Here is a 72,089-nt window from a genome sequence, read left to right as displayed (position 1 = left end):
TCTATGTTCTCAGGAATTTAGAATAATTCTTAAGGGACTTAACCGAATAAGTGCTGGGAGAATGTTGCTCCTGGTTCGGAATCAAGGGCAGTCACAGAATATGGTGTCACCCATCTAGGAGTTAAATAAAGAGAAATCGCAAAGCTTTTTGAGCCTTTAGAATTGTCTAGTCTGGAGACTATGCTGCTTTACAGATCTTTCTACTATAATGTGCATTTTGTCAGCGCAAATTGGCTATATTGGCCAGTTGACGAATTCTGGACATCGTTTGGCTAACCTGAACTTTCTACTGAGTGGGTATAGTGATTTTCTATTGTGCAATCTTCAATCGTACAATTTTTGATAGCGTTTTTCTATAGCTCGATTTTCTACAGGAACAGAAATGTTGCGTTATAGCAGAATGACCTGTAGTCATTGAGTATATTTCACATTTTGGGGACTAATAAAATGAAGTAAGTAGGGATGGTGTCAGAGATAGAAGATCAAATTGAATGGCAAAAACAGGCTCAAGAGCCCTAACGCTATATTGCAATTGCCATATTGTATGCTGTTCAGTTCTGTGACAGCAAGATTGTTATCACCTTAAATACTGCAGTCTGTCTATTGTTAAACAGCAACTATTGGACTACAAGTACAAAAGATGATAAAGGTGTGCATAGAGGTGAAAGAGTCTCTAGCATGTCCAGTTTCTTCAGAATGAGGGTCATATCAACATTATATTTTCAACTCTTTATTCCCTTCAGAAATTGTGTCTGTCAATTGGATTTCTCCTCTGCACACACTGAATGTTTTGCTCCTTGCTGGCCATTAAACTTCAATTGCCCATTAATCATGTGTGAACCTGGGTGACAGCTGTCAACAGACTATTGATGGTGGCAACTTGACTGTTCTCATTCAATCTGCAGACATGTTCACTTTCCATTGACGACACTGGATAGTGATCAGCAGCTGGTTGTTTTTGCATTTCTTGCCTAAACCCAGAGGATACTGAGGTTGACAATGTTCATTCTGGCTATCCCAGTTTAGGTCAGGAAACATGGTCGATCAAAAACTAAATTAGATATAGCATGATCCATGGAGCTTAGCTATTTGTGAATGAACTCAGTAAACCATTAGTCATATTGTACCTCTCTCTTCACTTACGATCCCAACTGCTGTTACTACTGGACAAGTCAGATCACAGAATGAAATTAGATTAGATTACTTAGTGTGGAAACAGGCCCTTCGGCCCAACAAGTCCACACCGACCCACCGAAGCGCAACCCACCCATACCCCTACATTTACCCCTTTACATCACACTATGGGCAATTTAGCATGGCCAATTCACCTGACCTGCACATCTTTGGACTGTGTGAGGAAACCCACGCAGTCACGGGGAGAATGTGCAAACTTCACACAGAGAGTCGCCTGAGGCCGGAATTGAACCTGGATTTCTGGCACTGTGAAGCAGCAGTGCTAACCACTGTGCCATCGTGCCGCCCACGAAATCTGACTTGATTGTCATCTTTTGTTGTTTTATAATTTAACATTGTGCTGCTTCGCAGAAACATATGTATTCTGGACTGTGGATTCAGTTTAACAATAAAGTAGAAGCTTAAAATGCAAAATGAATTAAAATAAAATAGAACAAACCAAGTTAGCTACATATAATACAGGTTTTAAAGGAGTTCAAACACCCAGTGAAATAAAATTCAATTTACTAGCCAATGCCATCACTTTACAGACCATCAAAATTCAGAGAAATTTACTTTCTTGATCAAAACTGTAGGTTGTCTAAAAATTTTTTTCCAGTTTCAGACCTTTAACCTGTGAAGCCTGTTCCTTTAACTCTCACAACTGAGTTCCTTACACAAAGGCAACATTCCCTTAACTGCTCTGAACAAATGCCTTCTTAGGAGAAACTATTGTTATATCTGACTTCAATCAGATCTCCTTCAAATTGAACCATAAGATATTCTCATGTCTAGGCTTTTTTTATAAGCTAAATCAATCCTTGCTTATTCTAAATTCAAAAGCAAACTAGCGCATTTCAACATTTTACAAAAAGAAACAAAAAAAGCAGATACTGGAAATCAGAAACATAAGCAGACATTTTTTTGGAAAAACTCAGCAAATCTGGTAGCATCTGTGGAGAGAAAGCAGAGTTAACATTTTGGGTACAGTGACCCATCTTCTAAACTGCCAGTGGAGTTATTAAACATAATTATCACTAGAGAGAAAAGACACAAAAAAAACTAATGGGGTCAAAGGCCAATAGGTTCCCTGGATCTGACTGGTGCATTCTAGGATTTTTTAGGAATTGGATGTGGATGCACTGGTAGTCATCCTACAAGAATCCTTAGATTTTAATGAAGTCCCAGATGATTGGAAAGCTGCCAATGTATCACCCTTATTCAAAAAGGAAGACAAAAACAGCTAACAATAGCTCAATTAGAGCTGTCATTAAGAAAATGTTAGTCCAAAACAAAAGATGTAATTGAGCATTAGAAATAAAATTGAACAAGAAAACATTCATAAAAGTTGAAATTGTGCCTGACAAATATGTAAAAATTCTTTGAAGATGTACCGTGCAAAATAGATGAAGGGAACCACATGAGGTAATATATTTTGGATTTCCAAAAGGATTTCAATAAGGTTCAGCAAAATCACTGATATAATCAGACCCATGTGTTGGGGGTAGTATATTACTATGGATTGAGAATTGACTAACCAATAGAAGACAGAGTTGGAATAGAGAAGACATATTAAGATGACAGCCTCTAATTAGTGGAGTGCGGAGGATTAGTGCTTGGGCTATAATTATGACAATATATTTTAATGACATGAATAATAGAAGTGAAATGTATTATCACTAGGTTTATGGATGACATAAAAATTGATGGGAAGGCAAATAGTGAAAATGACAAGTATTCTGCAGAGGGATGCAGACAGATTAAATGAGTGGCAAAAACTTCGTAGAACATAACATTGTAAAATGTTAGCTTGGCAGGAAGATTTGGAAAGCTGAGTTTATCTAAATGGGAAAATCTGCAGCACAGCGAGGCTAAGGGATTGTTGTCCATGAAGCACAAAGACTGAGCAGGTAATAGGAAGGCAAATAGACATTTGGCTGTTATTTAAAAAAATATATTATAATAAGTAAGTCTTGCCAAAATTATACAAGGCATTATACTGGAAGACTCTGCACAGCTTTGTTCCCCTTATCCAATGGAAAATATACTGTCGTTGGAGGCAGTCCAGAGAAGGATCAAGGTTGATTCTGGGTGTGGAGGGATTTTCTTATGGAGATAACCTTATTGAAACATGCAAAATACTTAGGAGGTGTGACAGGTTGGATGCAGAGAGGTTATTTCTCCTTTTGGGAGAGTCTAGGACTAGAGGGCATAATCTCAGAGTAATGGGCTATCCATATAAGAAAGTCATGAGAAGTAATTCCTTCTGTGGGTAGTGAATCTGTGGAATTCTTTACTGTAGAGGATAGTCAAGCCTTGGTCTTTAAATATATACAAGGGATTGAGGGTTTCAGGGTTGACCATTATCAGATTAACTTTGACCTCATTGAGTGATGGAGCAGACTCAATGATTGGCTTTTTAGACCTGCCTTGGGATGTAAAAATCAGGTGATTTAAGAGGTCATTTTAGCATTTGGATAAATGGTGAGGTGTTGGTGGATGTTGTGCTCTTTTCACAGTTCCACAGGTGGAAAGAGGTGTGGGGAGAAAACAAGGACGAGAGAGGCCCAGACCTTTCTTGTGACTCAAAACGAGAATTGTTCCTAACCCCAGGAGACTATTTCATTATGTCACTTTTGGGGCTTCTGCAGGACATGCAGCAGATTTCATTGGTTTAAGTGGTAATGTGTTTACCCAGCCTAATAGACATTAAATTGCTTTCTTTGCGATAGGATCTTGATTGGCATATAGGAACGTGGTGTTCTCTGACCTGGGAAAATTGCCGAACATTAAAATGAGTGTTAGGTAATCTTGAAGTGGGAAGAAATTAATATCTATCCACTCCCTCTCTTTCTGCTCTGTAATACATATAGCTAGTTAGTAATCAAACCCTCTCCCTCCTTCAAAAAAAAAGGTCCTAACTCTTCATTTGCATGGTGATTTTACATCTAATTATGTCCAACCAAACAAATTGTGGGGGACAAGGTTACTTAAGCTAACACAGAGGCCTTGATGCACCATTGAATCTGAATGGACATTGGCTTAACATGTTGCAGAAAGTGAACACTGCTGAAGATATAGAAAAGAATATCTCCATGTATAACAAGGACAAGTATCTCCAATAAAGTAGGTCCAACTTGAACTTACTACAAGTATTTACATGCTTGTGGATTTGCAAGTGATCCTAAGGTCTCTGTTTCAAAGACTCATGATGGTATATCACAAAAGGTCTTTTAGCATTTAACAAATATAATTGTGAATAGAATAGTGTAGAAACTTTAGAGCAACTTATTCACTAACAATTTGACATATCTAGTAACTGATGATGTTATACAACAATTAACAATATTGGAACAGCAAATAGAAGTTTGTTATAGCACAAGATGAGAAATTACTATTTTCAGATTTAGGTCTTTGACTCCAATGTAAGTAGAGTGAATTGTTGACTTATCATTGGTTTGTTTTCTTTGTCATGGACATTAGCAATCATTATACCTGTGCTCATTCCATTTTGTATAAACTAATATTTTCTCCTGCAGTATTAATATTTTCTACTGTCACTGCCAGTTGTACAAAGTAAGTATGAATATTGGCCAGCTAGTTCACCATAGGGAGGTCCACAACTGATTTCAGTCTGGTCTTACTCAACATTCACACATGTACTTTTCATCACGGCAGTAGATAGAGTTGATTAAATAATTCTGCAATTAGTTAAAACTAGAATCAGTAATAAGGGACTTGACACGATTGGATTGTTGCACAAAACCCATCAACTTCACTAATTTTTTTTAGGAAAAGAAATATGACCAATTTAGTTTGCACAATGCGTGATTCGAGAATCTTCTGAATCTTTTCAAAGCCAAGAAACGGATAAACACTTTCGGATAAAGTAATATTTGGTGCTGGACAGTGATATTTCAGAACCAGTTACATCTCTGTCCAAGCTGTTCTATTAGACCTACTTACCAAAGTGGAGTGAGACATTGCCTGAGGCAGTCTTTCCACAATCCAACCTGGCAAATTACTGCTCAATTATTCCACTATTAATCATCCATAATGTGATAGATTCTTCGACAGTGCTAACAAGTGAAACTCATTCACCAGTAGCCTGTTCATCACTTTGGGTTCCACTAGAACCATTCAGTACTGGGTTGCCTGGTAACTTTAGTCCACATTTGGACTAATGTACAGAATTTCTAAAATGAGGTTAAGGGAATTGTCATTGGCATCAAGGCAGCATTCTTACATTAGTCAGCCCCAGCACAAAGAAAGATGGTTGATTGTTTGGGAATCAGCTAACTTAGGTCCAGGAAATGACTGCAGAAGTTACTCAGAACAATGCCCTGAGTTCAGCCATCTTCATCAGTTCCATTAGTGACCTTCCCTCCATCATGCACTCAGAAATAGCAATGTCCCATGCATGATAATTTAATAACACCACCTGTAGGCAAACTTTCAACACCATATATTCATTGAACAGATGTATGACTGGACTAGCCATATGAATACTGCAAGAGGAGCATAGAGGCTGAGAATTTTGCTGCAGTAATTCAATTCCTGACTTCCAAATCCTGTCGTCGTCGTCTACGAGGCAGAAGACAGGAGAATGGTGCAACACTATCTCCTTGTTCGGAACAGTGCAGGTTTAATAATATTCAAGAAACTTGATACTGTACAAAGAAAGAATAAGCTGCTTCATTGGCACCCTATCTGAAACATAAACTCTTTCCTCTCTTGATTTTTATTGTCATGGTTGCAACATGTACCACCAACGTGATGCATTACAGAAACTCACTGTAAATCTTTGAACAGAACCTCTGAGATTTATGGCCGAGACACCTACAGGGAATAAGAGGTGATTGGGAATATCAACAAGTTCAAGTTCTGCTCCATGTAACCTACTGTCCTGCCTTTACAGTCCATCACTAGATTAATTGGCTAAAATTCTCTACCAAACTACACCACATAGACAATTTCACCCAGAGTAAAGTGAGAAGGTAATACCTCGCTGATTTCTCAAGGGGATTAAGAATGAAAACAAATGCCGGTTTCTGTAGTAACACCCGCATTCCATGACTGTATATTTTAAAAGCAGTTATGGTTACTGAATTGCCATCAGGAGCAGTAATATCAGGATTATTAAGTCGATAGGTAATTCCCTACATCAGCCTGGTCTGAGTGCAGCTATTTCAGCACAGAGTTAATAACTTTACTTTTTAGTTTGAATCCTACTTTTTTTGTGTTATTAGACATAGAATCATAGGCTCACAGAGACGTACTGCATGGAAGCAGACCCTTGGGTCCAACTTGTCCATGCTGACCAGATGTCCCATTCTGGTTTCACCTGCCAGCACCCAGCCCATATCCCTCCAAACCCTTCCTTTTCATATACTCATCCAGATGCCTTTTAAAGGTTGCAATTGTATCAGTCTCCACCACTTTGTCTCGCAGCTCATTTCATACACGCACCATCCTCTACATGAAAAAGTTGCCTGTTAGGTCTCTTTTATATCTTTCTCCTCTCACCCTAATCCTATGCCCTCTAGTTCTGGACACCCCCCACCCCAGGAAAGTGACTTTGCCTATTTATCCTATTCATGCCCTTCATGATTTTATAAACCTCTATAAGGTCACCCCTCAGCCTCAGAAACTCCAGGGAAAACAGCCCTAGCCTATTCAATCTCTCCCTATAGCTCAAATCCTCCAACCCTGACAACATTCTTGTAAATCTCTTCTGAACCCTTTCAAGTTTCACAACATCCTTCTGATAGAAAGGAGACCAGAATTGCACGCAATATTCCAACAGTGGCCTAACCAATGTCCTTAACAGCTGCAACATGACCTCCCAATGCCTATAGGAGAAAGTGAGGACTGCAGATGCTGGAGATCAGAGCTGAAAATGTGTTGCTGGAACAGCGCAGCAGGTCAGGCAGCATCCAAGGAGCAGGAGAGTCAACGTTTCGGGCACTTTCCTCATTCCTGAAGAAGGGCTCATGCCCGAAACGTTGACTCTCCTGCTCCTTGGATGCTGCCTGACCTGCTGCGCTTTTCAAGCAACACATTTTCAGTTCCCAATGCCTATACTCAATACTCTGACCAATGAAGGTAAACAGATCAAATGCATTCTTCATTATCCTATTTACCTGCGATTTTACTTTCAAGGAGCTATGAACCTCACTCCATGGTCATAAATTCAGACATTTTCTGGCCCAAGAATGGTTTCTATTAAACAGCTGAAACAGCAGGAGTGATCTGTGTTTGATTCCAGACCACTGCCAAGTTAATTGTTCACAGCCAAAGCAGTATATGGAGTCATTGAGTCCTACAGTACTGTGACATGTCCTTTGGCCCAAACTAGTCCACAGTAATCAAAATGTCCGTCCACGCTCATCCCATTTCCCTGCACTTGGCCTATATTCTTCTAATCCGCTCATACCGATGTATATGTCCAAATGCCTTTTTAATGTTGTTAATATACCAGCCTCAACCATTTCCACTGGCAGCTCATTCCATATGCGTACCACCCTCTGTGAAAAAAAGTTGCCCCTCCAGCTCCCTTTTATTCTTTCCCCTCCAACCTTAAACTGATGCCCTCCAGTCTTCGATTCCCCAACCCTGGAAAAATGACAGAGTGCATTCACCCTGTCAGTGCTTCTCGTGATCTTATACACTTCTATAAAATTCCCCTCCTCAGTCTCCTATATTCCAAAGACAAAAGTCCGAGCTTGTCCATCTTTCCCTATAACTCAGACCATTGAGTCCTGGTAATGTCCTTGTAAATTTCCTTTGCACTCTTACTAGTTTAATAACATCTTTCCAATGTTTTGTTATTCACACTGTCTAGCTTCCACATACAGTGAATACAATATCATCACAGTGTGAATTGCCTTGTTGTGTTGCCTGCCAATAGATGATATCAAAATTGGTGCCAATAAACTATCAATATCATTGGCATCCTTTTTAGAGATTTATTTTCAATAGTTTAGATATAATGTTTTCACATGAAGTAACAGGCCTGTACTTTGACTTCAAGCCATTGCACCAACTGGTAATTTCAGACTCTGATTTTCTCGTAATCCATTCACCAGCTAGGCATGATCCCTTGAAGTCATGATAGCGATATGTTTAACACAGTCAATTTCCCATATGGTAGGCATGGGACAGAGGATGATTTAGCAGTTTAGATTAGAAACTGGCTTTCTGTAAGAAGGCAGCGAGTGGTGGTTGATGGAAAATATTCAATTAGGAGTCTGGTTACTACTGGTGTGCCACAAGGATCTGTTTTGGGACCACTGCTGTTTGTCATTTTTATAAATTACTTAGAGACAGGCATAGGTGGATGGATTAGCAAGTTTGCAGATGACATTAAAGTTGGTGGAGTAATGGACAGTATGGAAGAATGTTGCAGGTTGCAGGGGAACTTAGATAAACTGCAGAGTTGGGCTGAGAGGTGGCAAATGGAGTTCAATGCAGCTAAATGTGAGGTGATTCATTTTGGGAAGAATAACAGGAAGGTAAAATACTGGGTCACTGGAAAGATTCATGGTAGTGTGGAATGCACAGAGTGATTTTGGAGTCCATGTATATAGACCCTTGAAAGTTGCCACCCAGGCTGATAATGCTGTTAAGAAGGCATGTAGTATGTTAGGTTTTATTGGGAGATGAATTGAGTTCCAGAGCCGTAATGTCATGCTGCAACTGTAACAAAATGCTAGTATGGCCTCACTTGGAGTATTGTGCACAGTTCTGGTTGCCCCATTACAGTAAGGATGTGGAAGCATTGGAAAAGGTGCAGAGGAGATTTACCAGGATGTTGCCTGGTCTGGAAGGAAGGTCTTATGAGGAAAGGCTGAGAGACTTGGGTCTCATTGGAAAAAAGAAGGCTAAGAGGGGATTTGATAGAGACATACAAGATGATCAGAAGACTAGATAGGGTAGACAGTGAAAGTTTTTTTTTCCATAGGTTGATGACATCAGCTTGTACGAGAGGGCATAACTACAATTGAGGGGTGATAGATGTAAGACAGACATCAGAGGCAGGTTCTTTACTCAGAGAATGGTAAAGGCATGGAAGGCCCTGCCTGTCAATGTCGTTAACTCAGTCACATTAGTGAGATTTAAACAGCCTTGGATAAGCACATGGATGATGATGGAATAATGTAGGGGGGTGAGCTTAGATTAGTTAACAGGTTGGCACAACATCAAGGGCCGAAGGGCCTGTTCTGCGCTGTATTGTTCGATGTTCTATGTTCTCTGTTCTATATCTGCACTGTCAAAATTAGGTGAAAGGTGCCAAGGCCAATAATTCTCGATGGTATTTTTGCCTGATTTACTGTTTATAAAGATTCACTGGATTTGAACTGAAGGTGTTCACAATACTGTGTCATCAAATCACAAGCACTGAATGCTCAGGGTAGACTTTTTATATAAAAAAACACTGCTGCATAAACATGCCACCTGCTCCACCATGGATTTAATCTGAAGGCCAAGACGATATTTTCAGAGTGGTCTTCAAACCAGGTTATGTCTGGAAGAGGCTGCTTTTATAGAAAATCTCTGTTGAAAATGTTAGTCCCGACTGCTGCTTGAAGGAGTAAAAATCATTACCAATTTTAAAACCTACTTGTTGAGATCACTGTTCAAAGTTGAGAACGTATGATTCTGCCAGCATTATGAGTGGCAATGGACTTTAGGGATAATTGGCTGTGTGGGGCAATTGTATTTTCTCGTTTCTCAACCCTGTCAACTTTCATACTGGAAATGAAGAACCTTCATCTAAGTGAAAGCATAAGATCAGAATTAATGCACGTACCTCCAATTACGTATAATTTTTGCAAATCACCAGTATTGTTTATACAGTTCAGAAATAGGCTTCTGAATAAATTGTACCCAAAATGGGGTGAAGTTGATAAATATTAAAGTGTAAAGGGGAAAAGAGGCATTTGTCTTAATTGAGCTTAGTATATCATATAATTTGACTGAACTAATATAAAGAGGACAGCCCCTTCCTGACTGCAGAAGGGATATGGAGACTGACATTTTCTGTAATGTGTGGAATGTACATTAATTCTCAAAATTAAAGGCAAGTCATGCATGGTTGTATTTTATATATGGCTTATTAGCGTGAGACACATTGGCTAGAAATTGGATTTGTCTGTACAGATACATCAAGAGCATTCTGCATGTTTGTATCTTGTGATGTGCGTCTGCAATTACAGAAGGAAAATCTGTCCTTGACCTGTGCCTGACTTGCAGAAAAAGAATTGGACTTGGATTGTGTTCTCTGTATTTCACACCAACCAGCTTTTTTTTTCGGTGAATGTGAGGACTGCTGAGCTAGAAATTAGAGTCGGGAGTGTGGTGCTGAAAAAGCACAGCAGGTCAGGCAGCATCCAAGGAGCAGGAGAATCGACATCTCAGGCAAAAGCCCTTCATCAGAAATGAGCTTTTTTAATGGTAATATTGGCTAAATTAACCCTATCAATGAAAGAGTGATGATTGCTACTGAATAAAATGAATATAAATATTCTGTGACTCTGTTCAAAGTTGAGAAAAGAGCTCTTCCACAACCTTGTCAACATCTGTCCCTCAATGTGATCATCATTGAACTTTATCTGGTCATTTAGAACAGGCTTTCATAACTGTGGGATCCTTCACTAGCAATGTAGCTGATTATCCATGAATTTTAGGAGCTTGTTTCATTCAGTTCCAATTGCTAACTTAGCTGACGTCAGATAACCTCACACTAGCCTGCAATTAACATGAGACCTTCTGGTCTATTTGGTTTAGTTTTATGCGAAACAGTGCCTTCCCCCTGTAAGTGACCGAGAGAATATAGACAAAAATGCTCGAAACATTCAGCAGCAGCTCAGGCAGCATCTGTGGAGAGAAAGAGAGTTTGTTGCAGCTCTGTGTCCTTGTGTAAGAACTGAGAAAAGTTAGTAATGCTTTCAGCAAGTAAAAGGGCAGAGGGAGAACAAAGAACTAAAGGGAGATATGTGAAAAAGTAGAAGACAGGAGGGATTAAATGATAAACATTTCATGAGTAAGGGGTGTGGTTGTGGGACAAGCGGGAAAACATTTAAAAAAGAGTTACGTAAAGGATTTGTGGAAAGCAAGGTCCGTAATAGCTGCCAATGCAAAAAAATTAAGGGAAATAAGAGGAGAGGAAAACCAAAATTGCAAAAGAAAAGAAACAAAATTCTATCACCCACTATTATAAAATTCAACACTATGGCTGCAAAGTACCCAGTCAATAGATGAGATCCTGATCTTAAAGCTTGCATCAAAATTCATTAAAACACTGCAATATGCTAAGAACAGAAAAAAAGATCAGATTGGGAGGAAGATGGACAATTAATGGGAATTTCATGGTTATGTTTGGTGTCCTGATTAAAGGCTACAGACCTGAAACATTAATTCTGTTTCCTTCTTCACAGATGTGGCCAGATCTGCAAAGCATTTAGAGATTTGTCTGTTTTAATATCTCATTTCCAGCATTCACAGTATTTTGATTCTGTGTCACTATGTGTGATCTACAACCTGTGGACAGACATTTTGCATGTATTTAAAGCAAGTGCAGTGTGTTAGATGGTGGTGTGGTCAGCTGGAGGTACAACCCAATCAAGCTTTAGTAACAATCATCAAATAAATTTTAAACAATACTAATGAAGGATTATTGGCTTAATGTTTTTATTCAATATACATAAAATTGTAAAAGTAGACCTTGAGAATAGACCTTGAGATTTTTAGGTGCATCCTTTTTCAAATGGATGATGGTACATCAATAGCTATGCTATCAATTTTTTTTAACGAATGGTAATGCTTTAAAGTTTCTAGAGCATTCAGCTTTAAAGAATTCTTGGGCTATCTTGGACTTGGAAAGCTCCTAACAAACAACAAACCTGACCTCTGAGTTCATGCACCAGTTTTGTTTTTTTTCTCTTTGGAGTTAGATTCACAGTGCAGTTTGAAAGCCACGCTGGAGTGCATGAGGCACGTGGTTACTGGGGTGGGCTGATGAGAAGGCTTCCTGCCTCTATTCCTGATGAAAGGCTTTGGCTCGAAACATCGATTTTTCTGTTCCTTGCCTGACCTGCTGTGCTTTTCCAGCACCACTTTAATTCAGACTCGGGTTTCCAGCATCTGCAGTCCTTGTTTTTACCTGGGCTGATGAGAAGACCCACTTCTGTTCTCCAATAAAGTATCCCAACTCCTCGTGTTGTTGAAAGACTTCTTAAACCTGATTCCACACCTCATGTAGCTGATCATCAATATGCACAATGTACAATCCTCCGATCAAATGCTGCATCAATAGAAATATAAATGTTCCCTGGTGAGAAAAATATAATATAATGCATTATGTAATGCCATATAGTATGAGACTTTCTATCTGGGTCTAAACAACAAAGCATATTCTGCCATATGAAGGAAATCTAATGTTAGCTTCCCTATAGTATAGAACCAGGCATTTGGCTCAACAAGTCCACACTAACGCTCCAAAGAGTAACCCACCCAGAGCCATTCCCCTACCTCTGACAAATGCACCTAACATTATGGGCAATTTAGCATGGCCAATTCAGCTGACCTGCACATCTTTGGATTGTGGGAGGAAACCAGAACACCCAGAGGAAACCCACACAGACACGGGGAGAATGTGCAAACTCCACACAGACTGAGGCAGGAGTCAAACCCAAGTCCTTGGCGCTGTAAGACAGCAGTGCTAACCACTGAGCCACCATATTGTCCCACTCAACCCTATTGACTGGTGTCAACAAATGGCAAACAACATCAAAAGCCCAATTTGTTATTACAACCTTTTGAAACTGTCATTTATTCTCACATCTGCAATATCTAATATGCTAATATCGTTACCACTTGAAATTCATCTTAGCATTGATAATATTGGCAACTGATTGAATAATAGATTGGATTCAGGAAGAAAAGGACAGCAAGTTTCAAACAAATCTCCTGCTATAAGGGAACATATGGCATGATATTTTCAATGTTATATATTATCAAGCATCAAAAACAGTTTATTGTCATCTGAACAATTTAAACCATGGTGGAAAATGTGACAGCAAGGGCTGATAGGACATTTAAATGATATAGAAGAAAATATGTGGAGGGTGAACAATAAGTAAGTTTGCAAGATAGGCCATGTGGGTGACAGTGAGGAAGAAGGATATGGGAGAATGTAAATGGATTGGTCGGAGGGCAGATCAGTGGTAGATGGAGTTTAACCCTGGGAAGTGTGAAGTAATGTCTTTTGGAGCAGGGGAATCTTGGGGTGCTTATTCACAATCTCTGAAGGTAGAAGGACAGGTTAATAGGGTAGTCAAGAAGCATATGGGACACTTGCCTTTATTAGTTGAAGCACAAATTGTAGGAGCAGGGAGGTTATGTTGGAGTTATGCAGAGCTTTGGTTAGGCTACAGCTGGAGTGCTGTGTGCAGTTCTGGTAATCGCACTATAGGAAGGATGCAATTGCACTGGAGGAAGTGAGCAGGAGACTCACCAGAATGTTGCCCTAGATGGAGCAGATTAACTATGAAGAGGGGCTGGTTAATGTTTTGAGTAGAGAAGGCTGAGAGGGGACTTGAATGAAGTATCATAACATAGGAAGGGATTGGACAGTGTGGATATAAATCAGCTGAATTGAATTGAATTTATTGTCACATGTACTGAGGCACAGTGAAAAGCTTTGTCTTGTGAGCAATACAGGCATATCACAGAGTTAAGTAGCATAGATACATAAATAATAGGTAAACAGCAGCAAAAACAGGTGAATGTTAAGAGTTTGTTAGTCCATTCAGTATTCTAACAACAGTAGAGTAGAAATTATTTCGAAACCAGCTGTTGCGTGTGTTCAGGCTCTGTACCTTCTCCCCAATGGTAGAGGTTGGAGAAAAAGATTGCCAGGTTGGGATGGATCTTTGAGAATGCTGGTGGCCTATCCTTGACAGCGGGCCTGGTAGATGGATTCTACAGATGGGAAGTTGGCCTTTGTGATTGTCCAGGTGAGTTCACCACTCTCTAACTGTCTCCAATCTTGAATGGTACAGTTCCCAGCTGTTTACCTTGGCTGATCACAAGAAGACATAATTTTAGGGTGAATGGCAGAAGGCTTAGAGGGGATGTGCGGAAAAGCATTTTTACCCTAAAGATGATGAGAATCTGAAATATTTGGGAGGATAGTTAAGGCTGGAAAGCTCACAAACTTTTTAAAAAGTATTTGGAAAAGTTCTTGAAATGTAACAACATTCGGGGTATGAGCCAGGTGCTGGAAAGTGGGACTACTATAGATTTAGAGTAGTTTATGTTGTTGTAGGCTCAATGAACCGAAGGGCCTCTTCTGTTCTGTAATGATTCTATGGTCCTACGATATTGTAACATTTTTCACTGCATTATAATGCTTTCTCTATTAGGAAAGCACTGTACTGCAATTGAACAATTTTTTTTAGAAAGTTGGCAACTAAATTGTAAATAGCAGATCACCATGATGACTTGCTGGAATAAAAGCACATGAATGTTCTAATACACCACCAAATAGTGCCATTTAAATCTGGCAAAATTTTTACACTTGGCAGCCTCTGAACCAACAGTATAGTGTGTCATGCAGGGGAAGATTGGATTCCCTATTCCCTCTTCTCCCACCCACCCTATGACAGCAAGCATCGAAGAGGCCTGTAGGGAAATATTAAAAAGATCAACTGTCTCCTCAAAGAGCACTGTAGTTTATGACACAAGTTTTTTTTTATATTTCAAATCCTTAAAGTTCTAAACAGATGGTTAATCCAGTCAATCAGAATATTTACATAAAATTTGGAATGTTTTATACAAATCATTAACGCCCTTCTGTTAATTTTTGAAAACTTTCAAATATTGTTTGGAAGGTATGCAGTACCTCAGAGAGAAATGAAATGTAGCTCCGAAATTAGAAACGAAAGAGCAATTCATCCACTTCACCAATACATTTCACCCTGACCTTAAATTTACCTGCTGCAAATGTGTTGCTGGTCAAAGCACAGCAGGCCAGGCAGCATCTCAGGAATAGAGAATTCGACGTTTCGAGCATAAGCCCTTCATCAGGAAGTCACCTGATGAAGGGCTTATGCTCGAAACGTCGAATTCTCTATTCCTGAGATGCTGCCTGGCCTGCTGTGCTTTGACCAGCAACACATTTGCAGCTGTGATCTCCAGCATCTGCAGACCTCATTTTTTACTCTTAAATTTACCTGGACCATCTCTGACACCTCCTTCCCCTTCCTGGACCTCTCCATCTCCATTAATGATGACCAACTTGACACCGACATTTTTTACAAACCCACCGACTCCCACAGCTACTTGGATTACACCTCTTCCCACCCTACCTCCTGCAAAAATGCCATCCTGTACTTCCAATTCCTCCGCCACCGCCATATCTGCTTCCAGGAGGACCAGTTCCATCACAGAACACACCAGTTGGCCTCCTTCTTTAGAGACCGCAATTTCCCTTCCCACGTGGTTAAAGATGCCCTGCAATACACCTCGTCCACATCCCGCAATTCCACCATCAGACCCCACCCCTCCAACCGTAACAAGAACTGAACCCCCCGGTGCTCACCTTCCACTCTACCAACCTTCGCATAAACCAAATCATCCGCCGACATTTCCGCCACCTCCAAACAGACCCCACCACCAGGGATATATTTCCCTCCCTACCCCTTTCCACCTTCCGCAAAGACCACTCCCTCCGTGACTACTTGGTGAGGTCCACACCCCCCAACAACCCACCCTCCTGTCCTGGCACCTTCCCCTGCCACCGCAGGAATTGCAAAACCTGCACCCACACCTCCTCCCTCACCTCCATCCAAGGCCCTAAAGGAGCCTTCCATATCTATCAACGTTTTACCTGTACATCTACCAATATCATTTATTGTATCCGTTGCTCCCGATGCGGTCTCCTCTACATTGTGGAGACTGGACGCCTCCTAGCAGAGCGGTTTAGGGAACATCTCTGGGACATCCACACCAATCAACCACACTGCCCTGTGGCTCAACATTTCAACTCCCCCTCCCACTCTGCTGAGGGCATGCAGGTCCTGGGCCTCTTTCACCGCAGCTCCCTTACCACCTGCCGCCTGGAGGAAGAACGCCTCCTCTTCCGTCTCAGAATACTTCACCCCAGGGCATCAATGTGGACTTCAACAGGTTCCTCATTTCCCCTTCCCCCGCCTCACCCCAGCTCCAACTTTCAGCTCAGCACTGTCCCCATGACTTGTCCTACCTGCCTATCTTCTTTTCCACCTAGCCACTCCACCCTCCTCCCTGACCTATCACCTTCATCCTTACCCCCACTCACCTATTGTACTCTATGCTACTTTTCCCCATCCCGATCCACCTCTCATTTGTCTCTCCACCCTGCAGGCACTCTTCCTGTATTCCTGATGAAGGGCTTTTGCCCGAAACATCGATTTTACTGCTCCTCGGATGCTGCGCGAACTGCTGTGCTTTTCCAGCACCACTATTCCAGAATGGAAGAAACATTCCTGTCTAATTCAGGGTAATATTGGTCAGGTTTCTAGACACTTGTTCAGCCAGAACCTTGGCAGGCATCTGAAACGGATTGAAATTATAAAGAAAATAGTTCTCAGCATTTGGCACTGATAGAAAGGCAGGTATACATTATCTGTTTATTGTGCCATGAGGAACTGGTAGATAACCACATTTTGAACCTTCTGAAGCCATTTGATTCACCTGAACAGCCACTTTAAAGGGCAGTTCAGAATCAATCACATCATATACACATAAAGATTCCTATTAATAAATGTAAATTAGTGGGCGGCACGGTGGCACAGTGGTTAGCACTGCTGCCTCACAGTGCCAGAGACCCAGGTTCAATTCCCGCCTCAGGTGACTGTGTGGAGTTTGCACATTCTCCCCGTGTTCTGCATGGGTTTTCTCCGGGTGCTCCAGTTTCCTCCCACAATCATAAAGATGTGCGGGTCAGGTGAATTGGCCATGCTAAATTGCCTGTAGTGTTAGACAAGGGGTAAATGTAGGGGTACGGGTGGGTTGCGCTCCGGCGGGTCGGTGTGGACCTGTTGGGCCGAAGGGCCTGTTTCCACACTGTAAGTAATCTAAAAAAAATCTAAATGTTAATCTAAGCAACATTTTCTCTCCGTTAAGAACTAAAATCATACAACATGCCAATTGGGTCTCATGCAGCAATATTTGTTTTTGTTGTATGTGGATTATTCTTTAATTGCAGTTCCAGAGCCAAAAGATTATTTTGAGTGATGTGATGCGATGCGATGACTGCATCAATTCAAACTCGAGCCATTCAATTAGTCAGAAGTCACAAAAGTCACTTCTCTTTGTGTATTGTTTAGTTTATATTTCATGTAGAATAGAGATTTCTTTTTCAATGTCAAAATCTTTGAAAGAGTGCGGATGAGATTTTCTCTATTTTCTTTATTCACTGAGGTGTGAGCATTGATGACTTCGCCAGGGTTTGTTGCACATCCCTAGTTTCCCTTAGATCCAACTGAGTGACTTGTCAGGTTATTTCAGAGGACAGTTTCAGAGCCACCACATTGCTGTGGGTCAGGCGTGAATTGTAGGCCAGATGAGGCATTGATGGCTGATACTTAGGAACACCACTACCTGCAAGTGCCCCTTTAAGCCACTGACTTGGAAATGTATCACCATTCCTTTCGTGATACAAGGTCACGGTGCTAACTTTCACTCCTTAATGCCATTGTGGCTCTAACTGTGACACATGGACTACAGTGGTTCAAGATGGCAACTCATCACTACCTTGGCAAGGGCAATGACAGAGGGACAATCAATGTTGGCCAGCCAGCGATTCCTACACCTCATGAGTGATGAAATAACAATAATTTCTCCATCCCTTTGCTCAGAAAATTATGTTAAATGTTGATCATAATGGGACGCAAATTAAAATTGATTTTCAATTTCATTTATGACACCTCATCCCATCAGGCGTATCTCTGAATATTTCCACTTTTTATTTTGGAGTAAACACCTTTTTGTACAACAGTTTGAAAACTGGTGACTTGTGCCAACATATTTTACTTTGGAAATCTCTTTACTTTCTAACATTTCCTTTGTGTTATCAAGGTCAATCCTCAATCTTTTTCTGTTGGACACCATTTTTTGAATTTACATTGTCCCAAAGACAGAGGGAATGCACATAACATGCTATGACTAAACTTTTCTCAGATTGCCCCTTTGTATAAAATTTTCTTCTGGATATTGAATAAGTACATGCCTGGATCTACAGATTCTACTAGTGCCAATGTTTAGCAACTGAGGTACTTTTACCCTTGGTTACCCAGGCTAATGGATGACATTCTTTGCAACCAATAATACGATAAACCCTGCTGTTCACAAATATTCCAGCACAAGGTTGACATCTGAGGCATTGCTTAAAAGGGCTAGCCTTATATCTTCTGGGATACCCATAGCTAGAAATTTGAGTCTGCATTTTTTCTGCATTACATTTTTTAATACTTTATTTGCTCTCTGAGACTTCTGATTCACTTGTATGACTTTAGTCTACTTTGTCCAATGAGGAAATATGTTTTGTGTGCCCATCTATCTATGAGATGAAGATGGCAGTCCCTATCTGTCACTTCCATGTGAACACAACATTCATTTCAGCTCACCAACTCTGTTTGGCATTTTTCACTAACTTATCTTCTAAACTGCAGCCACTAAAATTTGTGATTATAGTCCTTGTTCGTGTTTCCTCACCTTACTGTCTTGTTCAGGAATACTACTATAAGATCCACCCCCAACAATCAGAATTCTTTTTTACAAGTTTTACAAAATTTTCCTTTGAACACGAACACTTCCAGGTTCCTTTTTTCAAACGTTGTTCTGAGTCTTCTGGCCATTCACATCTTTCTCTGATTGTACTAATCCATAGATTGTGCCTCCTCTTCTCCTATTCTACATTTTAGCCAATGCTAGTGATGTTTCCTGCTCTGCTTAGAATAGTAGTATTCCTTCTTTCAATGGATATTTTTGTATATATTACTTTGCTGCATCTTTTAGTTGTTGCAGGGAAAGGAGTCTGTTTCTTCACGCATCATTTTCAGCGCTTCTGCTTTAATCCAGTCCTTGGCATTGTCTGGCATGTGTATGTGAAATGTGTGTACTCATCACTGAGTACTTACCCTTCTTATGATTTATAGCATTCCACAAGTGTGTAATTAGTGACAGCTAACCTATAGGAATGCACCCTAACACTTTGGTTCTCATATTGTAAAAGTACACTTTTCGCCTTATCTATAACATTGTCTGGATCTTTCCACTCCTTCAGCCCTTAACTCCCTGTAAGGTTCCATGTTCCCAGATTAAAATTTACCTCTGTTGGTCTTATCCAATGCTATGAGGCTCACCTTTCTTTCCTGAAACCTTGGCCTTAATGAATGTATTTATCCTCGAATGCAGAAAACATGGAGCTAATCATGGTCCTTTTCCAATGCAGGGATAATCGATCATTACCAAAGGAATTTTTGAATTTCTTCCAAAAAGTAATTAAAACATACTTTAGTCCTTTACCTTTAACACTGGGTTCTTTACATGGGCAGTCTATGCAAGGACGATGTTAATTTATAACTTAGTTGATCCGCTCTTTTTTTTAGAAGCATCCCCTCTGTTGCCATAAAACTCTTTTCTCATTTGAAAAGTGTGGTGCTGGAAAAGCACAGCCAGGCCAGGGATCATCCGAGGAGCAGGAAAGTCAGCATTTCGGAAATAAGCCCTTCATCAGGCTTCATTATTCAAGCGACTTTATGCTCTTGTGTTTAGTACAACAATGTTAATGCCTCATCATATGTCCTGAGATACATTGGGGGCAAATTCACCTCAAATGTCAGTTAGGAATTTAGTTGATGCCTCTTAAAAGGTTCCTATCCATTTCTCCATTCCCTTGTCCACCATTACTCCTCTTGAGCTGAATAAATTGGGTTGTTCTGTCTATGAAGTGCAAGATAAAACTGTTTTATTTTCCTTATTCTACACTATCAAGTTCATCACTATAACTTTGTTAAAGTTTATTGGTCATGGGAGACTTGACATAGGCTGTGACGTGTCCTCCTGCGTTTTTTTTACATGCACCACATTGAGTGCTGATCTGTTTCATAAAGTTAATGTAGTTATTATCAATTGCTTCTGTGTCCTTTTTCAAGGATTTTTAACATTTGAGAAGATGGATGGGCAAACTGCTAATGTAGTTTTAAGATTTGATTTGTTTTTACTTAAAGTCCTATCCCTGATATCAATAATACATGCATAATGTTTTCATGAGAGAGGTCAAGTCTTATGAAACGAATAAAATAATGTCAGGATTGTGTGAACTGTATATCCACTGACTTCCCAAAGGAACAATTTCCTAGTTAATTTTCCTGTCCAGTTTCATTTGAGCATCTTTTCATGAGAAGTATTTTCTTGACTGTAAGGCTGTGCTGATAAAATGGTTAAACATGCTCCATATATGTACAAAATATGTTTTGAATTTCATCCATAGATTTTAATTGAATTTTCGAACATTCCTCATTGGTCATTTGTTGAGCCTCGTTTCCTGAGATGACTTTTTACCTGATCTAGAAAGCTACAATGCTAAGAATGTACCTTACTGTTTTAAACATGTAACCATGTAGTTACATATCATTTTATTTTTCCATTGATTATAAGGTTCAGCTTCATAAAACTCAATATTTGAACTTCGACCCTTTGAACTTTGTTTCAGCCATTCTTCTGCAAAGTAAATTCAATTACAATTTTATCTGGAAAGAACTTCTGGTTTTCAATCTTCACCTTCGACAACTTGATGTCAATATATTAATTTGGATCCAAACCAGAGACAGAAAACAAGACAACTTTCTTGGTAGATAGAGTTTGTTAGTTGCTTACCCAGAAATGAATCAGGCATACTAGTTCAGTTCATTTTATAAAGTATAGAATGCCCTACAGCGCCTTCCCTCTCCGATCCCACCTATTCTCCATTTTAAACTCCATAAGCTCCATATTTTCCTCATCAACCTGTTCAGGGATGGTATTCTGCACCCTTGGAAGAGGTGGGACTGGAACCTGGGCCTCTTGGTCCAGCGATAAGGATACTGCCACAATTCCACAAGCGCTCCCAAGAAAGGGATCTGAATTCACCGTGTTTCATCGAGGCAAGGAATTGTGCTTCTTGGGTCTGGTACCTTAGTTCATTTGGCCATCCTGATAAGTTGTCCATTCTCCATTTATATCTAATCAGTCAATAAGCTGATTAATTAACCTTATAAATATTTTCTAATCAACTTGTTCAGACTTGTGTTATATCACAGTGCAGCAGGTAAAGCTTGAACGTGGATCTCCTCAAGGGTACAGACACCATCAATGCACTGCAGAGCACTCCCAAAATTTCAATATTTGCCACGTAGGAATTTGAACTTGTGTCCTCAAAACTGACCTCTAGGTTGCTAGCACAGTTACATCATTACTATGCCACCACTTCTAGTAACAAATCTTCTTTCATCTACTTAAATATTTGCCATATTAGCAGTCTGTTTGGGCAATTTGCATATGGGGAAGTATTCCTCTATTACCATTAACAGTTTTGTGCTTCTATTCCAACTAATTGCATACAATAGAATTCCTATGCACAATGTTCATGTGAGAGGTTATTACAGACTCGATAAATGTTGCAGCTTCCACAGAAATTGGCTTCTTTTGTCCTCTGCCAGTCTGGAAATTTTATACTTAAATATTTGATATCCTTCCATTATATTTTAAAATGGTGAATATTGCAGCTAGTGATAAATGTGTACAAAGGGTGCAATTATTATTCCATTACTCAAATCATCTTTGGAATCTATATTTAAATGTTCTGTCAAATTATCACAGAGCTGCGATGTGGGTCTTTAGAATCAGGAGAAATAATGTATAACATTTTCCATTAATCATTGTACCTTTAGCATGGACAGGCCCTGGTTCTAATAATAGAGCTAATCATTACTCCAAGTGTGAGTCAGAAGAAATGTTATTAAGAAGTATTCCAGCTGGGTGAAGATTCTGGTCTCGAGAGGCTACTGAATGTGGGGGGAGCTGTAAGACTCACTATTGCACCAATGAATCAGTTATAAATGCCAGGAACAAAACCTCCCTTTAGTATTCATATTATGAATATTCTCCATTCTGCTTCTGAATAGCAATCGTATTGAAGTTGCACTCAAGTTGTCCTTTGCTGTTCTGTTCCTATATGGCCTGAGACTCTTTTTTTTGTTTGATGTTAGTCCGAAGCATAAACTGCAAAATAAATCGCTTGGAATGAAATTGTTGGTGTCTTTGAACACATTGATTGGTACATTTGTCAATCAATCAGATGAAGGGTGTTGAATAAAACATCCCAGGTTTTGATCATCCATCTCTCAGATCCTTCCCTCTCCTGTAGTTTTATTGTTCTTGAGACTGAATCTTCCTCGGAAATTAAAACTTTTGAGTTAATCAGTTCTATACTCACAGGTGAATGGTTTAATATTATTCTAACGTTTTCAGTACAAATTATGTTGAATACTTTTTATTAATATTTGATTTGATTTATTATTGTCACATACCAACATACAGTGAAAAATATTGTTTTGCATGTTATCCAGGCAAACCATACCTTAAGTAAGTACATCAGAGTGAACAGAATGCAGAATATAATGTTACAGCTCCAGAGAAGGTGCAGAGAAAGATCAACTCTGATATGTGAGAGGTCTGTTTAAATGTCTGAGTTACCCCAGTCAGAAATTGATGCAATCAGTGTCCCCCAAGTATATTCACTTGCATTTACTTTAAAGCTCATGACAGCTTTCTCACTGATTAACCAATGCTATTAATGGTGTCATTTTCACTTATTTTGACCTTTGAATTAATGCAAAAGGACTATCCTAACTTGGGTACCATCTGCTCATCTGGCTTTTAGCTGCACTTGGGAAAAAAGGTTTAAGGTCTGCATGGGGGACTTTTTCCAGTTTTTAAACTTTGCACTAATTGCTGTGTAACTTGACCACTGCTGCATTCAAACATGACAGAGCATCGAGGAACTTTTATGACTTGGACATTGTCTGCTTTTCATTTTCTGAGGAAAATATTGAAGTGCAACTCTACCTTTCCATTTTGAATGTGATTCTGAGTGTATGAAACTTTGCAGATGTGTTGACGTTACCACTTTATTGGCTCTGCACCTTGGTGCTGTCAGTGTGGATTCTAACAAGCGTGTGCTGACTGAATATCCCAATTGAAGATACAGGTTTCTGACCAACAGCAAAATTACAGCTAAAGGCGTAAAATCTATCAGTGATGCTGAAATACTGAAGGAAAACAGTTTTATACAATTTATTTTAGGATGAGGTTGAAATAAATATGTATTAATTTTGAACTTAGTGGATATGGGTGTACTTGTAACATACAGATTTTGATTGAATTTGAATGATTTAAGAGCTATTCCTTTAAGACTTAAGACCATTATGCCTGTGCATATCGGAGTTTCGGTTGGTCCATTTTCGCATATCAATCAGCATAAAAAGAACTGTTCCTGTGTGGTTTATTGGCCTGTTGAGGTTAAAAGCTGGAATGGTGTAGGAAATCTGTGAATTGTATTACTATCGATTGTGGGTTTCTCATATATCTGATTTTTGTGAGTCTTCCTTCAATTTTCCACTTTCCTTGATAATTGTGAAGAAAAATAGTCACACATCAATAAAAGAAACAAGTGTTTTTTTTTTCTTACTTAAAGTGTGAGACTTAGGGGCAATGCCCTGAACATGTCCACTTCATAAATTGGCTCCAATTGAAATATTAACATTTCAAATCCCAGGAAGAAAAGTGCAGGCATGCAGGTCCATTGGCTGCACAATGGCCACTTGTTTCTTGCCCATAACCAACTTAACTGGATCCCTTTAGGTTAAGAAAATACCTGTTTAACTTCAGAGGATCCATATTAATAAGTCAGGAACATATTTTCAGTCACAGGTAATTATCTGAAAGTATTCTACAAAAGGTTACTGATGTTGGAGTCAAACTTACAAGCATGAGAATGTTAGAATTTTATTAGATAAAGACAAGAGTTGTTTGAATTGTGGTGTAAATTAGCTGTGACCTAGCTGAATGGTGGACCATCCAAAATCCATTCATATGTTTCAATGGTAACATAATGACTCATTGATTTTGGTGCTTGTGGTAGGTGTTACATTTAATAAAACCTGATGGGATTTTAAAAAAACACAGAAGGCTCACAAATTCGTTTTAATGAGGCTAGATGGAGCAGAAATGCTATTTTGGGTCACTCAAGCTATTTCTCAGCTATGTAGCTAGCCATCTTGCCTTCACACCCACCAACCTCAGTCCTCTTCCAAGAACCTACCTTGATGCTCGCAGGTAGGTTCCTGTCCTTGATATTAAACTGGTTCGAATGTAGTCGGCTAACATCCTGCCATTTCAAATAGGTAATTGGCCAATGGGTCATAAACGAGGCCCAGAAATTAAGATTATTTGGTTCACAAACCCTTCCTCTACCAACCTCCAAATATCTAGCTAATTGGTAGACCCCAGTCACTTATGTTGTGTAATGGAACAAGTTGTTTTACTTTCTACATTTGTTCATTAAATAGTACCATGAGCAGAGATAAAAACAGAATTCGCTGGAAAAGCTCAGCGGGTCTGGCAGCATCTATCACCGAAGAGTCACTGGACCCGAAATGTCAACTATGGTTTCTCTCCACAGATGCTGCCAGATTCTCCAGCAAATTCTGTTTTTGTTGTTGATTTCCAGTAGTTGCTGTTCTTTTGCTTTTATTTAAAGAGATCTCATTTACTCACCTTGACGCTACTCGAGAACCTTAATATCAGATGATTGTTTCTTTCAATTATTGCTTATTAGAAATATTTTTCCTAGAGATGGTTGATGCAAGTATTCTGATACAATAGCCAGGGAAATAAGCTGGTAGATCAAATGGTCCCCTTTCCACCACCCCTTGCCTGCCTTAACATGTTGGGGGTGAACCCTTGGCATGCTGGGACTTCATGCTAAAATCTGAATTCTCTTTTCTAATAATGTAGGGTTTTTTTTAGCGTAACTCTATTTGATAGGCTGAATGACCTCTATTTGCACTGTAAGCATTCTATGATCCATTTGTGGTCGTGTTGTAAAAATGCTTACAGTGCAAATAGAGGTCATTCAGCCTATCAAATAGGCTATTCCAACAGATTATATTTTTGCCAGTAACCAAAGGTGATAGGACATTGTTTATATATTAGGGGAAATTAACTCAGCTTGGCTATTTAAACTTGGTGCTGTCCTGAAACAGAAATCACTTTGGTTCTCCTTTGTTTTCTTTTTAAATGAGATTAACACTTGTGATTTCATGACTACTTTATTTTCGTTGCCAAGTATATATGAGTGGGGACTAAGTTATTTCTTCAACTCCACATTGCTGTTGAGATCAATCAGAGGTAGATACAGGGTGAGTGGCTTTGGAGAGGATTTGAGGCACCATGGGAGTGAGCAGAATGAATGATTTGGTAATGGGAATATAAGGGATAAATGTTTCTTTAGATTACTTACAGTGTGGAAACAGGCCCTTCGGCCCAAAAAGTCCACACCGACCCATCACCCAGCCATACCCCTAACCTAACACTGCGAGCAATTTAGCATGGCCAATTCACCTGAGCCGCACATCTTTGGACTGTGGGAGGAAACCGGAGCACCCAGAGGAAACCCACGCAGACACAGGGAGAACGTGCAAACTCCACACAGACAGTCGCCTGAGGCGGGAATTGAACCCGGGCAGTGCTAACCACTGTGCCACCGTGCTGTCTATTGGTGTAGGTATAAAAAGGTGAGGCCTCGGTGAGGACCTAACAATTTCTGAGAAAACTGGGCCAAGTCTCAGAGAGCTGAAGTGAGTTTTGGAATCAGCCCACCTTGCCACTTATCCACCCTGCTGCTGCCTATTCTCTCTCTCTCTCTGCTTTTAGACTTTGTGCACAAATCCATCTGATACCTACAACTACTACTGCAGCAAACCAACTACTCACTAGCCCACAACACCAGAGTGAAAAATCACGCAATTTAGGCATTCTTTTTCCAAGTTGGCCAGTTAACGAATTTTACAACTCAAGCTATCCACCTCAACAATGAAACTTTCCAAACTGTGTAGTTAGCTGTATAGTTTCCATTTTTCTGATATGTTCACATTATTTTCCTCTTATCTCCTATTATGCTGGAGATTTTCAGCAAAACTGCCCCAAATACAGTATGCTATTTGGTGAGTTTTCTTCTTTGGTTTCTTTTTATGAAGAATAAATAGGATGCTACACTGTCCTTCTGCCTCTGTGAGCTGGGTTCAAATTCAGCCCAGGCTGATGGGAGGCAAGCATGCCAGCTATACCTCATCTTAACTTAGTTCTCACTGGGAGGCTGTGGAAGGAATTATTGAGGAGTCCAGAGCACAATTTTCACTCTGCTATCATTTCAACACCTAGAAACTTGAAGAAGGCAAAGGCTGAGGCTGAAGACATTTTCTTTTGACAGAGCATAAACATGACTTTCATTTAATACAGTTTGTCTTTCACTGGAAGTGCCTGATAGTAATGTTAGATATACACAGAAGGTACATGTCATTGGTCACAACTAGAATCACTTATTAAAACATCTAAATGGTTTCATTCCCTTTAAAAATATTAAATTTACCTATAATCATTTATTGAAATTTTCCCAGCATAATTTCCAAATAACCATTGCTGTTGCATCTGATTTCCTGATGAGCTAGAATATCCCACAATATTCAATGTTATCTCATCTTGTCATATAGTATACAAAATCATTGCTTTAATAAGTATGCACAGTCAGTCTCAATACATTTAATCAGCATAATCAATATTACAATCAGTGACAAAGGTGTGCCTTTGTGTGTGAAGGTGTGCCTATCTACACGAGCAAATTAAATATGATTCGCTGTGAATTCAATAAAATGAAATAGAATGGTGCAACAAACTGAATTATATTCACATAAGTATCAAAAAGATCCCTTGAGTCTATTACAACTTTGTAACACAGTCTCTCTTGTGTTTTATTCTGATTTTTTTCTCATTGTAATTAAAATCTAATAATGAATTTTTGCTTTACTACAAGGAGCAATGAAAAAGTAGATTGAAAGAAGCAGGGATGGGCAATCAAGCTTAAATTGAACAATCAAAATCAAACATTTGAGAGATAGGTGTACTCCAGTGGCTCAGTAATTGAATACTACATCTAATTTGATAATAAATCATGCAGTCCCTGACGTTTTAAGTATTAATTCCTGGGTTGTGCCAGGTTAGGGTCGGCTGCGAACACAAGACTCACTGCAGTCAACGGAAACCTTAATACACCTGATTCACTGAAAGTTGTACACCTAAAACCACATTGTAAGTGAGCAAGCTGAGTGAATCTGGCAATTTTAGCCTGGATATTGGTGGATAACACCTGTGTTAAGGAAAGCAATATCATTAGCCGAGTAAAAGTTGCCTTTAGTTTATCTTAACCATGACTGCAGTTTTGATAGATACGGAGAGAACAGAGGAAGAGCATAAGTAAAAGCTGTCACTATAAGATAGTCAACAAGAAATCTAATATTGCATTCAGACAAAACATCTTTACACAAAGAGATAAGACTTCAAACTTGCAATCATAGGACATTTTTAATGCAAATAGAATAAATTTATTTAAAGGTAAGACAGTCAAATAGTTGAGAGAAAGGTGAGTAGAGGATTATAAAAATAGGTTTGGATCAGGAAAGATGGAAAGAACACAAACAGTGGCATTGGTTGTGATTAAATATATTGCAGCATTATACCGTCCTAAAGAAAGATGAATTGCCAAACTGCACTTACACTGCTCTGCAGATAAAGAATTGTATCTCATTTTGGACTACTTGGAAAATAAATGCTTGAGCTAACTTTCTGCTTTCCACCTCAATGACCTCAATGATGGCAACATAATGCCCCTTTTTTCAGCCTGAATGGAAAACTGGGCATGTTTTGAAGAAAGACTCGGAGGAAAGATATGCTCTCTGAAAATAGGAAGATCCTTTACAAAGATTCGCCCAATAACTTATGTCAGCTTTATAAATGCATCAATTCTTGGAAGATCTGAAATCATTCTTCACAAGATGTTGCAATTGATATGGCAGGTAAGTGTTGACCCCCAAGTTTTAACCAAAGTAGATTGTCACCCTTATAGCCATAACACATTGATGATTTCTAGAAGGGTATGATTTACATATATATTACCATAACTTAAAAAAAATATATATATTAGTTGCAACCAGATTTAAGAAAGTATAATAATAACCAAGCAAAAGGTTCATACTATGTTGACTTGAACTGAAAATATCGAGCAATATAACTCCATGTTCTGTTTCTTCAGTCTGTCATATCTGTGCAAGTGATTTTGAAGTGTTTAACATTGGGCAGAAGTATTGATTGTTACAAGAGGCCTACCACTTATGGTGATACTAGAGGTTAATCGAAGGCAATGCAATAAGTACTTCACATGAAAAAGCACATTACCATAACTTAAAAATGCTTTGTGCATTTTTTGTGCTATTCTGTACTGATATCAACTCATTAAGTAAGCTTAGAAAGAACAGTTGAAGATGCCACAGTTCCTATTGTTAATCTTTCAGTGATCTGGGTTTTTTTTTTGTAGATGCCATCTGTGATTTTCAAGTTTCACCAATAACTGTTGGGTCCATCTGCCACTTCCAAATACTTCTTGAGAACTGATTTGTATAGATCTGATCACAAGTATTCAATACAATAGATCTGCCAAGTTAATCAAATAGAGCAAAGCTGTGTATTTACCAGAGTTTTTTAAATTAAAGAATGTGGTTGTCTTTTACCAAGTTTCAGGATCTGGTTTTGTGGGTTTACACTGAAAGATGAAACATTTCATCCTCCACTGTAACTGCTTTTGTTGATTCACTTAGCTGCCTGTTGGTGGTCTTCCTATTGGTGCAACCATAAAATCGCTGGGTAATTTGTAATCAGATCCAGCTTCCCTGGTGATAAAGATGTGGATCTGTGGTGGATATCTATACATGAGCCAGAATGTGAGAAGGAGACACGAATATTAGTGTTGAAATTATTGTTTTATTTTTAAGGAAAGCTAATGACACCAGGTACATGGTATACCTGCAAGGTTCTCTTTAATATAAATGTTGAAACTTCTGGAGTTACAAGCTATGTCGTATTTCCCATTTAAACTTCTAATATGGAGCAAGATTCCTTCCCCATTTAAAAATGGGAATCATGAAAGAGAAAAGTAGCCAGTAGACAGTGGTGCAAAGAAGTGCAAGGTCTCCATTTCAGTATTACTATCTAAGAAGTATTTTAGACGATTTAAAACTACCATCCATTTGAATGTAGAACTAAGCATTTAATACTCCATAATTAATTGATTTAAAAAAAAAATCAGTTAATCCAAAATCATATTATGAAGTTTAACTGCTGAGGTACTTTAAAAAGAAGACTTGAATTTTTCGAGCAGTTGCCTCCAGATACAAGCAGTACGCTAGTGTAGACTTGAAAGATGATGGTGGTTTTCCTTCTGGAATGGCAAAGCAGGTAACAAAAATAGTAACTCACTGCAAATTTAAAAGTCACTGTCGCCCTGAAGCCTCTTTCCAACAAAACAGCTGTCACCAGTGTGCATAGCGCATTACATGTCAAGCAAAAAAGGTACACCAGACGCAGCCAGTCCAAAATCCCATGTGGCAGTACATATGTTACATTGCACCTTTTCTGTCGTGCTGTAATGCCATATTCCTTTCTTCTTTACTCTTGACTGGATTTTGTCAGTGCAGATGACCCGTTGCAGTGCCCAAGACTTACTTCACAAACTATCTTCTATGTGCTTTGTCTTGAAGTTGGTCTCAAAAGTGATATAAGTGAAACAAAAGCACACACAAATTAATGTATTTTATATTGAATGTTATTATATTTGCTGAATATATTTACTAATTATTAGAGATAGGTTAAGTGCCTATTTCTGAATGACACAGTTCAGTTCTTGTGTCAGTAGATGTCTCTCTGTTTCTCCTCCCGAATAAATGTTTGCCTTATCGCATTTTACCATTTTTCTAAAATGACTTTATTATTATTATTATTATTATTCACTCTCTAAATATTTCACATGGACCATGAAAAAATATCAAAATTGATCACAACTTATAATTCAATAAGCTTCATATATGACATCTTAATCAACAACCTGCCATTACTGTCAACATTTGTCTACTAGTACTTTCTCTCAGTGCTATACAACTTGGCATGTTCTTTTAGAGATGTAAGTCAAGGTTGGAATGGCCTCATTTACTATCATCCATCTGGGTGTTTTTCAGAGTTTATTTGGATTTAGTATGAACATTTTCATCCACAATTATGTTTTACTGAATGGCACTTCAGAGTTTGCAAGCAAACACTTTGTTCACAAAATGTTCAAATGTCAGAACCAATTTTGTATACAGAAGGTGAATGAATAGCAGTGCAATCAAGTATATAGACTTCTGCTTTTCCTGAGGCAAATTTCTACCATGCACATATGATCATTTTTTTATATCATCATTACTCATTCTACTTGTTAACAATGATCACATCAGCTGTTGTCTGATTTTTTGAGACATGGTCATTAACATTTGTGGTCATAAGAGTGGATTCTAACCCCATGTAGACCCTGCAGGTGGTTTGATCATTGATAATGAATTGCATTAAGACATCCAAAATTATTCCTAACTAATATGACAAAAAGTTTCATACTTCCAGATCTTCTATTATAATAATCAGCACTGTAGAGTCATAGAGTCATACAACATGGAAACATACCCTTCAGTCCAACTAATCCATGCTGACCATGTTCCCAAACTAAACTAGTCCCACTTACCAGCATTTGGTCCATATCCCTCCAAACCTTTCCCTTTCATGTATTTATCCAAATGTCTTTCAAACATTGTAACTGTACCTGCATCCACCACTTTCTCTAGCAGTTCATTCCACATACGAACCACTCTGTGTAAAAATAGTTTCTCCTCATGTCCTTTTAAAGTCTTTCTCCTCTCACCTTAAAAAATTGCCCAAGTTTAGAACTCTCCACCTTAGGGAAAGACTTTTGCTATTTAATTTTTCCATGGCCCTCATAATTTTATAAACATCAACCTCCTATGGTCCAGTGAATTTTTATAACTCAAGCCCTCCGTTCCCTGCAACATCCTGGGAAATCTTTTCTGAACCCTCTACAATTTAATAATATCCTTCCTATAACCGGGTGACCAGAACTATACATAATACTCCAAAAGAGGCCTTACCAACATAAAGGAAAATATTGAAGGCTTATGAGAGCTGTCATTCCTGTTTTTGTTTTTAGAAAAGATCTAGAAAAGATTTATCAAGTAATATAATGTTGCTTGAAACATGCGCACATATTTCACCATTTCTTAATGTTGTAAGTATACTTCACATATAGGTCAATGAAAAAATATGAAAGTAGGTTGACAAATTTTAAGATGTTCCACAAGCTCAACCAAGCAAAACCTGTGTTGAATTATACAGCTGGAGAAGACGTAATGGGGAAGAAAAAAATAGCAGAGGAACTGATTAGGTACAGTTTTCACAACTAAGTGTACCAAAATAAAGCTGTGAGGAGGACACCAAGAGGTTGGAAAGAATATAGACACAAATAAGTGAGTGGGCAAGAATATGGCAGATTGAATATAATGTGGAGAAATGTGAATCTTTAAACTTTGAGGATAAGGAGAAAAATAATATTTTTTTTGAGTAAGACTGGGAAATGTTGGTTTTCAGAGTATCAGAAGTGGACTTGAACAAATTTTTAAAAAATCACACCACACCAGGTTTCAGTCCAACACAGCACCTAACAAAGGAGCAGCGCTCAGAAAGCTAATGTTTTCAAATAAACCCATTGAACTGTAATCTGGCATTGTGAGATTTTTTTTTAACTTTGTCCAACCCAATCCAACACCAGAACCTCCAATCTTGAACAAAGGAGGAGAACGTCTGGCAATGAAGGTCTTGTGATTGAAATAAGTTGCCATGCAATGTTGGAGGAAAAGAGATTCACTCAGTAGTATAGACTGAGTCTTCAAACAATCAATGCAAATTCTTGTGAGGCAAAATCAGGAATCAAAGGATCGACTTTGGAAACAAATGCTTCAAATGCTCAGTGGATTAAGCAAAGAAACTGATGAAGCTCATTTTGCACTGAAATGACAACTTTCCATAGATGCCTGACCTGCACAGTATTTCCAGGATTTTCTGTTCCTATATCAGATTTCCAACATCTGTCTGGCACAGAGTTCTTCAGTTCATGTGAATTTCAGTGGCGGTGTCTTTTAGGTTGCACTCAAACTTTTAAGATATCAACCGGAAGTTCTTCATGTGCTGATCCAATTTACCTAAAAAAAACCTTTAGGTCAATTGATGTTGCCAAATAAGGCATTGGTTGGAAATATTATTCTTTGGGGTGGTAGATCCACCATTACTTTCTGCTGGTCAGTCAGCCCATCTATTTACATTTCTATCTATCTGTCTATCCATGCTGACAGTTTTAAATTGGGAAGAAAGAGTATAATGTTAAAACTCTGGTAAGATTCAAAAGCAGGAAAGTGAGGCTGGAGAAGAGTAATAGAACATAGAACATTACAGGGTAGAACAGGCCCTTCGGCCCTTGATGATGCACTGAGCCATGGAACAAGTCTGAAGCCCATCTATCTTATACTATTCTATTTTCATCCATATGTCTATCCAATAACCATTTAAATGCCCTTAGAGTTGGCAAGTCTACAACTATTGCAGGCAGTGCATTCCACACCCCTACAACTCTCTGAGTATAGAAATTACCTCTGACATCTGTCCTATATCTATTACAACTCAGTTTAAAGCTATGTCCTATCGTGTTAGCCATCACCATCTGAGGAAAAAGGCTCTCACTGTTCACCCTATCGCAATTAAGTCACCTCCCAACTTCCGCTCTAATGATAACACCCTCACGTCTCTCAACCTTTCCACGTAAGGCCTTCCCATTACTCCAGGTAACATCCTAGTAAGTATCCTCTGAACCCTTTCCAAAGCTTGCACATTCTTCCCAAAATGACGTGATCAAAACTGTACGCTATACTCCAAATGCAGCCGCGTAAGAGTTTTGTACAGCTACTGCATGAAAATGTGTTGCTGGTTAAAGCGCAGCAGGTCAGGCAGCATCCAAGGAACAGGAAATTCGACGTTTCGGGCATAAGCCCTTCATCAGGAATCCTGATGAAGGGCTTATGCCCGAAACGTCGAATTTCCTGTTCCTTGGATGGTGCCTGACCTGCTGCGCTTTAACCAGCAACACATTTTCAGCTCTGATCTCCAGCATCTGCAGACCTCACTTTTTACAGCTGCTGCATGACCCTGTGGCTCTGAAACTCAATCCCTTTACCAATAAAAGATAACACGCTGTATGACTTCTTAACAACCTTATCCACCTGGGTGGCAACTTACAGGGATCTATGTACATAGACACCAAGATCTCTCTGCTCACCGATACTCTCAAGAATCTTACATTAGCCCAGTACTCTGTATTCATGTTGCACCTTCCAAAGTGAATCACCTCACATTTTTCCACATTAAATTCCATTTGCCACCTCTTAGCTCAGCTCTGCAGCTTATCTATGTTGCTCTGGAGCCTGCAACATCCTTCAGCACTATCTACAACTCCATCGATCTTGGTGTCATCTGCAAATTTAGTGCCATCCTTCTTTCTCCCTCATCTAGGTCATTTATAAAAATGGTAAACAGCACTAAATATTAGGGAACAAAGAAATGATGGAGAAAATTGCACCAATTTTCACAGTGAAAGGCGCTAACAGCATACCAATTTCGAGATTCAGAGGGTAAAGCATAGTGGCCTTTACTAAGGAGAAGGTGCTGGGGGAGTTGAATGTCTGAAGGCGGAGAATTACCTGGACCAGATGAACCAGAACCAGTTCTAAAGGAGATAGTTCAGAAAATTGTAGTGGCATTAGCAGTGATGTTTCAGGAGTCACTAAAGTCAGGGGCAGTCCCACAGGACTGGACATTGTTTAATGTAATACCTCTATTTAAGACAGGAGGAAGGAAGAAGACAGGAAACTAGAGACCAGTTTGCTTGCTTGTCCATTATTAAAGATAGATTGCAGAGTACTTGGAAGTGCATGGTAAAATAAGGCAAAGTCAGCATATCTTTGTCAAGGGATGTCATGCTTGAAAATATCTAATAGAATTCTTTGAGAAAGTAATGAGCAAGTTAGACAAAGAAGAGCCCATGGACATAATCTGTTTAGACTTTCAGAAGATCTTTGAGAAAGTACTGCACAGGAGGCTACTCATAAAATAAGAGCATTAGGGTTCTAACGTACTGGTACAAACAGAGGATTGGCTGATTTGCAGAAAGGAGAGGCCATGGATAAAGAGGTCACTTTCAAGACAACAGCCAGTGACTAGTGGACTTCTGCAGGCACCAGTGTTGGAACTACAATTATACCTGTTATACATTAATAGTCTGGATGAAGGAACTGAGGGCACTATTGCTAACTTAACAGATGACATAATGATAGGTAGAAGGACAGGTAGCGTTGAGGAAAAGAGGAGGTTGCAGAAAAACTTGGACATGCTAGGCAAGTAGACAAAGATGACACAGATGGATACAAAGTGAGGTAATGCACTTTAGTAGGAAAATTAGAGGGATTCAGGTCTTTCTAAATGGGGAAAGACTTCAGATATCTGAAGCACAAAGCAACTTGGAAGTCCTACTTCAAGTCTCTCAAGGTTGACATGCAGTTCAGATGGCAATTACGAAGGCAAATGCCATGTTAGCATTTATTTTAAGAGGACTAGAATACAAGTGCAGTGATGTACTGCTCAGACTGCATAAGACTCTGGTCAGACTACTTTTGGAAGATTGTGAGCAGTTTTGGGCTCCATATCTAAGGAAGGATATTCTGGCATTGAAGGGGTATCAGAAGAGTTCTCCAAGAATATTCCTGTCATATTAGAACTGAGTTTATACTCAAGGAATTTAGCAGAATGAAGGCAAATCTGATTGAAACCTACAGAATACTGAGAGGTCTAGATAGAGAGGATGCGGAGAAGATATTTCCACTTGGAGAGACTCGGACCCAAGGACATAGCCTCAGAGTGAAGGAACGACTCTTTAGAATTGAGGTGAGGAGAAATTTATTCAGCTAAAGGTTATCAAATCTGTGAAATTCATTGCCACAGAGGGCTGTGGAGGCCAAGTCATTGAGTGAAGGGGGTGTAAAAGCATTTGTAAAGGCAAGGAAGTGAATGAGATTCAAATTAAAGGAGAGATTACAAATAAGTGTTTTGCTGTTAATTCCCACCCAATTATCTAATTATCTGAAACTAACACACAAAATATCTTGCTCTGTGGGTTAGATGGCTGCTAGACATTGCATTTAAACTGACAAGCATTTGCCCAGAAAAACTGTTTCAGTAAATGCACTTCACAGAATTGGTCTTTTTTACTCTCTGTTTGTTGCTTACTAGTTGAAAAATGTGTGTATTAACATTTACTGATGTGAAACTAACCCCAGAGGATTGCCTGTTGATGCTCATAAGAATAAAGTGCAGTGACCACATTTTTAACTCCATTCTTTTTTATGGCACTTAAGTGAGTCGTGGCTATACTCATCCATAGTGTTTACTTGAAACTTGTTAATTGTAGCAATGGATCCAATGTAGTGGTGAGGTGAGTGTAACAGCCCTTGACATTCAGACTGAATTCGACCAAGTGTAGCATCAAGGAAACTTTGTAAAACCAAAGTTAATGGGTATCAGGGACAAAATCTCCCATGTTGAAGTCATACTTGGAACATAGGAGGATGCTTATAGTTGTTGGAGGTCAGTCATTTCAGCTTCAGGATATCTCTGCAGGAGTTCCTCGGGGTAGTGACCTAGGACCAACCAACTTCAGCTGCTTCATCACCTTCCCTCCATTATAGTGTATGAAGAGAGAATGTTTGCTGATTGAATGCACGATGTTCAGTGCCAGTCATAACTCCTCACCTACTGAAGCAGTCCATGTTTAAATACAGCAAGATCTGGACAACATCCAGGCTTGGGCTGCAAAGTGGCAAGCAACATTTATGTCACACTCATGTCATTCTTGACTATCTCCAATAAGAGACAACTGAATCACCATGCCTTGACTTGCAATGGTGTTACCAGCACTGAACCTCTCACTATCAAAAACCTTGGGCTTACCATTGATCAGAAACTCACAGGGCTCATCACATAAACACAGTGATTACAAGAGCAAGTCAGAGGTAAGGAATATTGTAGCAAGTAATTTACCTCGTGACTCCCCAAAGCCTGTCCACGACCGACAAGGCACTTGCCTGGATAGGTACAAGTCCAACAATACTGCATCAGCTTGACACCATCCAGGACAAAGTAGTTCACTTGACTGACACTACGTGACTCTCACCACCATCAATGCTCAGCAGCAGCATGTGCAAAATGCACAGTGAAAATTCACCAAAGATCCTCAGACAGCACCTTCCAAATGCAAAACTACTTTCATTCAGGAGGATAAGGGCAACAGGAACAGGGGAACACCATCACATGCAGATTCCTCTCCAACACTCACCATTCTGACTTGGGAGTATATCACCATTCCTTATTGTCATTCGGTAAAAATCCTGGATGTTCCTCCCTCAACTCATTGTGGGTCAATCTATGTCACGTGAACTGCTGCAATTCCAGAAGGTACCAACTTCTGAAGGGCAACTAAGGATGGACAATAAATGCTGGCCAGTCAGCAAAGTCCATGTCCCACAAGCGAATAAAAAAAGCAGAAAATAATATTGAATTATTTAATTTACATTTTGTGAAACATCATGGGACAAATGTATATATTTTTAATTCCAACTTTGTAGTTGATGGTGTAGTCTGGGTTACTCATGAGAAAAAATACTCCTCCTTTGAACAAGTTCCTGTTCTTGGACAATAGGTTCTAGTCCACTCTCTTGGATTGATGCAAAAGATTTGATTGCATGATTCAAAGAAAATCTTGGAGGTTGATCTCAGTCCGAGCCAATATGTTTTCTGGAAATACCTCTGACAAATGGATTAAGTGATCATAATTGTTTGAATTTGCTGTGTAGAAAAGAGATGAACATATCCTGTATTATAACAGTAAATACACTGAATGTTTATTCACTGGAAAGAGCTTTAGGACACCCTAGTTTTGTGAATACTGCAATGTAAATGCATGTTCAATTTTCTTTTGACAGTGCCTGGAACAGCGTGTGACAATACTGTGGCTTTAAGAGATGTATGTTGTCCATTTTTCTGAAGGAAGTTTGAGACAGAGGTACTGATTGGTCTATTCAAAGCCAATAAATAGTTTGAGAGGCCTTGTTTTTTTTAAAAGTTGGAACAATAGAAGCAGTCTGAATGAGTGGGGTCAAGCTCCCACAAAAGGGAGATTTTTAGTTTTAGTTTTACAGTAACAGTTGCTGAAGTTCCAGTTGTAATTCCAATTTTGCAGTTACGATTAATATGATAAATGACTAAGAATCAAATTAGGGACCGGCTGAGTTTAACCGATTTACATTTATCCATCGAATATTTATATTTCTCTTAAATGTGGGCGGAATAATCTATCATTGAATGCATCCTTTTTATTTATAATTATAATTGTAATTATAATTGTTCAAGACTATTAATTTCTATAACTGCATTCGAAGTATGTTTGCAATGCTACCTTCCTTTCTAAGGTTAAGCTGAGAGCAGCTAATCATTCTGATCTCCCAAATACTTTGGAAGTTTAATATCAACCGATCTTTAATTTGCTTAGCATATTGTATCTGAGTCTGATCACGCCATTGTCTTCCATTAACCAAAAATGTAATATCGGTGAACAGTAAAGGTGAGCAGAATTTACAGGCCCCAGACTGCTCGGGAATGGAGGTAAGCATGGCTGACAACTAGTGTACCAGACCAAACACCCTCAAAATATATAATGAAGATAACTTAGACCCTAATATGTTCTTATTTTAGAGAATGCCTGACATTATATTCTGGATATAATTTGATTGGTCAATTTACAAATTTTGAGGCAAAACGCACTTTATTCATACACTATAGTTAAACTACAACAAAAGTGAGAAGAAATTGGAATAACATATCTCTTGTTGGAAAATTTAACAAAATAATAGATTATTTAACTGCTGAACAGTAACTGTTCCAATATAATAATATCTCATAAACACATCCTTTGCAAGTAAAGTTGATTGTTTCACATACAATTCTCCAGTCCAGGAGGAAGAACATCAAGAGAAAACTCAGAGTGTAGCAAGGAGAGATGCACTGTAGCTTCTAAACCTAGCTTCAAGACCCCAACAACTACTACTGAAAAACTAAAACTAAACATCCTGGTTCTGGGGAGTTTGACTCAACCATTTAGACTGCTTCTATTGTTGCAACATTTAAAAAAAATGCAAGGCCTCACAAACTGATTTTTGACTCTGAGTAGACCAATCAACACCTCTGTCTCAACCTCTCTTCATAAAATAAAGGACAAAATACACCTCTTAAAGCCATAATATCGTCATACACTGTTCCAGGAATTAACCATTTTAGGAGAGGCAGATTTACAGCTTGGCAGGACTATCCACCCTGCGAAGATAGGCAGCCATAGTCTCATTATTGGCTGGTTAAGGGAAATTCTTAGACCAACTGGGAATCCTCCACCCTCTTCATGCAATGTAAGACAGTTTCTTGAGGCATACAGCCAACAGTACAGCCCCTCCCTGGGTGCAGATGTAGCTAAAAAGCCACATCTAAATTTAGAATGACTGTTTTCACAGGACCTTAAGTGTCCCAACTCCCATTTCCTGTCTCTGAGGCAAAAAACATCATCTGTGGAGAACCTTGTTAATGTTTTGCCTCTTGGCACCTATGCAACTGAGACCAATTAAATCACTTGCTCACCATAAACGCAAACTCACACCACCTTGGATTTTGTTACTTGGTATACACTGTCATACCTTCTCTCACTTGGGTGCTCATTTATTCTTCTATATTTAGTGGGAGAAACAGCACATTTCAGATAGAAGATAATGACAAGGTGGGAATGTCACTAGACAAGCAATCAAACAATGTTCTGAGTACATAGGTTCAAATCCACAGCAAATGATGAAATTTGAATTCAGTAATAATCTGGAATAGTTAAAATAATCTGGTTTATATCAGGTCTTGTGGTGCAGTGGGAGTGTCCCTACTTCTGGGCCAGTATGTTACAACATGTCTGAACAGTTTAATTAAAAAAAAACTTTTAATTTTACTGAAAAGTGGTATATTCCTGCTACACAAGTGTTGTTTAACTTGTTTTAAAAGAAACCAACTTTGGAACAGGAGAGCTGTGGGATTTTGGGATGAGGCAAAATTAAAAATGAACTCCTATAAGTACTGAAGCATAAGAAATAGTGCATAAGGTTTAATTTTTTCATTCCTTACGCGTATCAGATGAATATCTAATTGCACAGTATAACATGTAAAGTTTTCTTGGTCTTCTGCTAACAACAGGTTATGTTAATGTAGCACCTTTGATACAGTTAGCCATTGGGAAATGCTTTACAGAAGTGTAATCAGACAAAGCAAAATGACACTGAGCCAAAGAAGGAAACTAAATGACAAGTGACCAAAAGCTTTGGTAATACTACAGATTTTAAAGCACGTTATAAAGAATTTCTTAAATGAGGGACATTGAGAAGGAGACATTTTAGTCAAACACAAGGTCTTGACTGATGAAACTTAGTCGTGGGGTGAAGAAGATTGAGGAAGTACAAGAAACCAAAAGGATGTAGAGATTTCACGGGGTCTTGGCTTGGAGATTATAGCTAGGAAGGGCATTCAGGGATTTGACGTCCAGATAGAGATTTTAAAGTTGAGATATTCTGGAGCTTCAGCCAATTTAGGCTAACACAGGGTGAACTGGTCTTGGTGCAAACTGAACGAACACAGTAAAGTTTTACATCAGTTCATAGATGGCCAGACACTAGAGCAAAGTTAATCAAGTCCAGAATTAATAAAGTGTTTCCTGCCCTTTTTTCAAAAGTGCTAATCAGTACTCCAGTTCTTTTGCATGCACCAGTTTCTCCTGTATAATCTTCTCCAAAATACGTTAGTGACTCTGATCCTGTCATATTTATCTAAAGTCTATAGTTTTGAATCGGAAGTTGAGCAGGAAGCATGGTGTGATTTATCAACTCTCAATTGCCCTAAGTTACAAATTAGTTCTATTAGTGGCTGATCTCAAATTATATGTCACCATAGTGCAATGATCAGGGAGCTCTTTGTCATGAGCACAGAACCGTGTGCTGCTGACAGCTAATTAATATTAGGAGAATGCAGGCAGAGACATCTTCACCCTTTGAATATTTTTAAAGAGATTTCATATAACATTTAAAAAACCCTTGAAATCTCCAAGAGACCAAACCTGTAGTTATAATGAATGCCTTTGTACTGAACCTATTCTGGTACTCTCTCTCACAATGACCAGTCAGTGACTGTAATTATAGGTAAAGGGATGAACTGGTCATTCATTGGCTCCCATTTAAGTAAGATAACTAAATAGGTTTTCAACATTTTCACAGTAACTTGTCAGTCCAATGAATGGTATTGGTTATCCATCTGCAACACACTTTTGATTGATCTTTCACAATCTTTGAAATATCTGTTATTTATTGAAGAGAAGGCAAAGTCAAGAATTGTCTTCATGTTTAGAATTTTAAAAGTAAGTCTTCAAGTAATAATTATGCATTAATTCTAAATATTACAACAAAGGTAAAGTTGACATAGTCCCAAAGAACCATTGGTCTGCTTTCTCATTTGAGAGAGACAGCTACTGGTGGTATAACGAAGAGTTGCCATACTTCAGGCAAGGTGAGAGTTTGTGAAGGAGAGTCTTTCACAATAACCTCAACCAGTATGGAAATTGAACCTGACATTGCAAAGCAGCTATCCAGCCAACCAAACTAACCAGCATCCATACTGCTCTACCTGGCAATTATAGATACACCAGACTCTGAATGAAGTTACATTAAGTAAGTCTAAACTTTCTTCAGAGTGTTCATGTCCATTTGCTCATGTGAGTCTTTCAGTTTAGACTGTTGCAGTCTGGTGGTGGTCTTTCAGAATACAAATTGTCTCTTCACTCTGTCCACACTGTACTATATTATATTAAGTGATGTGAAGCTCTGCAAAATCACACAGGGTCCTGAGCCTGTTTTTATTTAATTCTTCTTGTAAGTGGAGCAAACTCTCAAATCGCCAGCATCTATTGTATAACATTTGAAAGGCACCTGGATGGGTAAATGAATAGGGAAGTTGAAAGAGATATGGGCCAAATGCTGACAAGTGGGCCTAGATTAAATTGGGATGTCTGGTCAGTGCAAACGAGTTGGACCGAAGGTCTGCTTCTGTGCTGTCTGACTCTTTGAACAGAGTTAGGATAAGGGGAGCAGTTTCAGGAAGGCATCCTGTAACTAGTGGAGTGCCACATTAATCAGTGATAGGGCCACAGTTTTATTTTCAATAAATTAGTGACTTAGATATAGAAATTGAATATACAAGAGCCAACTTTGCGGGTGACATTAATAGGTAGGAAGAGAAGTGGTGGGGCTGACAGAGATTCTGCAGAAGAATAAGATTAACTGAGTTGGCAAAAAGCTCGGCAGTTGGAATATAATGTAGGAAGATGTAAGATTATGCTGTTTAACTGGAAGAATTGAGGAGCTGAATATTATTTAAATGGCAAAAGACTGCAGAGAGCTGCAACACAGTGATCTGGGAGTCATAGAGTCATAGAGATGTACAGCATGGAAACAGACCCCTTGGTCCAACCCGTCCATGCCGACCAGATGTCCCAACCCAATCTAGTCCCACCTGCCAGCACCTGGCCCATATTCCTCCAGAGCCTAATTGCAAAAAGCAAGCATGCAAGTGCAGTGGTAAATAGAGAAGGCAAATGGAATATTGGTCTTTATTTCAAAGCAAATGGAAAACAAAAATAAGAAGGACTTGCTACAACTGCACAAGGCACCATTCAGACTTGTGTACATTTTAGTCCTCTGTTCTGGGAAACAATATACTGGCATTGGAAGCAGCCCAAAGAGGATTCAATGGGAAAATCCCTGGGATGGAGGGAGTGTCTTATGAACAGAGGTTGAATTGGCTGTGCCTGTGTTCATTGGATTTCAGAAAAATAAGATGCCATCAAATAAATGAAGAATAGCACTGAAAATAAAAGCTTAATTATGTTTTTTTCTGTAAATTAAAAAGAAAATTGGGGCACAATATTTTTCTGGTCCCTGGTAAAAACTATCACAATGTTGTCAAAGGCAATTGGAAATGAGCACAAATGTTGGCCTTGCTGATGATCCTGAGAGTGAGCTCAGAAATGTTGTCCATCACTAGCATTTTCCATGCCAGCATCGCTATGAATTAGAATTGACTTGTTAACCAATCCGGCAAAAATAATTTTTCTCATGTAGTATACATTGTTGCTCACTTTGAAATTTGGCTTTCTCAGATCTGTCCTGATGAGCACGAGACAAAAAACAACTTCAATACCACATCTCTTTTCTCAGCAAGTTTTCATTTTCATTTAAGTGTTTTGCAATTTCTCAATTTTGCCATTCTTTTAAATTTTGTAATTAATTTGATATGGTCCTTAAAACTAAAGGTTTAAGCTACAACTTTCCTTACCTTCCTCTCTGTATAGACACACTGCACCCACTTTTCAAAAAAACAATTTTACATGTGTTTGATGCTCAATTTTGTTATTTTTCTTGGGTTGAGTTGGTAATAAAACTCCACTCAAGGAAACCTTGGAATTGACCGTCCATCATTTTTGATCGGGTTAGTGAAGCTTAATTGAAACTTGATAGTTAAATGCAAAAATAAACGTTTATTGTGAATGACTGAGTGCTGATTAGAATGAAGAAAATCTGTGATAAGGTCATAACAGATAACCTGAAGAATGGTGAAGGATATAATAACAACAAAAACAGCAATAAATAACAACAAGTTTAAATTTTTTAAAAATGCTACATATTATTACTTTCCTGTACTGAAAAATAAGTGAAAAATGTGGAAGAGAATCAAGACATTTGAAATTCGGTTGCAAAGATATATATTTAAAATTACAAACATAGACCAAAATATAAATGAGGAGGTGCTTGAAATGACAAGACCAAAAAGAACTCAACTGTGAAAAATGAGAAGGGGAAATGTCAGTACTTTGAGCATTTTGATTCATCAGAGCCGGAAACCCACAGGGGTCACCTTTAGAGGGCAAATTGGAAGTTGGCAGAAAGAGAGCTCAAACTATGTATAGTTGGTTGGTAAACAAGAGGCAAAGAAGTATTCCAGAGGTCACCATTTAAAGTAAAAATTACCAATTTTATTCTTGAAGTCCAAAAGACAACATTAATCAACTATTTACAACTTCTTTCTCTTAAACCTATCTTTTACCTCCCACTCTACAATACTGGTCACATTTAAAAAAAACAATTCAGGTTTACCAATAAAAATATTCAAAACCAGCTAGCTTCTTCACTTTGTACTTCCCACTGTAGATTTTCCTCTGTCAACTTTTCTTCAATATTCTGCTTCATAGATCTTTCATATGAAAAGGTACTTTTCAGAGAACTGTTTAGCTTGCAGTCTGTACTTGTTGGTTTTCTTGGCAGTTCTCCACCTAAATGTTTAAAACGTTCAGTTTTATACCCCAAAACATTGGATCTTTTCTTGGTTTGATGCCATCAAAACACTAAATTCAAATTTGATTCGATTTTGCTATCTTGGGGCATAATTTAAATTGATTGGCCAAATTTAAATTTGTCGTGTACCATGGCTGCACTATTAGTTTAACAGTCAAAAGTTATATTTTAAATTCTTTCAGCACAATCTGTGCCTGTCTAAGAGCACGCCAGCTTCTAATCTCTCTTAAAGGTACAGTATATGCCTACACCTTCATAACACACGATACAGTGATATGTGTGGATGTCAAAAGATGGATAAGTGTGACAGCAGATCTCTTGGTAGAACAAGGATAAGGCTAGATGAAGTGGCAAGGGACCAGTCTTATTCTACTGGGTTTCTGGTCTTCTGGAGCCTGCACTATGTTTTATGCTTTTTTTTTGCTTCCCTTCCACTTGCTCATTCCCCAACATTTTATATTTTTATATGCTCGCATTTGAGAGACTTCATTGATATTTGTTCATTTGTGCTCCTATTGTTTCATGCTTGCTTAAGCATCTGCTAATTATCTCCACTGAAGTACTTCAGTGGCAATTTTGTTCCTTCTCCTACATTAGTTCTTTCTATAGCACTTTTTTTTATGGAATCCTGTCAGTTCTTTTAGTGCTGTCAGCATGTTCACATCTTCAATACTTCAATTTGTCTGTTGTTTCTGCAGACGTGTTGAGTGCTTCCAGCATAGTCTATTTTTGTTTCAGATCTCGAGTGAATGTGGTGTTTTGCTTTTTGTTCATATCTCTGCAGGCTAGACAATCCAAAAATGTTCCCATTGAGCATTTGACTCCCTGTTGCTCAATCTTCAAATGTTTATCTTTCCTTTACTTAAAAGGTGCAATCATCTCTGCCTCAAGTATTTCAGATCTGACACAAGATTAACTGGTTTAAGGCTATGTATGGACCATCCACTTCCATGGAAGTGGGTTTAAATATATAAGGAGGAATAAAATAAAATGACTTTAGAGTCCAATAATTTGTCTAACTCCAAGATAGCTTTTAGAACCAATTCTTTTTCCACTTACAGTTGATAATTGTTCCATATCCTCCTCTAATTATTGCATTATAATTTTCAGAATTGATGAACGATTGCTCATATGCCTGTCATATCTATATCATTGTGCAAAATTAGTCTCTTCCATTCATTCCTTCTCTCAAACCATTATTTACTTAAAATGTGCTTTAATTATACATTACCCGTTCAAATGTCAGCATTTTCAAATGTTCCCATTCAGGCAGACTTACTGATCTATCTTTTCACCACCTGTAACAATGGTCTATAGCCTTGAGGATTTTTTTTGTAGCTTTGATAGTTCAAGTTTTCTCATAATATTCCGTTTAAGTTTCAGTTTTGTCTTGAACACCCTAACTATGGAACAGTCTCCTTTAATTCTTCATGAATAAGTTTTGATATAGATATTAATCTTAATTTAAACTTTCCCACTGCTGCTCCGTTGTCCTCTTTGCAAATTTTTCTATCTCATTGATTTGGATCTAGATCCATTTGTATCTCGTTATACTTTTCTGTTCTCTGTTTCAACATTTTTTATTCATTTTGTGATTTTCACATTGAAATACACTGCATTGTGGTAGATATATTACTGGTTTAGGAAGCAACATTGGAATCTAAAAGCTGTGCACTTGTTTGGCCATACTACTTAGAATAGCTAGTTACTATGCTAAACACAAAACAGAAATGAAACCCAGATTAGTTACACACAATTCATGGTAGGAGGGTCATTTGCTATAAATAATTAAAGTGGATATCTGAGATATAGTCTGTGGGATGATGCTGTTAATGTAAACTGGATTCGTGAAGAGATATTGGTTTACTGGGGAATAAGCTGCTGAATTACTAAAAATGAAGAATTAATCAGTTAACCACAATTGGATATTGTCTTTCTGCAGTATATTTGAAATTAATTCCCTACTCTGTGCTATAAAACTCAAAGGAAACATTTGATTGTGAAGTGCCTGACAAATGAATTTAATTGTGACAAAATGACAAGCGTATTTGGATGGAGTTTTGTGGGTATCGATGACCAAATTTCTCTTGATCATCTGCCATAACTTTGCAAGAGTTACAAAATACTGAATATATGACCAATGAAGCACAGTGAGCCTATTTATCCTCCTATTGCACGGGATTGTTATATGCAACACTCTCTGTTCCAGATTGAAAGTCTGACTCATCAGTGAGGCAACAAAAATCTCTACTACCAACTGCATGAAGTAGATGGATCATTGAACACTTGCTTTGTGAACCTCTGTTTTCTCTATGAAATCGGGCAGACTATGTTTTAACCTATGATTATACAAGAGTAGTTCTCTCAGCAACTTGCAGAAGGTGATAATTCTATTGGTTATGGGTCTGGTATAGTTTTGTATGAAACATTGGTCAATCAAGCAATTCAGCAGACTTTGCAATTGTTATGACCATACAAGAAATAGAATGTGTATTTATTGTTATCTGAAATATCTGACCTTGCCCTTTTTAGTTCGACACAACTAAATTTGAAGCAGCTTTCTATAAAAAAAGATGAGTTGTTGACTGCAGCCATTAGGCAAGATTTGTTATATATGCCACTGTTGAAACATGGTTCAAAGGTTGCGTTATTTAAAGTTAATCCAAGCTGTTTATATCATGATAGAAAGGACCAAAGTGTTAGAAATGTTAATTAGGAAGGAGAGTCATACTACACTTTGGATAAGGGTGATAAAATGATCCAAAAGGTTAATGATATGACAATCTATTATGCTACATAGTCAAGCTAAAGGCCAAAAATAACTTATGATTGCAATTTCTGAATGTTTTGCTGGATGTCCATAATATATCCAATATGTAATTTTCTTTTAAGATTAAGTACCAAATTAAATTATTTTTCTGTTCTTACATCTCAATAACTTTAGCATAATGCATATTTGTGAACATTTTTTCAAGAAACTCCTACGACTAAACCGCCACATTTTAATTAAAAAAACAGTATCAGTGGGAAGAACAGTCTGATTGCCCAATGTTCTCACTTGTGGCATTAGGAAACTCTTTAGATGGATGACTGTTCAACTCATACAGAATTTGCTTCTGATATTTGATATTTACAAGCAATTCCTGTTTTGAGATGGCCTTTGAAATTTGATCTTGGCCTCTAGTTCACTGCAATGTCCTTAAAGTCTCAGTGTAGTAAAACAGAAAATCTTGTGTGTACCATGCCTCTGAACTTTCAAATGTCTCATTGTTCATTTTGCTTCCTCCCCGCCATTACCACTTCACAGACGCATCAGCCATTAATCAATCAAATTTTAGACAGGAAGACCCATTCCCATATCTTTACCAGTAATAATCTTGACCTTGACAATAACAATAGAGGATGTGTATGAGACATAGGGTGATTTATTTATCTGACCATATAATTGTTGTACCTATTCTCTTTTGTTCCTGCTTGCCATTCACTTAATATGCTTCCAGGCAATCTACGTGAAATTGGAAGTAACCATCCTCAGAGTTGTACCATTCTGTTATCAAGAATGCTAATGCAATACTGTACTTTAACCAACATGGGTCTGTTCTTATTAATATGCCAAAATTTGCATTATCTGTATATCCGATTTTGATGCAATCCTCTTATTGCATTATCTAACTGATTTATATACACCACATTAAATATTGGATTTTGTCGGATGGCTTCTCATTAAATTAAGTCAACTTCATATGGCTGATCTCTTCTTTTTGAAGAGCAAAGAGAAACATCTGGTGCATTTATATGTCTCAAAGTTGTTGCAATATTCAAACCAATGTGATCAATGGAGGAGGTGATTGTTGTCTGCAGGCTGACGCTGCTCGTTGATTATTTTTCCTTCTTTTTCTTATTTTCTTCATTATAACACTTGGCTTCTCACATGAAAAGATCAAATGTTATTTTTGAAATAGATTCTGCTCACTAGTTATCTAATATTTGCTCATTGACATGTCAAAAGGTTAGTTTGTTGGGCCACTACATTTAAAGCAATATAATAAACTGATATGAAAAAATGGGAAAAAAACTATTTGTGTTTTGATGCAAGCATGCATGTCCATAAGGTTCAAGTCATCGGAGCAACATTCTGTTTATGATTGAGAATACATGTCAGAATTGTATGCTATTTTTTCTGAATTTGATGTCTTTACCAAGCATTTATCCTGAGGAGTAGTTGTTCCTTGGTTACAAGTTAATGTCAACTTTAGGTTTGATGCACAAGTCAGTTCATACCAACTATTCCCTACACACTTTTAACATTCCCAATTCCAGCCAAATACTTATTTTTCCTCTGTATCAACAAGAACAGCTGTAAATAATCAGCATGTCAAGCACCAGCGAAAGTCAATTCACTTAATAATTAAAAAGGATAATCTGCTAATAGAGTGGAAGGTACAATAAACAAAATGACCATAGTAGCATAGAGGTAGGAGCAGAGCAGGAGGCCATTTGACCCACTGAGTCTGCTCTGCCATTCAATGAGATTGTGGTTGACCTGATAGTCCTCAGTTCCATTTTCCTGCCTTTTCTAATAACTGGTGATTCCCTTCCTGATAAAAATTGTCCATCTCAGCTTTGAATATACTTAACAATCTCAACAATGAAGAATTCCACAGATTTGCTTCCCTCCATGAGAAGACATTCCTTCTCAGGTCTATTAAATGGTAGACCCCTTACTCAAAGATTATGCCCTCAGGCCCTAGATTCTCTCACCAGGGGAAACAAACACCAGCATCAACTCTGTCAAATCTCCAATTATTTTTCAGCAATATTGCCTCTTGTTCTGCTAAATGGTAAGACCATAAGACTTCAAAGCAGAAATTAGACCATTCAGCCCATCGAGCATGCACTGCCATTCAATCATGGCTGATAAGTTTCTTAACCCCATTGTCCTACTTTCTCCCCGTAATCCTTGATCCTCTTGATACTTAAGAACCTATCTATCTGCATCTTAAATATACTCAATGGCCTGGCCTCAACAGCCTTCTGTGGCAAATATCTTCCCAACATTCACTCTGTCAAACTCATTCAGTTGTCTGTATGTTTCAATTAGAAACCCTCTATCCTTCTAAACTTCATTGACTATAGACCCAGAGTCCTCAAATAATCCTCAAATGTTAAACTTTTCATTCCTGGGACCAGTCTTGTGAATCTCCTCAAAACACACTGCAATGTCATTACTCTTTCTGAGGTATGGGACACAAAACTGTGCACAGTAGAACCTCAGAAGTACATCCCTGCATTTGTATTCAAAACCTCTTAAACTAAATGGCATCGTTGCATTTGCCTTCCTAACTACTGAATCAACCTGCAAATTTACCTGGAGAGAATCCTGGATGAGAACTCCCAAGTCTCTTTGTCGTTCAAACTTCTGAATTTTCTCCCGATTTAGAAACTAGTCCATGCCTCTACTCTTTCTACCAAAGTGCATGACCTCACACTTTCCCACATTATACTCCATGTTCCACTTCTTTGCTCACTCTCTTAACCTATCCAAATCCTTCAGCAGCCTCCCCAGTACCCCAATGATACCTGTCCCTCCACTGAGTACAGGTCCACCCTTATCAACCTATCATCATTGGAAAAAAAACCCCTCCATTCCTGGAATCAAACTCGTGAACCTTCTCCCGACTGTCTCCAATGCAATCAAGTGTGTTCGAAGTACTCCAGTGGTTGTCTGGTTAGTGCTTTGTATAGTTTTTGTATGACTTCCCAATATTTTTTTCATTCCATTCCCTGCGAAATAAAGGCCATTATTACCTGCAGAACTGGTTAGCCCCAGCTTTTTTTGTGACTTGTACATGAGTACATGCAAAAACCTTTTGCTGCAACTTTCTGCAGTCTTTCTTCAGTTAAATAATACTCAGCTCCTTTCTTTGTCCTACTGACAGATAAAAGTCCAATTATAAAGAGAGGCAAAACGTGGATCTACTGAAATTGACCAGTCTGGTTTATTTCACATGATAGCACTGGGAAGAGAAATTGACTAGGACTGCTACAGAATAGACAGTCTGCTCAGTGAAGTCAAGAATTCTCTTCCACAAGCTGCAGATACAGACTGTTTTTATAAGGTTATAGTAGTGTCGTGCAAATAACAAAATAATATGAATTTATAAATAATTATGACCCTAGCATTAATCCATTTTGCACTCCACCAGTTATTGACTGTCATTTTGAAAAGACTCCATTTATTCCAAGTTTCTGTTGTCTTTTAACTAGCCAATTCTCTGTCCATGCGAATATGCTACCTCTCCAGACCATGCCCCCCCCCCCCAAAAAAAAAAGCAGCTTGGATTCTTACGCTATTAAGCACTGTTAAGTGCAGTATCTAATGGAAGACCTATTGGAAATCCAAATATTTCAATTCAAGTTTTGTTTCCTCTCAGAATTCTAATAAATCTTTCAGGTGTGATTTCATCTTCATGAAGCTGTGTTGAATCTGCGTGATTATGTCATGTATTTCCACATTTTCTGCTGTTACATCTTTTATAATAGTTTGACTTTTCCCAAAAAAGGGAAACTACAAAGGGATAATTGTGTAAGACAAAAATGGTGGTAATGGGACAAGTACATATTCTGCTTGTGTATTTTTGGACAGCAGGTACTTGCAAACATACCATTGTTGCAGTTTTCAGTTCCTCTTGGTTCATCTTTTTGTCCTGTGTCATGCTTTGTAGGATGTTGTGCACGGTTTGGATTTGAACATGATTTTTAAAAAAAAGTATTATGTGGACTGATACCCATATGTCTTGAAATTTTAAACAAATGACCTTTTGCTAAGGGGAAAGTAATGAGAAAAGCACTAATGAATTTTCACCTAATCTGTTGGAACTTGCAGGGAGATGTTTAATGGCCCAGTTTATGAGTGAGATAAGGCAATAGCATTTCCCAATCTGACTCAGAGAGAGAATTTGACACCAGCTTAAGAGAGAACAGCCACTGTTCCCTCATGCTTTCTTGTCAGTTTCTTTCAGCAAAGTGTGAATACTGAAGATCTACTGAAAGTTATCTTCAAAACTTTCAGACAATTCCTGAAGAGGGCAAAACTGGATTCTGTCCCACTGACCGAAGCAAAAAAGATGTGTGTGTGTGTGTGTGTGTGTGTGTGTGTGTTTGCACACACGTGCATGTGTACATCCTTGTATGGAGGAGGGGAGGTTATGTTGAAAGAAGAGTCAAAAAAATTAGATGATCATTTGGGACACAAACAGTTGCAAACAAGAGTTATACAGGACTCCAAATATTAACACTTTTTTTCTCCACAGATGCTGTCAGAATTGAGTTTCATGTCACCAGCATTTGTAGTGCTATACATTTATTACTGTTTGTGACAATCATGGCCTATTCTTTTTCTTATGAGAAAATCTACTACTTGACCATAGTGCTTTAATGTTAAGATGGAGCAAAATTTATTTTTGTGGTTCTCCTTGCTATATATTTGCATAATCCAAGCTGTCAATAGTCTGCATCTTTGATTAAATTTGTTTTTTTGATAATAAACCAATTATTCATTGTAGACTGAAAAAACCTCTCTGATTTTGGTCTCAATACTGAACCTAATACAGTACAAAACCTGTATAATTGTCCATAGCAATATACTGGATAAATTTAAAACCTGACGCAGCTGCGGAGACAGTAGGACTAGAAAAGGAAATAGTGCACCCCTTCAACATTAGTTGTGACATTTGAACTAGGGAAGGAACAAAAGGTAAAAGGAAATAAATCAATGGCTGAAGAGCTGGTGTGCTGTTCAGGGATTCAGGTTTTTGAACAATTGGAATGTCTTTTGGGTTAGAAAAGACCTGTTCAAAAAGGATGAGTCTAATCTTCCCCGAAAAGGGACCAATATCTTAACAGAGAGATTTGCTCATTTCATTAAGAAAGACTTTGTACTTGCTAGAGAGGGGGAGTGGAGAAATTCTAAGTAGCAGTGTAAATAGAAGGATTGGTGAGGAAGGTCCTGCATGTGAGGAGAACATGTCAGGTTAGAAAAGGAAGACGAGGAGGTCAGAATATGTAGTAACTCTGAAGAACTAAATTGTATTTATTTTAATGCAAGGGGTCTTACAGGTTAGGCTGCTGAACTCAGGGCATGTTTAAAAACATGGAATTGAGGTGTCATGGCTATAATCGAAACTTGGCTGAGAGATGGACAGGAGCAGCAGCTCATTGTCCAGGGTTTTAGATGCTGTGGTAGGGATAGAAAAGGAGAGTGGGGAGTGGGGGAACAGTAGCATTTTTGATTAAGGAATACGTTATTGTTGTGGGAAGATATTTCTGAAAAAAAATCTAGTAAAAATATATGGGAGAAATCACAAATAAGAAAAGAAAGATCACTTTGGGCTTATACTATAAGCCCCTCAGTAGTAAGAGGGAAATTGAGAAACAAATATCAAGAGAGATTTCAGATGTATGTAAGCATAATAAGGTTGTAGTAATGGGGCATTTTAATCTTCCAAACATTGACTGGGGCTACCATAGTGTTTTCCGTGTATCAAAAGTGTTCAAGAAAATTTTCTTTATCAATATGTGGATGCTCCTACAAGGAGCAAAACTAGACCTCTTTGGGATAATAAGGCAGGGCAGGTGATTGAAGTAAAAGTGGGGGAACACTTTGGGTCTAGCAATCATAATTCTATTAGTTTCAAAATACTTATGAAAAAGGATAAGTGTTCCATAAAAGTTAAAGTTCTTAATTGGAATAAGAGAAATTTTAATGGTATGAGACAAGAACTTTCAAAAGTTGATCGGACTAGATTGTTCAGAGGTAAAAGGGCATCTGATAAGTGGGAGGTGTTCAAGAGTGTGATGACGAGAGTTCAGAGCCATTTTGTTCTATTAGAGTGAAGGGAAGGCTGGTAAGGTTAAGGAACAATGAATGAATCAAGATATTGAGGATCTAGTCAAGAATAAAAGAGAATCTTATGTCAGATATAAGACAACTTGGTTGCATTGACTTTCTTAATGAATATAAAGAGTGTAGGGGCACTTTTAAGAAAGGAATCATGAAGGCAAAGAAGACAGTGTTGGCTGGTAAGGTCAAGGATAATCTGAAGGGATTGTACAAATACATTAAGTGCAAGAGGGTAACTATAGAGAGAGTAAGGCCTCTTAAAGATCAAGGAGATCTGTGCCCCAGGAGATGGGAGAAATATTAAATGAATATTTTGTGTCAATATTTTACTGTGGAGAAAGAAATGGAGTCTAGAGTATGCAGATAAATAAATCTTAATGTTTTAAAAACAGTTCACATTACAGAAGAGGAAGTTTAGGAGGTCTTAAAGAATATAAAGTTGATAAATCTCCCGCACCTGATCTCATATATTTCAGAACACTGTGGGAAGTAACGGAGGAAATTTAGAGACCCCTTCGAGAAATATTTGCATCATCTATAACCATGGGTGTTGTGCCTGGTGTCTGGAGGGTGACTGATGTTATATCTTTGTTTAAGAAAGCTTGTAAGGATAAAATCATAGAATTCCTGCAGTGTGGAAACAGGCCATTTGGTCTAACAAGTCCATACCGATTCTCTGAAAAGTATCCCACCCAGACCCATTCCTTGAGTCCATTACTTTACATTTCCCCTGACTAATGCACCTAACCTACACATCACTGAACAGTATGAGCAATTTAGGTTGGCAAATTCACTTACACATTTTTGGACTGTGGGAGGAAACTGGAGCCCCCAGAAGAAGGCCACACAGACATGAGGAGAATGCACAAACTTCACATAGATGGTCATGCAAGTCTGGAATTGAGCCCAGGTCCCTGGTGCTGTGAGGCCGCAGTGCTAGCTACTGAGCCACTGAGAAACCAGGGAACTACTGACCTTGAGTCTGACTTTGGTTGTGGGCAAATTGTAAGAACTGATTTATAAAAGAGAGGATTTATGGACGTTTAGAAAGGCAAAAATTGATTTTTGATAGTCAGCATGGTTTTGTGCAAGGAAAATCATGTCTCACTGCTTTGATTGAGATTTTTTGAGGAAGTTACCAAAACGATTGATGGCAGTGCAGTAGATATTGTTGATTGCGTTTTAGTGAAGCCTTTGACAAGGTTCTGCATAGTAGACTAATTAATAAAGTTAGGTCACATGGGATTCAGGGTGAGCTTGCCAATTGGATACATAATTGGCTTAATGGCAGGAGACAGACAGGTAATGGTGAAGGGTTATTTTCAGACTGGAGGCTTGTGACCAGCGGTGTTCCATGAGGATCAGTTCTGGATCTTCTTTTGTTTATCATTTATATAAATGATTTGGATGAGACTATAGAAGGCATGGTTAGTAAGTTTGTGGATAACATCAAAATTGGTGCTGTAGTAGAAAGATTACACAGGGATCTTTATCAAACGGGGCAAGGTATTGTGTTTTTATACAACAAACAAGGGCAGGGCTTATGCACTTAATGATAGGGCCTTGGGTAAAATTGTAGAACAGAGGGATCTAATTCTTTGAAGTTTGCATCACATATAAACAGGATGGTTAAAAAGGCATTTGGTATGCTTGCCGTCATTGCTCAGTCCTTATCATATAGGAATTGGGAAGTCGTGTCGAGGTTATACAGGACATTGGTGAGCCCTCTTCTGGAACACGTGATAGTTCTGGTCGTCTGTTATGGGAAGGACCTTATTAAGCTGAAGAGAGCTCAGGAGAGATTTTCCAGGATGTTGCTGGATATGGATGGTTGAATTATAAAACAAGGTTAGGTAGGCTGGGACGTTTTCCACTGGAGCATAGAAGGTTGATAGGCGACCCGATAGAAGATTATAAAATAATGAGACATATGGATAGAGTGAATGGTAGTTGTCTTTACTTTGGGTTGGGGGATTTCAAGACTGGGGAGCACATTTTAAAGGCAGGATGGGAGGAATTTTAAAAAAAATGAGGCAAATGTTTTACACAGAGTGTTTGCACACGATATGAATTGCCTGAAGAAGTGATGGATGAGGGTACAATGACAACATTTAAAAGACATTTGGATAGATACATGAATAGGAAAGGTTTGGAGGGAAATGGGCAAGGAGCAGGCAGGTGGGACTAGATTAGTTTGGGATTATGTTCACCCTGGACTGGTTGGACCAATGGGTATGTTTCCATGCCATATAACTCTTATCACTCTGTGACTTTATGACCTATCTGCTATCTCTTTTGACATCAGCTGTACCCCAGATTTTCCTTGTCATTTTTTCCTCACCCTTTCACAGCCTCTGAATTTGGTGAAAACTTATTACTTGTGTAACCTTTTCCAGTTTTGACAGTTCTGAACTGAAGTCACTATCTGCCAGATTGCAGCCTCCTAGCTCATCCCTCACACTCCAACCTAATCCCATCCCACACAATGTCACCCCACACTTTCCCATGCCACCTCAGATTTTTCCACATGTCATCTAGACCCCCCATGTTTAAGGAATAGAATACTTGAACATAGGATTAGGAGTAGGCCATTTGGCCCCTCAACCGTGTTCTGCAATTTGATGAAATCATGACTGAAATAGGACCATACTCCATATAATCTGCCTTTGAACCATCTCCCTTCATACCTTTGCCTAACAAAAAAAAACTATTTCAGATTACAAACTAACAACTGATCTGGCATTGACTGCTATTTACAGAAGTAATGTTTCAAACCTCTACCACCCCATGTATAATTATGTGCTTCTTAACATCTCTCCTGAATGGGCTGGCCTGAATTCTCAGGCTACACCCCTTGGTTCTAGAATCTCTCACCAGTGGAAATTGTTTATCTACTCTGTTCTTTCCTGTTGATATTTTGATAACTTTGATCAGATCTCCCCTTAACCTTCTAAAGTCTGGACAAAATGGCCTAATTTATATATTCTCTCCTCAAAACTTAGCCCCTGAAGTTAAGGTACTATTCTGATAAAGCTACATTATAGTCCATCCAAGGCTAGTATATCCTTCCCAAGGTGTAGTGACCAGATTTGTAGTCCTAACGCGGTCTAACCAGGGTTTGTATATCAGTACCGTAATCTCTGAGCCCTTATAATCCCATGCAGCTGATAATAGTGCTGGTATTCCATTAGCTTTCTTGATTATTTTCCACACCTGTTTGTGGCATTTTAAAGATCTATGCATCTGAACCCCCAAATCTCTTTAGACATCTACTATATTTAACTTCGTGCAATCTAGAAAGTATCCTGATCTATCCTTTCTTGGTCCAAAGTTGATAACGTCTCACTTGCTTACATTGAATTTCATCTGCCACAATTTTGCCCATTCACCAGGTCTATCATTATCCCTTTGTAATTTGGGGTAATAGATCTTGAATGTCAGCAGCATGACACTCAGCTCCAAAAGTTGGCACTAATCTAATAATAATTCCATTCTCCTACATCCATCACAATTGCCTCCTTGTGAGCAATAATTGTATGATTGCATGGTATTCTAAGTAAGCTATTCACTGTTTGTATCTCAGAGGAGGACTTCATAACCTGGAATAGAAGAAGACCCGAACTATTAAGTGAGAATGTTAGAAATTTAAAGACTGATGCCAGAAAATTTATAAATACTTCTGTGATTTAAAAGGTGAACTAATATATTGGGAATGTACTTTCAGAAAAGTTATATTCATGTTATTGTGTCACGCTAGAAGTGACTCGGTTTACATTGGTTCCTGCAACATTTGCTGACAATTTGAAGTAGGAATTACTGACGAGATATGTTTTGATACATGAAGGGAAAATATGGCTAACAGATCCATGTGCATGAAATTTTTAGGAAAGATTCAGTTGAAAAGTTTACTAATTTAGTGCAGCAATTTTTCACATTAGCTCCATTAATACTGAGTGCCAAAAAAGAATGTCAGGATAATGAAAGTAGGACACTTCCTGTGGCTCTTTGGGAGAGGAGTACCTGAGCATAAAACCATACAAACCCAGAGAGATTTCTGGTTTGATCTGTGATCTGTACAATGTCAGCTAATCTCTGCTGACTCATTATAATTGTTCTAAGCTAGAGAAAGTAAAATGAGCAAATGTTTCAATTATTAAGGACTTGGGAGAATGCTAACATTGGATCAAAACTTTGGAATTTCCTACCTGACAGAACTGCAGCTGTACCTACATCAGACAGATTACAATGGCTCAAGAAGATGACTCACTACAGTGTTGTCAAATTAGAAATGTTTATGAAATACTGGCCTTTGCAACTCTCATTATCAGCTCTAAGAGTGGATTATTAAAGCAAAATGCTTCCTTATAATGGTTTAAATCCATTGCTTCAGCTTTGTGCTCTAACCAAACAGCTGAACAATCCTTCAATTTTCATCTTCGCAGGATATCTTCAACTACTTTAGCTGAAATAGACTCTTTCAGGTTGTCATCATGCCCCCTCAAGCTGACTTGTGGGAAAATCCAGAAATGAGATATTAATAAAATAGTGGGTTAAAAGGTCATTGTAAATGCTGCTGAAACTTTTTAAGTTCCTGACATGCTGCAAAATCTCCCTAATACCATCATCTCAAACAATTATAATTCAATCCTGAGTACAGTTTATTGACTTTGTCATTAGTTTCAGATAAAATGGGAACTCATAGTTTCACAAGGTATTAATTAACAGTAGAGATACATATATATTTATATGCAGGAGATACATATATATTTTTAGAGATCATATTAACTTGATGTTAATATTAGATATGAACTTTCATCAATATCATCAGATATTGGCAGAAGCGTCCCTTTGATAAAGTTTTATTGCAGAATTAAAGATTTTTTTTCTATATAATCGTCCTCAAAGTCTGTGCCATCATCATTGACCTAGCTTTTGTCTCAAGCTACAGTTGCGGAGGTCTCGAAGGATCTTGGCTTCATTTCTCTCTCTCTCCCATAAAATCAACAATTTCAATTGTTTGTCCAAATTCCATCTCCTTCACAGGAGGAAGAGTTTGAATGTTCAGTGAAATTGTAAGTGCTTTCTTTTTAATTCAGCTTGATTTGTTACAATTGATGGTGTTCTAATTAAATCTTTCATAACAGCATCAATCCGTCACTTGGACTATCTTCTGCAACTACTGAGTGCTTCTTATCCATGTACGTAATCTATTAATGGCCATTTGTTGAACATTACCAAAGCATTGTTGCTGTCATGTCAATTCCATCAATCAGAGTTGTTTTAAAATTGATTTTTCACCAGATGGTCTCGTTCTGGTGTCATTGCAGGCTCTATATTTATATTTGATATCCTCGACATGTAGGACAACTTAAACCTACAAATCATTTATTTATTTGTTTCCTTTCATAACCACAAAAGCATGAGGAATGGTCACCATCCCAAAAAATATCTTCATGGTAAATCATTATCGACATTACCTGAAGCTAATCAATTAGTTTTGCATTATTTTCAAATTGACATTTACAGTATAAAGACAGAATGGCTGATATTTGTTCAACACTGCCATACATTTCATGGGAGACAAATGAAGTTTGTGAAACAATCTGAACCTTGAGTGTGCCCAGCAAATTTCACTGACAAAGATTTGGTTTAGAGATAATAAGTCTGTGAGTATTATGAGCTGAATTTTCCCATTTATTGGCAGGGATTTTTATGAGTAAAATTCTTGGCGGTTGGTTCCCCATGGCTTTCAGCGATGTTTCTCATGCATTCTTCTACTCTTCATCTCATTAATTATGCAACTGGGCTGTGTGGCATCCATCTCAAGGAATCTCGCAGCAGGAGAGTTGTAGGTGCTTGCTGCTGTTGGGACTTTGTGACATTTGTGTCACGAGTGATATATTGAAAGCCAGCTACACAGCTATAATGATGCTCCAAGCCAGGAGCTGCCATTCATGCTGTAGTCTTGCACTGTTGTCCTTAGAGAAATGATGGAGAAAGGCATTATCTCCTTGGTTCACCACCAGGCACCTGGAGGTGCTAGTTGATGGGTTTGTGGAGAGGAGCACAGTGCTGCACCCTGCTGAGTGGCAAAGTAAGCCATGGCACCAGATACAGCCAGATTGGAGTGATCTATCTACCTGGACCATTCCAGTGTCTTGGATGACTTGCAACTTTCAGCAGTACAGGAAGGGGTTTAATGATCTACTTCCCTCTCTGAGTTAAATCCGTCATCTTCCTTGTGTGATCTCAGTCCCTGGGCCATGAGTTACTCTGATTGTGCCACTCAAGAAAGTAAATGGGCTACAATTCATTATTGCAAGCCTCACGCCTCCACCTCACCTCACCTTGCCTTCTGTGCTGACGACTCAATGCTGAGACTAGACCCCAAGTGAGTTTCCAGAGTGGAGACCCCATGTTGTCAAGCTCCTCGGAGCAAAGCACTGGCTTTCCTTTTTTTGTTCTTCACCCAACCCTCAGTTCGCTGCAAGAAGGTTTAAGCAAAACAGATCCCCTCCCTTTCCTTTCATTTCTTTTCTCCCAGACCAAATGATTTTATATTGTAAGAGTCATTTTAACTCAGCTTTGTGGAATTAACAAAACTGTCAGTTTAATAGTTCCTAAAAGGGAGAAGAAATAATATTGTAATTCATATAGACACAAATTAGGAAATGAATCCAACAAATTTTTTTTCTAATCAAGTACTTGGACCAGTCTCTGAGCCATTTGTAGAGAGTAGCTAATTGAATGTCACAGTCTTTACAGTGGGTATTGTTTGTAGTCAAATAGTTGATTTGAGATTCTTGGCTTCACAGTTTTAAATTCCTTTGTTCTGCTTCTTTTAAACAATGGCTGACTGTTGGCAGCATTCAGAGTGGGAAAGGTTATTTTCCCTTTCTTTATCTGCAATGATGATTTAATGGCTGTTAACAAAGCTACGATCTGCTCACTACTGCACTCACTGGGTTGTCAGGTCACAAACACACACAAACTGAGCTTGAATCTTGCTTTTAAATGATTTTCCACATTTTCCCACATTTGTCGCTATTACCCAGATCTCACAAGGAAAGGAGAAAGTTTGGATTGCTGCAGCCTACACCATACAAAACAGAAATTGTTGGGGAAACTCAGCAGATTTAACAGCATCTGTGAGAAGAGAGCAGAGTTGATGTTTTGAGTCTGTTGACTCTTCATTAGAACTGCATCAGCCCTCCCCCTACCCCACTTCATTCTCTGGTTTGTTCGATGTTCTGACAAGAAACCTTTTCTCTTCCTTTCAGGCATTAAGGAAGGCAAGCTGCAATAACTGAGATACCCACAGCTCTCTGGAACCTTTCTCCCATCCCCTTTCCTCTGACTCCATCCTCTCTCCTGACCCCACCACTTGTTGGGTATTTATTATTCCTTCTGGCCTTCCACTTGCTGAATATTCTGTGTGCCGTAAAGGTTTGAGTTTTATCCTTTTGTGCTCCCACCTCAATGAATTTTGGGCTAGACATAACATTGAACTCTTCTTCCATCACCTCTGCCAATGTGTCCATTTCTTTGGACAGGAGTCCTCTCCCTATCCCACAGATCCCATCACCTGCCTCCCAGCATCCCCTCTTCACCTCGATCCCTCCCTCTGGCCTTTTACCTGCACTTGACTTATTCATCAGGGATTGTTGACACAATGTTGGTTGCTTTAAATTTCTGTGGTCACCACCGCCCCCCCCGCCCCCCCTACACACACACACACACACACACACACACCCATTCAAACCTGTCTCCCCCTGAACTGACAGCACTCTTTGCTCTCAGATCCGGTCCTGACTTTGTTATGAAGTCTGTTGTTACTGTCTGGCAGACTGACCTCTACATTGTGAAAGGTTGAGTGCGAGCTTTTGGAAACCTCCTCCTATCTTCCCTTGGACCATGACCCCCACATTGAGAATCAGTCTATTTTGTCTACGACTGTCACTAAACTCATCTCACCTGAGGATCTTCCTGCAATAGCCTCCAAGCTTTTAGTCCCCTAACCCAGTATAGCTTACTTCTAACTTCTTCCAAAAATCAACAGACAGGGCTCCCTGACAGACCCATTGTTGCTGCCTGCTCCTATCCTGCAGAACTCATCTCTTCCTATCTTGAATTGATTCTTTTCTCTCCCCTTCTGCAGTGTCTTCCTACTCGCATTTGCAATTCTTCTAATGCTTTAAGTTGGTTTCAGAATTCCCAGTTTGCTGACTCCAGCTGCCTCCACTTTACTAATCCCTACACATAGGCAAAAGTGAGGAGTGCAGATGCTGGCGATTAGATTTGAGAGTGTGGTGCTGAAGAAGCATAGCAGGTCAGACAGCATCTGAGGAGCAGGAGAGTCGACATAAGCATAAGCATAAGCTCTTCATCAGGAATGAGCTCATGACTCTCCTGCTCCTCAGATACTGCCTGACCTGCTGTGGTGTTTCAACACCACACTCTCAATCCCTATACATGTCCATTCCCCCATCAGACTCATATCTGGGCCCTCCACTTCTTCCTGGAAAGAAGGCCTGAGTCATTGTTCCATCCTCCTCACACTGCCACACCCCCACAATTCCATGCGACACCCCCCCCCCCCCCCCCAACGCACCCACCTGGCTGAGCTCATCCTCACCCTGAACTACTTTAAACTCCTCTCACTCTCTTCAGGTCAGAGGGGTGGCTGTGGGTACCCGCATTACCCGAGTTATGCATGTCTCTTTGGGTGGTATGTGGCGTATTCCTTGTTCCAATCCTCCTCCGGCCTCCACCCACAGCTCTTTTTCAAGTACATCGATGACATAATCGGTGCAAGTTCCCTGACTCCTCCGGAAGTGGAAATATTTATCAATTTTGCTTTCAGTTCTACTTAGTTCTCACTTGTCCATCTCTGACTCCTCCCTCCCTTTCCTTACCATCTCTGTTTCTATTTATGTGGATAGGCTGATTACCAATATCCATTACAAGCCCACCGATTCCCATGGTTACCTGGACCATAAATCCTCACACCCTGCATCCTATTCAACACATTGCTCCATTATATCTGTTCTGGTCTTGGTGCCTTCCAAAGCGGGGCCTCAGAAATGTCCAGCCTCTTTGTTCGCCCACGAATTCTCAGCTAACGTGGTTCACAGGGACTGTGGCTTTGTTTGACCCATCTCTTGCATGTCTGCTCTTCCTCCTTCCCTTCTCTCCCACAACACCAATAGGGTGCTTCTGGCCATCACTTCCAAACCTATCAGCCTTCACATCCAAAGGATTGTAAGCCAGCATTTTCATCACCTTCAGCCGGGTGCCAACACCAGCTGCACATTCTGCTCCCCTACCTTGTCAACATTCCATCTGGACTGGTACTTCTAGGACACTCTTATCCACTCCTTCTCTCTTCCCATCACCTCATTAAATGCCACAACATCTTCTCATGCAGTTGCAGAAGGTGTAACTCATGCCTGTTTACCTCCTCCCTGCTCAACATCAGAGGCCCCAGATAGACCTTCCAGGTGAAGCAGCAATTTGCCTGCACTTCTCATTGACTGTATTCGCTGCCCACACTGTAATCTCCTTTACACTGGGGAGACAAAATGAGATTGGGTGACAGCTTTGAAAAACACCCATGTTCTTCCCGCAAAAGTTAGGCTGAGCTTTCAGTTGCCTGTCACTTCAACACATAGCCAATATTTCTGTCGCAGGCTAGCTGCAGTGTTCCAATGAGCCTCAGCACAAACTTGAAGATCAACCCGTCATTTAACGCTTGGGAACTCTGCCACCTCTATAACTCAATGTCAAGTTCAATAACTTAGAGCCTGAAGCCATCCTTCTGTGTTTTTTTAATCCAACTCACAACCAGTCCTGTTTTGACATGAATTGCTTTTAGCGCAGTTGCCAATTCTCACCTTTTCTTAGGCTTATTATCACATTATGAGTTGCTTTCAGGACAGCTCACCCATTCTCTCCAATCTTTGCTCTTATCATTTTATTCAGTTTTTCTTCTGCTTGGGCCTGCTATCCATAATTTCCTCATTTATCTACCCCTCTCTCCCTGGGCTTCACCTCTACATATCAGCTCACCTCACCACATTTCTCACTTCCTTCCTCAACTTCGTCTTCTGCATAAATGTCAGTTTTACTTCACTGCTTAAAAAAAACTGTTCTGATAAAGAGCCATTGGACTCAACATTAAATCTGCTTTCTTCCCACAAGTGCTGCCAGACCTGCTAAGTTTTGCCAACAATTCTTTATTTTTGTTTTGGGTTTCCAACATCCACAGTTAGAGTCATAGAGTCATAGAGATGTACAGCCTGGAAACAGACCCTTCGGTCCAACTTGTCCATGCTGACCAGATATCCCAACCTAATCTAGCCCCACCTGCCAGAACCCGGCCCATAACCCTCCAAACCCTTCCTATTCATATACCCATCCAGGTGCCTTTTAAATGTTGCAATTGTACCAGCCTCCACCACTTTCTCTGGCAGCCCATTCCATACACATACCACCTTCTGTGTGAAAAAGTTGCCCCTTAGGTCTCTTTTATATCTTTCCTCTCTCACCCTAAATTTCTGCTTTCTCATTCTGGACTCCCCTACCCCAAGAAAAAAAACTTGGTCTATTTATCCTATCCATGCCCCTCATGATTTTATAAACTCTATAAGGTCACCTCTCAGCCTCCAACACTCCAGGGAAAACAGCCCTAGCCTATTCAACCTCTCCCAATAGCTCAAATCCTCCAACCCTGGTAAACCTTACCTGAACCCTTACAAGTTTCGCAACATCCTTCCAATAGGAAGGAGACCAGAATTGCATACAATATTCCAAAAGTGGCCTAACCAATGTCCTGTACAGCCTTAATATGACACCCCAACTCCTGTACTCAATAGTCTGACCAATAAAGGAAAGCATACCTAACACCTTCTTCGCTATCCTATCTACCTGCGACTCTACTTTCAAGGAGCTATGAACCTGCACTCCAAGGTCTCTTTGTTCAGCAACACTCCCTAGGATCTTACCATTAAGTGTATAAGTCCTGCTAAGATTTGCTTTCCCAAAATGCAGCACCGCGCATTTATCTGAATTAAACTCCATCTGATACTTCTCTGCTCATTGGCCCATCTGATCAAGACCTTGGTGTAATCTAAGGCAACCTTCTTCACTGTCCACTACACCTCAATTTTGGTGTCATCTGCAAATTTACTAACTATACCTCCTATGCTCACATTCAAATCATTTTTATAAGTGACAAAAAGTAGTGGACCCAGCACTGATCCTGTGGCACTCCAGTGGTCACAGGCCTCCAGTTTGAAAAACAGAACTCCACCACTACCCTCTGTTTTTTACCTTTGAGGCAGTTCTGTATCCAAATGGCTAATTCTCCCTGTATTCCATGAGATTAGATTAGATTACTTACAGTGTGGAAACAGGCCCTTCGGCCCAACAAGTCCACACCGACCCGCCGAAGCGCAACCCACCCATACCCCTACATTTGCCCCTTAACTAACACTACAGGCAATTTAGCATGGCCAATTCACCTGACCCGCACATCTTTGGACTGTGGGAGGAAACCGGAGCACGCGGAGGAAACCCATGCAGACATGGGGAGAATGTGCAAACTCCACACTAGTCAGTCGCCTGAGGCAGGAATTGAACCCAGGTCTCTGGCGCTGTGAGGTAGCAGTGCTAACTATTGTGCCACCGTGCCGCCCACCTTGCTAACCAGTCTCCCATGCTAACCTTGTCGAACGCCTTACTGAAGTCCAGATAGATCACGCCCACCACTCTGCCCTCATCAATTCCCTTTGCTACTTCTTCAAAAATCTCAATCAAGTTTGTGAGACATGATTTCCCACGCACAAAGCCATGTTGACTGTCCCTAATCAATCCTTGCTTTTCCAAATACATATACATCCTGTCCCTCAGGACTTCCTCCAACAACTTGTCCACTACCAATGTCAGGTTCACTGGTCTATAGTTCCCTGCCTTCTCCTTACCATCCTTTTTAAACAGTGGCATCATGTTAGCCAACCTCCGGTCTTCCGGCACCTTACCTGTGACTATCAATAATATAAATATCTCAGCAAGGGGCCCAGCAATCACTCCCCCAGCTTCCCACAGAGTTCTTGGGTACACCTGATCAGTTCCTGGGGATTTATCCACTTTTATGTGTTTCAAGATATCCAGAACTTCGTCCTCTGTAATATAGACATTTTTCAAGATGTCACCTTCTATTTCCCTACATTCCATATCTTCCATGTCCTTTACCACAGTAAACACTAATGCAAAATACTTCTTTGGTATTTTCCCCATCTCTTGCAGCTCCATACAAAGACCGCCTTGCTGATCTTTGAGGGGCCATTTTCTCTCCCTACCCTTTTGTCCTTAATGTATTTGGAAAAACTCTTTGGATTCTCCTTAACCCTATTTACCAAAGCTCTCTAATGCCCCCTTTTTGACTTCCTGATTTCCCTCAAATATACTTCTACTGTCTTTCTCTTCTTCTAAGGATTCACTCGATCTATCCTGTCGATACCTGACATTTGCTGCCTTCTTTTTCTTAATGAAACCCTCAATTTCTTTAGTCATCCAGCATTCTCTATACCTACCAGCCTTTCCTTTCACCCTGACTGGAATATACTTTCTCTGGGCTCTCATTTTGCCACTTCTGAAGGCTTCCTATTTTCTAGCTCTGAACATCTGCCCCAATTAGCTTTTGAAAGTTCTTGCCTAATACTGTCAAAATTATCCTTCCTCCAATTTAGAAATTCCAGTTTTAGATCTGGTCTATCCTTGTACATCACTATTTTATAATTAATAGGTTTATGGTCTTTGGCCCCAAAGTGCTCCCCCATTGACACGTCAATCACCTGCCCTGCCTTATTTCCCATGAGTAGGTCAAATTTTGCACCTTCTCTCGTTGGTACATCCACATATTGAATCAGAAAATTTTCTTGTGCACACTTGTCAAATTCCTCTCCGTCTAAACCCTTAACACTATGGTAGTCCCAGTCTATGTTTGGAAAGTTAAAAGTACACTGCATTATTTGGCTCATTTTGTAAGAAGTATTTGGGACTAGTTGCAAGGTGAGCATTCTAATGACCTTCTGCCATTTCTGTCCATTCATTGTGAGTGAGTTTTCCGACACAAGGGAACATTCTGAGAGCTGTGCAGTCCTTGAAAGTCCTTTGTTGGAATGTGTTACAGAAACACTTATGTTTCAGAGGCGTCCGCCAAAAGAAGGGGGAACATGTTGTACACATTCTGGATACTTTGCAATTGTACTTGTAACAAAACTATTGCAAATTCTGTTTTGGCTTCCTCAAATCACTACACATTCTGATTCAGACAATTTTGAGGCTAAATTATCATGTTCCACCACACTGGGGACAGAGTAAAGTAAAGCAAATGTATTGTACATACCAATGTGAAAACAAACTGATCCAAAGGTTTGTTTTTTAATCATTCGTAGTCCCCTAAACTAAGGGTTAGCATTCTGGATTTTGATTCGGTTCTTTCAGCTATGTCTCCCGAGGATACTGGTTATGAAAACAGCATCTTTCTTTGTTAGTTATCTCAGTTACACCCTGTTGTATCCCACCTAATCTAAATCACAGCTGGTATATATCAGGGATGTTACTGATAAGATACTCGGCAGCAATACTAAATGACACATGCAATGTTATTTTTAGTAATTGTAATTTCTTTATATTGGATTCTTTTCTCATATGTGTGTGTGTGTGTGTGTGTGTGTGTGTGTGTGTGTGTGTGTGTGTGTGTGTGTGTGTGTGTGTGTGTGTGTGTGTGTGTGTGTGTGTGTGTGTGTGTGTGTGTGTTTAAAGACATTGCTCACCATAACTGTTTCCTCGGAACTTTAAATCTGAATAAGATACCGAGTAACAAATAGCGGAGTTGAATTGCTGTGCACTTGCCTTCCTAAATGGGCACTTTAGCTTTCTTTTAATGGATTATTGAGAAATATTGGATGAATCAGAGATTTCTGCAGCCATCAACAAACTTCAGGATTAGGGTCAAGGCAATAACTGAATTACAGTGCAGATTTGGCAGTAGTATGGATAATGGATTCTTTTATTCCGTATTAACACAAATGTGAAGTCTAACACCACCACCTTTGATCGAGTCCAACAATTTGCTGAAACAACCTTACTCTAGATGCAAAGTTCATTGCATCCACAACAATCTCAGCGTTGAGTAATAAAGCCTGGGTTCATTATCATTTTTGCCTTCCAAGTCAGAGGTTCATAGGTTCAACAACCACTCTAGAGATTTGAGCACACAAATCCATGCTGACTGTGCAATGCAAAGGGCTACTTTGTTTGAAGTATTGTTTTTGGAATAAGATGTTAAAATGAGGTCCTGATATGTCTGTCAGGTGATCCCACAGCACCATTCCAAGAATTGCAGAGATGTTTTGACAGTAGCATGGCCAGTTTTTTTTTACCTCACCCAACCTAACCTGCCGTTATCTAATTTTTATTTGTGAGAAGGTTGAAACTACATAATGAGAGGCTGGGGTGGAGGTGAGCTTGGATACAGTGCCAATGGTGTCACATCCATCATCTGTCTGGCCACTTGATCTGTGTTGGGAAGTGCATTGGGTGGCCTGCTCACCCATGGACACATGGCCTATTGATTCACTATTTAAGGGTTATCTCCCACTGCCACTGAATCTCTAAGTGTCCAGTCTGTCAGATGTCTAATAACATTGTGGGAGAGTGGGAGAGATGTCTTACCCTGTGCTAGTCAAAACATCCACCCAATATCCAAAACTTATTCTTCAACTCCTTCCTCCATTTCCCCACCCCTTGCACCTTGTCAGTCTTTGCCTCCCAGCCTACTCTCTCAGCCTGTCAGAACACCATCAATGTAATCACAGGTTTTGGAAGTACCAGTGGTGTCTCCTCTTTGGGACTGCACTCTGCCCCTGCAGTGAGCACCAATCCCAGTGGCGATTGTAGGAAAAGAGTTCTTTGAGATGGGACTTCCTGCCCAGAGTGGTGGAAATTCCGCCTCAAGCCAGTTAAAGACAAGAGCTGAAAAATGTGTTGCTGGAAAAGCGCAGCAGGTCAGGCAGCATCCAAGGAGCAGGGGAATTGATGTTTTGGGCATAACCTCTTCTTCAGGAATCAGTTAAAGACAAGAAGTGACCTGACATCTGACAATTACATCGTTGTATGGGGATATAATTGTTTGTAAAGCAATCTGCCATGAGTGCTAAGATCATAAAATTTACTATTTTTGCTTGTCTTTCTGTCTCAATTCATAGCACAAACTATCTGCTTGAGAAGGGTATTAGAGTACTTGACACATGTTGAACATATTATTGTAACTGGAATCAGTTACAATATTTTAATACGAGCAAGGGAAAGCTTGGCTTCTTGACAAACCAGTTCTATTAGGAGCTTTCTGATGCAGAGATACGTGGTTACAAATTGATGTTTACTACATTGGCATACACATGACTTTTAGCTTACTTGTCTTTCCTCTGTTCATTATTATTGGAGATATTAACCATTTAAAATTTACTTCCAGTACTTTAAAATCTGTTGCATCAAATATTTGTTTTCTCTCTTTTCTCGAACCACTAAAATTACTACCAGTATTTCCGTAAGCAGAGAGAACATGTTATGTGGATTATACTGTTATTCATTATTTTCCAATGAGACTGTGTGCTGGATTTTACCCAGATTTACATTTCCATTCTAAAGTTTCTTCTTTTGCTTTAAATAGTAACCAAAGCCTTGAACGTCAAACCCGGATTAGTGGTTTTGTAATTGCCTCCAAAAGAACAAGTCTTGGGTTGAAATCTTGTACCTTTGAAGACTGTGCGCACATATTCTGAAGCAACCATTCAGTGCAGAACAGAGGAATTAGTGGAGGTTCAATCTTTTGAATGAGGGTTTTCATCTAAGTTTCTATCAGCATTTCAAGTAGCTAGAAAATATTCCTTAACATTGATTAAAGAAGAGCAGGAAAATTTTCCACGAGTATGGCCTAACATTTGTCTCAACAAATACAATTAAAGTAGCTGTAATCATTATTCAAAATGTGTGGTGCTGGAAAAGCACAGCAGGTCAGGCAGCATCCAAGGAGCAAGAGAGTCAATGTTTTGGGCAGAGGCCATTCATCAGGAATGAAAGGCCATTCCTGATGAAGGGCTTATGCCTAAAATGTCAACTCTCCTGCTCCTCAGATGCTGCCAGACCTGCTGTGCTTTTCCAGCACCACACTAATTGACTCTGATCTCCAGCATCTGCAGTCCTCACTTTCTGATACTCATTATTTATTTAACTGATGTTAATTGGGCTTACTTTGTGCAAATTTTCTGCCTTCATTGCCTACATTATTAGGCTTCAAAACTACACACCATTAGATGAGAAATGGGGTATCCTGTGTATGTGAAATGTGCTGTGTTAATGTACTTCAAGACAGCAGAATATGATCCTGTGGTAGCAGCAGAAATGTCAGAAGTGTACAATAAATCGGTCAGCATTAGAAAGAGTGAGGCTGATTAATACTATAGATTGTCATTTTGATTAAAATAGTATCAGCATTTTAGAGATGCTGGCCTTTTGGTTACATTTTCTGTTTTTACCTTTTCCAACATTCACTAATTTTCTTTTAAATGTACCTGTTTTAGTCTGATGTTCTATTTGGGTTGTTGATGGGCCTTGTGTTTCAAACCAGTTCACTCCAAGGCAATCTAGTTTGTTGGAAAATTATCAGTTTAACTTGATAATTTCATTTATTTGAAGGACTGTTTCACTGATGGTAAAATCTCTTTCAAAGCATAGTTGCTCTATTTATTAATTCACATGGAGTATATTAAAAGCCTAAATCTCTCTTAATCCACTTTTGATACATACCGCTTTTGTACTGTAACTGTATTTATTAGGTTTTATGAATTAGTTTGTCATGCCATATGTACAGCGAAATATCAGCTTAATGGAATTGAAATTTTTTTGTATTTCAAGCTCGAATATATGAATTTATTTAGATATCTAATTTAGTTTGTGATTGGTTCAACATTTTAATTTGTATATATAGACAAAATCCATAAATATCATGTTGCTATAGTTGAAACATGTGGTAATGCAATGTATCAGATGGCGTGACATATATAGCATAGATCAAAGGTTGAGCAGTGCTTCATTCATCTGCTTCACCACCCATTCCATGTTCAGCTCGCCAACCTGGCTCTTGTTGGCTCAGGCTTAAGATGACAGTGGACTGAGCAATTATTATCTAATTTCCTGCTTTGAGCCTCCATGTAGCCACGCTTTGCTGACTTTATAATTTAAACTGGTCTCAACTGCCAGTGATTCTATGCTATCTTGCCTAAGTAACTACTCATCCTGGACTATTCTATGCAGTGACTGTTTACGTAGTATTTGATTCTGTAGACAGGGAGCATTATTCTAACCGAAGTCATAGGTGTGCACTTTTCACAAGTTAGTAATTAATAATAAAAAGTAACTTTTATTTTATGCTGAAGTGTTTCAAGTGCAATTCTAGTGACCTGACTGTGACCCAGTTTTAGGCTATAATTCAACCTGTATTCATAGCGTACCTCCAATTTGGAAATTCAGTCATTCTAGAAGACTCACTGGATAGTTGTCAAATCATAATTTGTTTTACCAAGTCCTCTGTTTTAAAATGTCCAAGGACCAGGTGTAACAGGTGAGGAAATGGTTGTATTGGGAGATTTCAGAATTTATACTCATTTTCAACTTCTTGTACACCAGATCCATCTACAGAAAAATATGGAAGAAATGAGGCAGAGATATATAAATTATGCATTATGCTTTTCTTGAATATATATCCTGAAGATTTTGATTTCTTACTTATATTCAAATAGATAGTCTTTATGATTGAATGATTTATTATTGTCACTTGCATTTTAGTGAATAATACAGCAAAATACAGTGAAAATTAGAATTAAGTTTTATTGTCACTTGCACTAAAGTGCCGGAGTAACAAGTGAAAAGTGTGCAAAGTCAGCATTCACCAACACCATTTTAGGTACCAAAACCGGAATTTTAAAAAACAGAACCATCTAAATACAAAAGCTAAAAGAACCATCTAAGATATGAAAACGCCTGATTTTTTTTTTGGAAAAACGCAGAAACACAAAAAAAGAGCCAGGAAGGAAGAGGGAAGCATCCAGATCTAAAAGTCTTATCTCCATGAGGTAACCTTATCTCCATAAGGAGAGTGGTCTCCCTCCTCAAAGACTCAAATCTCAGCACCGCCACAGACCCTTGGAAGTCACTCTCATTGCTGCCACAGGCCTTCACTAATCTAATGTCTGAGGATTGGGAAGCTGTGGAAATCAATTGAGTTAGCGATGGGAGCAAGTGAGATGGATAGGGAAAGGGCCAATACATAAGATTTGGATACTATTCACATAAAGAGTGAACACCAGAGCCTGGTTGAGCTGATTGGCCCACTTTTTGAGTTGTAACCCAAACAAAGCTTGTCTGAATGGGTCCTGGTAAGTTAGTTAGTTGAAGAGAATTCTACCTGAAAGTGACTCTACCTTCCCTGTTTCACATGTCCATCAGAATTCCCTGCCACCCATATCCAAGCTTCAACTGTCACCACAATCTGGCGAATAGCTTAAGAATAAAAAGAGTAAAGGGATATAACTGGACGAGCGTCCTCCATCACCTGTCACAAGGACTTAGCAATGTAGGAGTTGCCACTCTTTAGACACCATCTCTTTACCGCTGGGCACACCTTACCACTGCCGCATCCCGTGCTAGAACATAGAACAGTACAGCACAGAACAGGCCCTTCAGCCCTCGATGTTGCGCAACTTTTGAATTTATCTAAGCCCATCACCCTACACTATCCCATCATCATTCATATGTTTATCCAAGAACTGTTTAAATGTCCCTAATGTGGCTGAGCTAGCTACATTGACAGGCAGGGCATTCCATGCCCTTACCACGCTCTGAGTAAAGAACCTGCCTCTGACATCTGTTTCAAATCTATTTGCCCCCTTCTATAAGCAGATGTTATCATCCTGGGTAAAAGACTCGCACTGTTCACCCTATCTAATCCTCTGATCATCTTGTATGTCTCTATTAAATCACCTCTTAGCCTTCATCTCTTCAATGAGAACAAGTCCCTC

The sequence above is a fragment of the Hemiscyllium ocellatum genome, chromosome 11 (assembly GCF_020745735.1).
Source record: "Hemiscyllium ocellatum isolate sHemOce1 chromosome 11, sHemOce1.pat.X.cur, whole genome shotgun sequence".
Lineage (NCBI taxonomy): Eukaryota > Metazoa > Chordata > Chondrichthyes > Orectolobiformes > Hemiscylliidae > Hemiscyllium > Hemiscyllium ocellatum.
This window is presented reverse-complemented; position numbering follows the sequence as displayed.